The following is a 72,089-nucleotide window of genomic DNA, read 5'->3' as shown; positions in this document are numbered from 1 at the left end:
TTGTAATTGGTTAACCAATTTCCCTTAAGTTTTGTAAAAAAATCTATGACTGTACAAGCGTACACTCCAACCATTGCCCTATGATAATTGAGATGCAGAATAACATATGCAGTTAATTATTAACAGTTAGGGGTTAAAGCTTGAGAAACTTGTATATTTCGAGTTTGGATATTTAAAAATGTTGGAAATATCTACACGAGCCAGAATTAATTTTTTTTTTGGAGGAGTAAAATTATATAATTTAAAAAAAGTTAATTAAATAAAAATATATATTTTTATAAAAATATTTTTGATATATAAATTACAATATAATATAATATAATATAAATAAAAATTCTCAAACCAATTGAATTTGTTTTAAAAGAAAATTAGTTTTATTTGTTATATTTTAAGATTGATATTTAGATAGATATTAAATTTATTTAAAAATATTAAAAAAAATAAATTTTATCATGTTTAAATTTATTTTGCAAGTAATTTTAAAATATTAATTTTTATTTTTAATCCTATTTATTTATTATATATTAATATAATTTAGATAGTATAAATTTGTTTGAGATTGGCAAGAAAATAAAATTAATTTTATCATGTTTAATTTTAGTTTTTATCCAATTTTCAAATCTTTTTGTTTTTGGTAGACAAATCTTCTTATTTTATTTATTTAATTAATTATTATATACTGATATTTAAATTATTAAAATTTTTATGGAATTAAAGTTATTTTTTGTTACTGGATAGATATCTATATATAAATGCACAAATACAAAATTGATAAACAACTAAGCAACTAACAGATAATGATAGAAACAGAAGCTATTTCTATAATTCAAATATTATCTTATCTTATATTTATCCCTAATTCTAAAAGCATGTTTGACACATATTTTTTTAAGTTAAAAGCTACTTTTAAGTTAAAGTTAAAAAAAATAAAAAAATAAAGTTAAAAGTCGTTTCATAATTATATAAGGTTGTTCTTAGGGTTTTGAAGGGGAAGAGATAAAATAATTTGTTATTAGGGTAAATGATAAAATTTATAAATAAAAATTTAAAATAAGGGTAAATCGAAAAATAAATGTGAAAACTCAAAAAAATTGATATAAATATAAAATCTTTTAGTTTTTAATTTTTTTTCTTCATTATAATTTTTTTTTATGATAAAAACTTTTATAAAATTATGTTTGACTAAGCTTAGAAGCTAAAAATAAGTGCTACCAAACATAGACTAATTCTTATCCCTAATTCTTATCTTATTCAATACATTTTATATCTTTTAAATTAATTCAAATAATATTATATTTTTAATAAAATTAGACGAAAACATCAAAAACAAGTCTTATAAAAGTATAAGGATGACGTCAAATATTCTATGAGCAATATGAACAGTTGATTTTGAAACGAGAATAGTCTTGGTCCCCTCTCACTTCACCAATATGATTCAATAATTCTCGCATTAGTTGGATTTGCTTAAAAGCAGCTTGAGGTACCAAGATGCTTTCCGAAAACATAGACGGGTGAAACATGGTCACCAGAAAGCTATCATTTCTTATCGAAGATATCAAGGGAAATAAAAAAATAAGGAAAATCTATCTCATCGTTTCTTCTCATAGACCCAAAAGGAAAATTTACTTGTTCAGTCATAATACGTATTGTGTATGCTTTGACTGGTATTAAGTATCCTCTGGTTGGGTTTTTTTAATCGTGTATCGTAAATCATATTGAATCGTAAGATACAAAAATATAATAAAAAATAATTTATAAATATATAATTTTTTTATGACTTTTATCGAATCATATCTCAAGTTATATCCTTTTATTTTATGACTTTTTTCTTTAGACCATTTGAATTATTTCTGCTTGAGAGAAATTAAAAATAAATAAATTTAAAAGAAAAATAAAAATGGACTAATGGATATAAGAAAAGAAAACTAAACCTAGAATTGAAGACCGAACTCTAAAATTTGAAGATGTCTCTGATACGAAACTATGATTGGATTTCTATGGCTGGATTTGTTCAAAGCTTATAGCCCTTTTATGATTTTCAAAATAAAATCTTTCTTCTTTAGAGATTAAAGAGATATAAAATATTTATTTAATTATTTCTTTTATTAATATAAATTTTTTAAATTTAAATCATAAATAAAATCTATATTTTCTTTTTCTTATTAATAATAAATTTTCATATACTTTTTAATTTAAATCATAAATCAATTCTTTATTAATTTTTTATATTATAAATTATAAATTTTGTTTTGATTTGCGTATTGTATCATACACATATCATATTGTTGTGGACCACTTAGGTGGTTCCCACTTTCTATCCCCACTACATGGAACATCTCATTCCATCACTCTCCCTGACTTCCATCCACTATCAATAACTACCCACTAAGCATTGCATCATGCCATTAAGTCACCTGCAAACTACTCACTAGGGGCACAATCTCCTAGTGCATTCATCTATATATAACCCCTCGTAGCTAAGAAAGGGGAGAATCTCATAACTCACCTACATACTTGTGCCCAGAGCACATCCTATCTACCGCAGGTGACTCACACACACACCCCTTGTTCATCCCATCGGACTTTGGCCTAAGGTGCAAGACTTCTCATTGCCTGTCATCTTTACCATAAGCTCCGTAAATACAAATCCTAGCTATACTGCTAGACCATTAATGTTCACTCCAGAACATTTGGTGCCGTCTATGAGGAATCAGTAAATTTCGATTCCCGCTCTATTGCCATTTGAGAAGAAAGAAGACGCCTCGTCAACGTACCCGCACTTGACGAACAACGCTGCCAGTCCATCAAACCATGGCAGAAGCCAAATGGCGTCAGGAAGAAAAAAAAAACTTTTATTTGCAATTTACCTCAATCGCTGCTGTGATAAGGGGATTGACGTCCATCTAAGGATTAGAAGCTAAGTCTCCTTTATTTTTATTTTTATTTTTTGATTTGATTGTCAAAACGTCGTGTTAGTTGCAGAGTGTAACATATTACACAGATGACATGGAGGAATCTTTCAATAGATTTTTCAGAGTTGTTTTAAATTATTAATTTTTATTTTTATTTTTGTGATAGAAGAACTTAGTTTAAGAAAACGTGTCTTCGGATGTTACCTACTTGGTTTTTGCAAATAATTTTTTCCTTTTGAAGAGATAGGCGTGCAGGGGTATAATGAAAATATTAACTTTATTAAATTATATAATGGAGTGCTAATCTTCATGATTTTGAATTTTAGTAAAAGTTGACTTAAATTTGGTAAAGTGTGTAAAAAACTAATTTAAAAAGCTCACTAAAAGTAACGAGCGTTAAGAAGTTAATATGATTTTTATTTTAAAAATTTAGTCAAATATTTCGACAAAAAATAAAAAATAAAAAATATTAAGTTCCGTTTGAATTATAAAATTTTAAGTAATTAAAATTTTAATTTATATATGTAAAGATATATAAATAATTTGATTTCTATTGATGGATGTTAGTGGTGCAGTAATTGGAAGATGCCAAATTCCAACCAAAATGGATGGTAGTCGATATACTCAGGGGATGGTCAGGAAGCATAGATGGAAACTTGGAATATCAAACCATTACACAACATCATCATATAACCACCAGTTAAAAAGAGCCACTGAGCAGCACGCGCATAATCAGGTGTGGAAATTCCAATTTATCGCTTAGATTATTACCCTTATTAATCCCAATAGTCTTGCATCTAACATATTTCCGTAATTGGAAAAATTATTTACATCAAGTTTAAGGAAGTTTGTTTGCATCCCTTGTTTTTATTGATTGGTACAGTGTCCGGTGTGTGGTTAATTTTATTTGTCTTGTATGTAAGTAGCATGCTATTTAAATTATCTAGCTATTTAAACTTGATTGGTTGCATTCTCATTTTATTTTATTTTATTTTTTGTATGTGCTGGTTGTGCACTAATATAATAATAGAATATTGGAATTATTATTATTTTGCCAAAACTGGTTTCGTCTAATTAAGAATAACTTATCAAACAATGATTAACTGAAGAAATAAAAAATCAATAACTATATTCTCAGAAATTATTTTTATAGATAAAGTGTACTTGTGAAAAATGTGTACTTTGAGGATTATATGTATATATTATCGTAATCAAACACAATGGCCTTTTAGTTCATTTTTCTAACCAGTTATATGTATATATATGTTTGAAAGATATCAGTGTTTATTGGAGTATATATAAACTCCATAGCTATTATATTCCAATTTTTAAATTATTTGTTATTTTCTATAAAAAAATACTGTGAAATGAAATTTATCAAATTTTCAAAGATAAGGGAATTATAATATAAAAAAAAGGGAATAGTGGCATGATATATTAAAAAAAAAAAAATGTGATGTGTCCGTACAATGAGATGAAGAATGTTTGTTGCAAGGCAACTCTGGTTTTTACCTCAAATCAATTTCAAATAGGCCATGCTGACATATCGCAACAGAGTTATACCAATTAGTTTCCCATATTTTAATTCTAATAGAAACATATCAAGCTCGTTTGTATTTTTAAATTTCTATCGGTTAGGCAGTTCCTCCACCCAAGGAATTCTTCTTACATGAAATTAATTTTTATAACTTCAATTTCTAGAATATCTCCTGGATTACCGCAATTGATGAATTTCTAAAGCTAATATATTTGTTTTGGTCGTTCACTGTTGATTTGGTCACCTACAAATGAATTACAAGTAAATAAAATCTTATTTCATATATAATTGTTCCGTTTATGATACAACATATATAAACTCTTTGTTGCAACCCTTTACCCATGATGCATGATGCATCGCTATAGAAATACTTGTCCTTACTAGATCTGATGGGGCGGGCAAGCTCTGCATAATGAAAATATCATACTTCTATAGGCTTTTTGACCCTTATGCCCCTTAATTAATAATTAATTACCAAATTGTCCCTCATTCAAAATTATTTTGAAAATTTACCCTCCCCAACAAACATAACACCAATCTGCCCCTGTTTGACCGTTGACCACGAAGCCTACCCGGGTACACCATTACCTACCCGGGTAAATTTTGAAACTTTTTATCTACCCGAGTATGTAGGGGTGTACCCGGGTAGAGTTCTTGAATCTGGGAAAATGTTTGAATTATTTACCCGGGTACGGAGCAGTGTACCCGGGTAAATCGCGTCCAGAAACCCCAATATGTATGGGTTTCGGCCATTGTTGCGAGGTATAGGGTTTTTGAAACCCCAAATCTTTCTCTCTTACCCTCTCTAATCCGAAACATCACACATATTTCATCTCATCATTTCAGAAAGCTGAATCTTGGTGGGACATTGAGATTACATCTCCACACTCCCATTTTGTGCTAAAAAATCCGAACCAACCTCCAAACCCAAAACCTAGATCTAATTTTTGTGTGAAAGATGAGTTCAAGTCCAAACATGGTTCCTATAGTTGTTTACTACAATGGGAGGCATTTTGAAGGTCCGAACGGTGTCCGATTTGAAGGAAAAACAAAAACGATGAAAATCAAAGTGGGCACTACATGCAATGAACTGAAGGAGAGAATTCTTCAAAAAATGGGGTCAGAAGGCATACATTCCATCCACCGCATGATAGCCAGGTTAGAGACTGTAGTGGATATGGATACAATATACTACATTGGAAACAATATAAATGATGATGAAGATGTGGAGTTCGTAACAGATGCGTTTGTTGAATGGAAAGTATTAAAATATATTGAGATATATGTTGAAGTTGATGTTGGACAATCTTCATCTTTACCGGTGCATACAACCACTACTGCACACTGTACCGGTCAAGAAGATACAGTTGTACGATCTTCTGCACCTCCTCAGGTAGCATGGGATGAGGATGAAGAGGATGAAGACGAGGACTATGTGGACAACGAAGATGAGGGAGAACCTGAAAGTGCTATTCCAGAAGGTGATTCGTCAGACACTGACGTGGACGGTAATTTTGAGGCTGACATGAGCGCCGTAAGTCTCGGTACCCCAGCCTTGTCACCACTTCATGTCGACCCAGTCAGTAGTGGTAAGTTATTAAATTTGAATATTTGCTTTAGACAATTTATTATTTGTGGTAAGTTATTAAATTTGACATGATCCTTCTTTGCCACTTCATACTGTAAATAATTTCTGAGCTCATCCCTATTGACTTTGTTGTTGTTCCTCCAGGTGAGAGGTTGGATGATTGGTCCTGGTTTCTTAGCCTTTTACGTTTTCATGTCACACATAGGCATGGTATTTGTCTAATATCCAATCGTCATCGAAGCATCATAAGGGCGGTGAAAGACCACAGAGGGTGGCAGCCTCCATATGCTTATCATGTATTTTGTCTACGTCACATCGGAAGCAACTTCAATACCCGTTTTAGGAATGTGGAATTGAAGAAAACGTTGATGAAATTAGGTAATGTACGGTATAATTACTCACATTTTCAACCATTTGAAGAAAACGTTGATGAAATTCACTAACCAATGCATATGTCATGGTTTTTTGCAGGGTACACATGTTCAAAGATAAATTTCGACATTAGGTACAAGGAATTTATCGAGAACAATCCTGAAGTTGCTTCATGGTTGGATGCGATTCCGAAAGAGCAATGGTGCAGGTCGTATGATGAGACAGGACGAAGGATGCCATGACATGATCAAGTGTCCATCCACCCTCAGGAGGAGCTGGTGGTCGCCGACTGCGGGTGGGACGTGTCGGTCTGACATCAACCTCAGCAACGCCATCATCATCGTCATCATCATCAAGGCCTACATCATAAACCATGAAAAACAAACTTCAATACCACATTAAAAATTAAACAACACAAAATTGCATAAACTCATAAAGACCAACACATCACCTGCAGGTGCATCCTCCATCTCAGCATCGTGGTGGAATGGGATCTCAGGTGGTTCTGGTGCCTTCTTCCACGTCCAGATACCCGCTCTGTTCGGTAGGATCCCACACTGCTTCAGGAGCCTCTCACCAAATATAGCATTCCAGCCTCTGGCGGTCTTCAAGGTCTCTGTTGCCATAGGCACTCCAAATCTATGCAGAATCTTCTGCACCAGAAATGCAAAAGGCAATTCAGCCTTCTTTGACTTGGCTTCCTTCCACATCAGTATGCATATGTAATGCCTCCAGTTCACCTGCTGACTGTGAAGGAGGGCCCACAGGATGACAAAGTCCCCTTCCAGCACCTTTGAGTGATTATGCGGGCGCTGGAAAATAATATGTGTCACCACATAATGAAGAATGCGAGCAGAAACTGACAAGTTGCTAACAGGATAATGAGCAAAATGACCGGGCTCAGCGTCTGCCCTCCTAGTCTCTGTAACAATGGTCTCCCGGTTATAATCACCAAATATATGATGGCTGTCTCCATCATATAGTGCTGCTCCTGTGACACCATCAAAATCGAACCCCAGTAGCTCCGTCCAGATAGGAGCAGTCATGATGATATCAATCCCGCAGACACGGGAAGTCAGCTCGCCTTGTGAGTAGCCAAGGTTCTGGTAGAAGGCTCTTACCATAACCTCCGAGTATGGGCACCGCATCTCCGCCAGGTGAAGTAAATGTGTCTGCTCAAGAAGCGGCACAATGTCAAAACGCTCTAGGTTGAAGAATGCCGAATCCAGTGATTTCGGTTCGCAGATCTTCCGGGTCATGAAAAACTTCACGAACTTCTCGTGTGAAGGAATGTCATCCTCAAACAAATATCCGAACGTCAAGTCCGGAGCCTGACTCGAAGCAGCCTGGGGCTGAGAGGATGACGACCCATCGTGACGACTCTTGGTTCTTCTCTCGAAATGGGTCACTGGCAGCTTTGAAACGCGTCGAGAGGTCATTGTGTCACACTATTAAACTGAAAAAATAACCAAAATCAGAAATTAGATACATGTTAGGGTTAGGGTTAGGGTTAGGGTTAGATTCAGGGTTAGGGTTAGGGTTAGGGTAAGCGTATGACATACAAATTGATAAAATAATTCGGACAGAATCAAATGATATAAACGAAAATACAATGAATCAAAACAGAAATCATAACATAATTGAAAAAACTGAAAAAAAAATGCACATTTGATCGATTTCAATCGGTAGAAGGCAGAGAGGTTGCAAGGTCCGCGAATGATGATCACAAACAAGACGAATTAGTGCAAGATTATGCCTGAAATCGCTCAAGATGACACTCCTCCAGCAGCTCTACTCGGGTACCCCTTTTGTGGGTTTTCGAAATGGGGCTGCTGGGGTATTTTAAAACCCTACCGTCGATGTTTACCCGGGTACACTGTTCCGTACCCGGGTAAATAATTCAAACATTTTCCCAGATTCAAGAACTCTACCCGGGTACACCCCTACATACTCGGGTAGATAAAAAGTTTCAAAATTTACCCGGGTAGGTAATAGTGTACCCGGGTAGGCTTCGTGGTCAACGGTCAAACAGGGGCAGATTGGTGTTATGTTTGTTGGGGAGGGTAAATTTTCGAAATAGTTTTGAATGAGAGGCAATTTGGTAATTAATTATTAATTAAGGGGCATAAGGGTCAAAAAGCCTACTTCTATATCCCTCGAAACAATAATAAGTGCATAAGGTGGTTTTGACTTGTAACAAGTGATGCTAATCCTATTTTATTTTGAGGTGAATTTCATTGGAAAATGGAAGGAGGGAAAACAATGAGGAATCAAGGACGGAACTGAAGCGGGACTATCACCAATGCGTTGCGATATTGGACCTGACTTGTTCCTGAATAAGAAACAAGCAAAAGAAGTTTCGAACAATGAAGTCCACTCTAAGAATGTCCAGAACTAACGTCTACTAGTTTTGAGAATTCATGTTCTGATGAGACCTTGAGTGATGAAGTCAGTGTTCAGAATAGAGACCAATAACAAATATTGCTCAACGGTCAGGAAAGTGTAAAACTATTTGTCTCAGGTGTAATATTATGTGTCAGTTGATTTAATTAATAAAAGGGGCATAACGGTAATTGACGGTTTAAGGGAGTTGAGAAATTATTTATGAATAAATAACTGGTGACAGGTTTAGTTATTATAAGAGTTTTGGTAGTTTTCTGAGAACAGTATCTTCAGAGAAACTCTCCTTCATTGTCTGCCCATCATAGTTGTATCCAATCACTGTCAAAGAAGATACAAGTAGAGAAAATGGTCAAGACTCTGAGAAAGTCATTCCACCATCAAAGTTCTTCCGCACTAATGAAGAAAGGTACACCGTTATGTGAAAATCATGAATTCTAAAGATCTTGTATCATGTTCTTGAATGATCATTGTTGAACATGTATTATTGATTTACTGATGAAATTAACTTACAGAAAGAACTCTCTTATTCTTCATTACCTTAATTCGTTTGTTGCAGTACATCTTGTTACTTCATGATAATTGCTATTTTATGTGTGCAAGATAAAAAGCTAAACGTACACCCACCATAATATTAAACTCTTTCACGTGGCATGGACCTTGTCCTGTATCTTTCTCTTGCAACACTATCCGGGTGCTTTATGCTGACTAACTTGATTAATAGATATTATTACGGGCTTAATTAGTTTGTTAAGCCTCGATGTGGTTAACAAATGCATTGGATTCACAATAGCCTACCTTGAGTGTATATACTGCATATTCATGTCAGAAAAAATGTATTATGTTTTTAGTTTGTGGTATAAAAGAGCAGGCAACATGGTTGCTCGTTTCTATCATGTACATGCTACTATGTCCGGGTACGACTTGATTTCTATGTTATTGAATTTGTCAAGATTCATATTTTATGTGTCACTAGTAAACCTTGATTATTGATAAATGTTTATGAAAACAATTTGACAAATATACCTACTGAGAGCTATTGATACGTATGATAATTCATTAATGTTAATTTATTTTAAATATTATTTACATAAAAAGGCAATACAAGCTTTCTGGATTATGAGTAATTGTTTGTTTAGTTTAAAACTCTAAAATTAGATTAAAAACACCATATTACAGTGACAAATTTTATAATTTTCCTCACGCATTCAATACTTATGTAATTTCTTTGTGTTATATTTATTAATTTTTGGTGAGAACTTTATATTCCTATGATTTATAATTCAACAAAGGTCCCGAAAACATTAGGCTGTTTATCTCTTGCAACATTATATTGGAGTCGTTGACTTTGAGTTTTATTGCATTTGGGCATAAAAGTTGGTGTGGTTGCTTGAGAAAAGTGCAATCACATGATGAAAAAGGTTTCAAGAAATAGGTCCAGGAATAGATGGGTACTCGGAACACCCATCATTTACAAACGAAGATTGATGGGCGACTTACTCGTAACCAGGTGTGAAAATTCCATATTTGCATTATCTATTTTAAATATTTCTTCTTTCTTACAAATGATAATAAATAATGTTTTTTACGCCTTTAAAACTTGGTAGTTGGTAAGACCCTGCTTAATCGTAAAGATTAAGATAAGATATTCTTAACAGTTAAAACAAATATTATACAATTTCTTAATCTATAATGTGAAATGAATTTTTAGTTAACTTTATTGCAATTAAGCTTGAACTGTTTCAGAATTGTTCAATGAGCAAACTGACTTCTATTGGAAAATGATGTGGTGAAACCGTTGGCCAACGTGGAGATGCCCATTCAATAAACGTGGGCATGTGAGGATGTCACCCCACTTATATGCCGACAACAACCAAATGGCTACAAAGAGAGTTTTGAGAATGCGCATGAATTTTAACGATAAGTTCCACTTTCTAATTAATTAGTCATTATCATTGATAATCCTAACCATGCTTCACTGATTGATGATTATTATTTATGATTAGCAAATATTTTAATTCTAATTATGAAAAGCCATACTTAGTGAAGTTGCGGGGAACCTCCACACATAATATGAAAATTAGAATGATAATTTAATACTTATGATTATTGATTGTTTTCTTGTGGATAACGGAGTATCTACACGAAGATAACAGAGTATCTACACGATGCAACTTTCATCTTATCTGGACCTCAGTCACCTACGTGTCATCTTGGTTATTAGCATGTATCTTAACTACAAGCAAGAATGACTTCTTAATAGTGTATATGGGTTCCTACTAAAACCCGTTGTAATTTTTATTATCTTTCAATAAATTCCCTAACAATTAATAGATTTCCGTGCAAGCTTGCATGTTTTATATTTTTCAGGGTGCAAGACATCAACCGAGTTCATAATTTAAGGACAAAGAAATCATAATATGACTAGAAGCAGAAAGTCCCTTCACTACTGGAAAAGTCGCGAATAGCAAGGGAAATTTGTGAGGGAAAAATTCCCTTGCAAGCCGCGACGGAATTTGCAAGGGAAAAACAATTGCGAGGGAAAATAGGTATGATTTTCGTTACTACATTTCCGTCGGAGAATCCCTTGCAGTTCGGTCGCAATTCCCTCGCAATTTGCAAGGGAAATTTAATCCCTCGCAAGAATCATAAGTCTGCGACGGAAACAGCGAGTGAAAAAATTGGCGACGGAAGTTCCCTTGCAAGATCTAGGATCTGAAAATTGCAACTGAAATTTCACAATTTCCCTCGCTGTTTCCCTCGCAAACTGCAAGGGATTAGTATTCCCTCGCAAATTGCGAGGGATGTATATTCCCTCACAAAATTCAAAAATAACATATAAATCAAATTTAAAAGGGCTTAATTTAGGAATTTGCCATTATAGGTAGGAGAATACTATATAGAAAATATGCAATATGCGTATGATAAAAAGTCATTAAATGCGTCGTCGCATCCTTTGTGGCAGACATTGAGTTCATGTAGTGATAGTAGTGCCTATGTCAGCTAATCGTAGGAAAAATAAGATTATGTTGAAATTTAATGTGTGTGTACAAATGAGTTGGCTGTGAGGAGCAGAGGAAAATGTCTTAAAGAGACATGTTCTAGCCATCATCGTCGTCATCACTGTACAAATGAATGAAAAGTGACGCATGCTTCTGATGCGACCAAAAAGGGCACTGGTCTTTGTAGTTGGGCTTTAACCACTTAATTAAAAGTCAAGTTCAGCCCAATAAAAAAAGCTAGGGTTCCCAGTTCAAGATATTCAGCAGCCATTTTTAATGTGTGTGAATATCATTTTGAAGACAAGGGAGTGTAAAAATCAATCACTATAAAAGAAAATAGAGAGGGAACCATTTCAGAAACTTCACAGGATAATTAAGGAAGGAGCAGTCTTTGATCATTCTACAATATCTCCTTCATGTACCGTCTGATCGAGCTGAGATTTGTTGGCATATTCCCGACTCATCATTCTTCATATCCAACGGTGGCTTTTCTGGTTGGAGGTCTGTAACATCACCAAAAATTCCAAACCAAGGTGGTTTGTGTGTACGATTCTACTGTAGCCAACGATCTTGAGAGAAGGTTTTTTTTTCTTAAGTTCACCGTTGGATCGTGCTGAAATACTTTAAGCAAGGGTTACACTCATTATACTTCATGTACTAACGGTCAGGTTGTCGATTGGAGCTCTGAATAGGGACTTGTGCAATTACAAACAGAGGATGTCGGTATTCCTGCTCTGTATCGGGCAATGAGATACAAAGGGGAATATCTCTTTGCTCAACCGTTGGATTGTTCTCAAAATTAGTGAGTGTCCTCCTATCTTGTATTTAATTAATCTGACTGTTGCGATTTTGAAGTTGTTACTTCTGGTAATTGGAATATATTTTGGACATAAGCTTGTTTATATGTATACCTCTTCAGTTTTTGGTACAAGTACTTGTTGAGTTATTTATTTAATGTGACATTTGGGATTGTGTTCGTCTTTCCATATTCTTCAATTGTTTACATCTCATGGAGTCTGGTAAAGAACACGCTCCATCCATCCTTATCGTCATCACTGTACAAACGAATGAAAAATGTCACTCATATGTATATGTATATATATATATATATATATATATATATATATATATATGGGACATGATATTCTTGCACCAGAGTAAGAGTTAGAAGTCTTTCACTCATTCTTGATTATTGATCCACTTGTATCTAATGGCTCACATTATTAAAAAATTATAGCCCGTAGATATAAGTGAGATCGATGATAAATATTGAGAGTGTAACTTACAGTTAATTTGTTCTTCTATTTTTTTGTCTTCAATATATATTTTTTCATTTAGACTATTGTTATATTTTTTATTTTTAATCTTTTTTGTCAGTGCTGTGATTTTTAATATACTTGATCTTATTTTTTATTTAGATACATTTGATTTTTTTCCTATTTTTTCTTTTAGTCTTTTATTAAGTATTCTAATTTTTCATTTACCAAAAAAAAGTATTCTAATTTTTCATAACATATGATTTTTTTTATCTCTTTATGTTCTTATTCTAAGAATGGTAGAATAGTTATACTTAATTAATTTTTTAATAGTGTTAAAGAGGGGTGTGGATGAAAAAAACCACAATGGATTAAGTGATTCAAAAAAAATAGAGGTATAAGTAATTAAAAGTAATACCACAAGGGGATTTTTTGAACTTTTCTAAATAAATAAAGTTATATCTTATAAAAAAATTTCTCATTTTTTTAACTTTTTGTGACCAGTTTTTTGCACATATATATAAACTTTGTCATATGATGATATTTTAATAAAATATAAAACTCAATGTGTATTTTTTATTTTTTTCATTATGTATAATTTTTATGGGTAATTAATATATGGTTGAAAATCTGTGTAAAAGTTATAATTGTAAATATATGTATATAAGTGAATTATTGAATTAATAATTTCTATTTCCAATAGTATATCATGTAAAAGCTCTTCGTCCCTTTCCCCCCTTTCACTTTCACTTTTCACCTCCATCCATTTCCCCCCTTGCATTTCTTCCCGTTTCCCTCCATCAGTTTCCCTCCATAGTCTCTGCACCTTCGACCGGCTGTTGCCCTCTTCGTCGTCTCGTCTCTGTTGAAGGTTCAGCGGTTGAAGTATTTGATATTTGCTGGGCGAGCGAGTTAGGGCTTCTCTGTCTTCTCTCTGCAACTCTCTCTCTCTCTCTAAAATTTTATTTTCAAGTAAAAGGCGCTCTCTGCACCCTTGTTTTCGTGAAAGGTACGCTCTCTGCACCCTTATTGAAGTGTGTTGTTACATAGACACTATGTTGAACTCTTCTGTATGGTGTTCATTTCACTGCTAATGTTCTACTTGGTTTTATAATTATAGTCAGTTTAGTATCTCCTTGAAATTTGGGTGAAAATTTTGGGATGAGATTCTCACTTTCTTGTACGAATTTTCGTGATGAAGTTTTCCCCTGAATTCTCGCCCTTGTGAACTGAAAACTAACATTTTTGAAAACCAAATTATGTAGATTTAGATGAACTGTTTACTCTTGTTTCTGCAATTGATTGTCCTCACACTTCTTTTGCATAACCTTTTGTTACTAAGCTTGTTTTTAATCTTTATCTTCCATTAGTTTTTTTTTTCTATTTGGTAGGGTATTTTAATTTTCAATTTAGCTCAGTTTAACCTGTAGGCTTAATAAGTGGGGTCAGAAATGCAAATAAATTTGAATGTGTCAATAAATTTCAAACTTAACCTGCATAATTTATGTGGATAATTAAACATATTGACTCTATGAATTTAGCCTGTCCTGACAGTCTTACTCAAAAGTCCAAGAGCATTTGATTAAGCCACATAAAATCTCTTTAGGAACGGTTTAATTCCAAGACCAAACATCATCCCAAGTCATTTTGCTTACACCTTTGCATCTTGACATTTCGTCTTAACAATCCTATACACCAAAAATAAAATAATAAATTAAATATTTAGTTTAGGTGTGTCAGTGGAGATGAATCTGGTGGAAGAGTTCAAAAAGAATGAAAAATCACTACATGCTTGCATGTTTAGATAGCATAAAAATTGGTTACCCTTTAGATTCCATCCTTTGTTAGTTTTATTCTATCTCTCACCATGGAAGTAGCATGGAGGCTTATTAAATAGAGGTGGTGCATTCTGGAGGGGCAATAGTTGAAATTCATAAGTCTTTTGGGAGGATTGCAGAGCTCAAATTGGTTTAAGTTTTTTTTTCATGTAAATAAAACTCATGTAAATTAGAACTCCCTATTTACAGAAACTAACTCCTATAAAAACGTATAAATTGCGCAGATGATGTTTGACTGGTTCAATCAGAACAATGTAGGTTATATACTGCTGTTATCATCATATAATATATAATCATAAATTTCATAGATTTCTCTCTCCATATTTTCGCGTCTGGATAGATTTTATTTTATCATATATAATGCTGCATTTGCAAACTCAAAACAGTTTTGTATTGTGGCCGGTATAACTTCATGGTGGAATTAATATTCATAGAAGCCTAAAAAGAACTTGCCATTATCCAGTTCTCTCATTGATAAACATAACAGGTGTTGAAAGGTTGAAAGGTTAAGACATCTGGAGTCGAGCGTGCCAACACTACTATGCAAACTAGAGATGGTGTTTCCTCCTACGTTTTTTGACTCAATGGAACATTTGCCTGTTCACTTGGCCTATGAAGCAAGGGTTGGAGGTCCACAACAATATAGATGGATGTATCCATTTGAAAGGTTAGTTTTTTATCCGAACATATTAATTGCGTCACACGATGCTACAAATTATCAGAACCCTAATATCTATTCATAGGTTTGTACGCACACTGAAGATGAAGGTCAGTAACTTGAGGCATGTTGAAGGATCTATCGCCGAAGCGTATCTCGTTGAAGAGACTGGTAAATTTGCATCGTACTATTATCCTCCTGAATGTATATCAACTTGGAGAGGAGTCCCTCGAAATGATGATGGCGGTGATACGAGTGGTCAGATATCGCTATTTAATTATCCAGGCCGATCTGTGGGAAGTCAAAGGGCATCAATTCTAGAGGGACGAGATAAGAACGTTGCAGAGTGGTACATTCTAAACAACTCAGCAGAGGCCGCTCCGTACATAGAGTAAGATTTCATTTTTGAACTTAGAGATGATGTTTCCATTACGCGACTATATTTGGTTTATGGGTAGTTATCCTCATGAGTTTTATAATATTTTTTTCCTTACAGAAAATTTTCCAAATGGACACGTTCGAATAATCCTTTATGGTCAGATTCCGAAGTTGATCAACACGTTACGTCTGAATTTCCTCAATGGTTTGAGGAGTACTTCATACAAAACCAATCGGCTGTCCATGATGTTGCATATATTTTATCAAGTGGAGCTGCAAGATTTGTCACCCGATTCAGAAAATATATAGTCAACGGATATAGATTTGCAACTGTAGAAGCGAATCAAAATATGTCATGTTGTAATTATGGTGTATGTTGTCGAGGTGGGCAAGTCGACGGTGCTGAGGGCGATTACTACGGGAAGTTAATTGATATCATTCTTTTGGATTACAAGTTGGGCAAATCGATTACTCTCTTTAAATGCGATTAGTTTGATAACACCTCACGTGGGACAAAAGTTGACCAGTATGGAAATGTTGAGGTCAATTGGTCAAGGAGTTATGCACTTGGCTACGACCCATTTATACTTTCTCAACAAGCGGAACAAGTTATTTACACATTATACCCTACTTCCCAACAAGGGTGGAGAGGAGTTATCAAAACCAAAGCCCGGAATATTATCCCTAAGTCGATGGAGTCAGACTCAAATGATGTGACTGATCCATTTCAGGATGATGGGGAACATGAACTTCCTGTAAATGTTGCAGAGGATGATGTGCCAAGCAATCTTTTTGATTCCACTGGAGAGTTAGAGTTAATTCCTGTTATATTGGACAATGACGAATCAGACGATGATGAACAAGATATTTATTTAGATAGTGAGCCTGAATTCGATGATTATGAGAGTCCAGAGGAAGGTGGTCAAGAAGAATTCAAAGAACAGGAATCGTCCGATTGATTTTAGTTATTCTTTCTTTAAGCTTATCTGTTGTACTAAATAAATAATTTTTATTCACAGGCCACATGTTATATGTATTATACAATTATGTTTTATATTTAGTACTTATTATATTTTTCTTTAGTGACAAATGGATGGCCATAGCGGTAGACGTTGTATTGCATACTTATTATATTTATATATATTTTTGCATTATGTTTATAAGTTTTCACAGATGGTTCATACGGATGGGCGTACTGGTAGTGATGGTAATGTCGGTAGAGGTCGAGTTACAGGTCGTGGTGGCAGAGGAGGTAGGACGACATCATCTACCCCCTCTGGTAGAGGTCGTACAGCTTCCTCATCCCTCCCTCCACTTCGGATAGGATCATCACCATCTACCACCGACTCTGTTATGGGAAGTGCAGGACTTCCTCATACTCCCACTGACCCGATGGGGCAGACACAACAGGTTAAGTAAACCATCATTTTGTGATTTAGATATATATTATAGTTTCTTTTAAGCATCTCTCTACTAACTTTTTTAATGCTTAACATTTTTTCCCTTTTGCAGGTTGCATCCCCTGCAAGCGAGGTAGGAGATGCTGCTTCGGCACTTCAGCCAGAGTGGGGGAGGTGTGATCCACAGACTAAACGTATATGGGTTCGTCCTTTAGGCACCACAGAGTAAGTTGTAATTGTTACTAATGATGTACTAATGTGGCTTCTAGCATTGCTCAATCGTTATAATCAAATAAATTGATTTAATATTGTCAGGTTCGAACCTTATGATGAGATCATGAAATACATTGATAATCAAATATTTCGTAATTTTAAACATGTATGGAGCACCTGGGGAGACGTTCCTAAACAAACTCGAGATGGTTGGATGGATGAATTTCTGGTAAGTTATGTATATCTCGTTAATGCTAATGTTTTATTACAAAAATATATACTAACTACACATTTATGACCAATTTGTGCGCTAATCGAAAAAATTGGCAATTTACAGAGTCATTATAGGTGGTTGCCCGAGGATCGCCATAACCTGGCAAGAGCTTGGCATCACAGAGCCACCACAATGTTCGCAGATAAAATGCATAAAGTAAGATTTGACATCGGTAAAAATGCATGGCGTAGTGAATCATTAAAAATCCAATTGAAAGAAAAATGAAAAAATTGTCCTAAGTTTCAAAAGAGATCTGCTCAAAATAAGGAAAATAGGGCCAAGCAGGACACACCCACATATGCTGGAGGGTCGATTCCAATCAGCAAGCATCGACAAAGGATAGTAAGTATAAAAAGTTTTCTAGTTCGGTATTCAACAATTCGTACTTGCAACTAATGAATTAATGATTTTCATTTGTATTTCCAGGAGGCTTCTGGAGAAGTGCCGCCTGAAAAGGTTGATTGGGCTACCTTCGAGCAAACTCATTCCCAGCAGCCTGAAGCTGGTCAAAGGCGTTGGTTAGGCCCCAAAGTGAAGCTAATAGCGGTTTGATCATTTATTATTTGACGTTTGTTTTTTCTATGATGGTTTATGTCATGTTTTACATGTCCATATGTGTGCTGATTTTTCTTTACTTGCAGGAAAATTATCAAAAACTTGAAGAGGAGATGTCCGCACAGGTGGCGACAGACGGTCAATCCAGCTCCTCCTATTCCGATAATGGGAACATGTTGGTTACAGCTGCGGGTGGATTCAACAAGAAAGGAAGGGTGGTCGGGCTGGGAGGATATGCTAGCCGACTGAAGCCTAGTAAGCGGCCCTCTACCCAGATTGACAGTGTTTCTGCAGGTAAACTCAATGTATAGTTCATTCTTTTATATTTTCAATCTCTATTCTATTAATATTTTATTTTAAACATTTAACTTACTGTTTTATAATAATGTATTTGCAGATGAGCTTAAAAGGATGAGGGTGTCCCACTCCCAGATGCAGGAGCAATTGCATGCTACCACAGAGCAGCTAACTCAGCAAGCAGACTTTATAAAGCAGCAAGCTGACATTATGAAACAAATGCAGGAACAACTCTGACTTTTAATGCAGGACAAGGAAGCCAACTGCAACAAGTCGAAGGGACCGGCGCCGGATGATGACCCTGATGATGATGATGACTTTGCTAGGACTTTAGAGGCATACTAGTTGTTGTTTGTATGTTTTACTTCTTTTAGGACTTCAGAGATATATCATATATTTTTTGTATGTTTTATTTTGTTTAGAACTTTAGAGAAATTTTAGTTGTAGATTTGATGGTTGTTGTTGTTGTTAACTTTTGTTGATATACTATTTAATTTTAATTTCATTGTTTATCCTGTATTTTTTTGGATTTTTGTTGTTCAATTTATGTATTTATGTTGATTTGGTATCCTTGTTGTTTACAGGAAAATTAAGAAAGGTTTAATACATTTTTTTATTTTTTTATTTTAATTCCAGAATTTGTGGCGGAAACTTTTAAAATTCCCTTACAAAATTTGTAGCATTTAGCGAGGGAAAATCAAAATTTTCCCTTGCAAAATTTCGTAGCATTTTGCGAGGGAAAATCAAAAATTTCCCTTGCAAAATTTGTAGCATTTTGCGAGGGAAAATCAAAATGTTCCATTGCAAATTTTGCAACGGAAATTTAATACACCCCTTGCAAATTTTGCTACGGAAGTTTGCAAGGGAAATTATACTCGACATTTTCGTCGCAATCTGCGACGGAAAAACACTGTAGATAGGTCTGTTATTTGCGAGGGAAATTTACTTTTTTGCAAGGGAACTTTTCCCTAGCAATTTGCGAGGGAATTTCATATGACAAATTTCCCTTGCAAATCTATTTGCGACGAGGGTTTTAGCGAGGGACGGTGTTCCCTCGCAAATTCCGTCGCAGACAGTTTTTGCAAGGGAATTAGGCTGTTTTGCAAGAGAATTTTCCCCTTGCTGATTGTGAATTTTCTAGTAGTGCTTGCCGCCTTCAATGGCCTCTTGGGCACCCATCCAATTCCTACTCGGAAACGGGAAAGCAAAAGTCCCTTGCCGCCGTCCAATTCCTACTCGGAAACGGGAAAGCAAAAGTCCCTTGCCGCCTTCAATGGCCTCTTGGGCACCCGTCCAATTCCTACTCGGAAACGGGAAAGCAAAAGTCCCTTGCCGCCTTAATTGGCCTCTTGGGCAGCCGTTCAATTCCTACTCGGAAACGGGAAAACAAAGTCCCTTGCCACCTTAATTGGCCTCTTGGGCAGCCGTTCAATTCCTACTCGGAAACGGGAAAACAAAGTCCCTTGCCGCCTTAATTGGCCTCTTGGGCAGCCGTTCAATTCCTACTTGGAAGCGGGAAAACAAAGTCCTTTGCTGCCAAAAGAAGACCGACCCTCCAGGATAAAAATGGTTTATTAATAGAAGACCGGCCCTCCGGGATAAAAATGGTTTACTAAAAGAAGATTGGCCCTCCGGGATAAAAATGGTTTACTAAAAAACCTTTGGGCACCCGTCCTTTTCCTAATCGGAAGGGGGAAAATTGTGGAACATTTGATTCTGAATGATCCTAATTAGCGCATAAGACATCTTCATATAGGGTTCTCACACCCTACTCAGGTACGCAATAAACTATTATTGTTTTTATTTATTGCAGGTTTAGGCTGAGAAATCCGAGAAACCATCTCTAGCTTCAAACTCGGAAGCAATTACAAACCCGGAGACCACTACAACCAACGAGCAACACGATAAAGCAACATGGAACCCGGAAGCATTCACAAGCTGGGTTTTCCCGGCATTCATATCCTTTTTCACAACACTAAACATTATTTGATAGGCACGGGGGCTTTACTTTTACCCCGGCATTCCGACTATGCGCAATGCCAGGCTGGGGGACTTATGTTGTGGACCACTTAGGTGGTTCCCACTTTCTATCCCCACTACATGGAGCATCTCATTCCATCACTCTCCCATAACTTCCATCCACTACCAATAACTACCCACTAAGCATTGCATCATGCCATTAAGTCACCTGCAAACTACCCACTAGGGGCACAATCTCCTAGTGCATTCATTTATATATAACCCCTTGTAGCTAAGAAAGGGGAGAATCTCATAACTCACCTACATACTTGTGCCCAGAGCACATCCTATCCACCGCAGGTGACTCACACACACACTCCTTGTTCATTCCATCGGACTTTGGCCTAAGGTGCAGGACTTCTAATTGCCTGTCATCTTTACCATAAGCTCCGTAGATACAAATACTAGCTATATTGCTAGACCATTAATGTTCACTCCAGAACACATATCATACTATACAAATTTTATGAGAATAAAATTTGTATTTTGATAAAATATCTTTAACCGCCTCTTAATATTATTATTATTATTTTAAAGTCTAAAACCCACAAACCACACCGCATCAAGTTCCTTTTATTTAAACCCTCTGATCCTGTTCATCACGCTAAGTACAAAATTGCCGTGAATTGCATTCATTCATTTATTCAGACGAAAATAATGTTCCCCATTGAAAGCGCTCCCTTCTCTGTTGTGTACTTCGACGGCGTTAGGGAGATCAACGTCGGCACCATCGTGGTGGATCACTCTCTGAATTTCAAGAAGCTTCTCTCCTTCTTGAGCCAGATAATTGGGATCTCGGCGCACCAATTTACCGTCTATCTCGCCACCTTAGGCACCGACCGGAAAATTCCCATCACCAGCAAGGTCAACCTCGCCACAGTGGCCTGCCAAAGCGGCGAGTGCTACTTCTTCGTCAAGCGGTCCAAGCGATACAAGAAGACTCCGACTCCGGCGAACGGCAAGAACTCGAATATGGACAAGAAGACCCAGCCGGAGAATGTCATGCTCCTGCGCCGGGACGCCGCCAACGGAGGCGTCAAAGAACCGCCGCAAGAACTTTCTGGCTTCAGTCCTCCGATTCTGGATCGCGTCGAGTACGAGAACGGGGTGAACGTGGGCATCAACGGTGGTACCGTAGCGTCGAACGGCGGAGGAGGCGGCGGCGCGGTGTGCAAAGAGTGTATGAGGGCGAAGGTGACGGGGATTGATGGCGGTTTTCATCCGTGCGTGAATGACGAGGTAATAGTAGGGTTCAGGTCGTCGGCGGGACCGGTTTCTCGGCCGGCGAAGAATTCCGGCAAGGAGCGCCCCTGATTTGTGTAGCTGTTTTTTTTCATCTCTCGATGAAGGAGAAAAATTGTACAGTAATAGCCTGCGGTCAGGTATACAGTAAGCACGGAAAGGTATACCATTAATTTATTCATCGGTTACGGTACTGATTTTGCCCCCAATTAGAGTAGTTTTGATTTGAAATTTTGGTAATTAGAGAGAAAGAGAAGCGAAAAGTTGTTATGTGACTTTGACTTTTTGGGTTGCTTTCCATTTGCTTGTTGTGTAACGCAAGATAGAGAATGCAACGTGAAAATTGAGGGGATGGATTGGTTTGTTATAGACTTGTTAGTGTGTAGGCCCTCTTGGGTTTCTACGTGAATGATGAATGAGATGTTAAAGTGCTTGCTCATCAGGTCAATGCTTCCTCTTCTTTTGGCATGTGCAGGTTCTTGAGGAGTCTTGAGTCCATCTATACTTGACTTGATTATTATGTTATTATGGAAATTTCCTATTTTGATCTTGTTTGTGATGAGTCAAAGTTTGTATGAATTGAATGAGACCCATAATAAATTTTAACTAGATACCTTGCCAGAATAGAGGTAAGTTTCGATTCGTTTTCGTAACGAATTAAATATATATAATAAAATATAATAAATATAAAATTAAAAGCATTTTAACTAATAATTTAAATTATAAGTTATAATTTACATTGTTTAGGTTCGAATCTTATTAGTGTTATTTTTTAAGCATTTTGTCAAAAAATTTACAAAACCGATATTTTTTTAAAATTGATATCGGGAGATTAATATCTAAACTGGACAGATTGGGATTCGGTTTACGGTCGACCTGGAAATTGAGTGGATCAAGTTGGTTTTTATAACACTGGTCTCCCTTTCCATTGCGTCTTTCCCTCTTCTAATTATTTATTTTTATAAGAAAATTGTTATAGTGGACAGATAATTATTCATCATACTTTGTATTCATAAATTAATTTTTAAATCAATAAACTGCAGATAACAGTAGTGCCCTGAATGATCACATGACATTATTTTAGACTGAAACACAACTTTTTGCGTAGCAAGTTTAATTCTGAGGACTACATAAGCACACAACAGTACTCCCTGAAGCTCAAAGTTCAATTTCCATTACCTTCAATGCCTTTGCACTGCAAATGTGCATACGTATCATGTATGTGTTATTTTAGAGGTATACGGGAGTGTTTGGCAAGGGAGTTTTGATTTATTGCCAAGTATATATGGAATTTAAAGAAAGCGGTTTTAATTTGCATGAGAAAGTAATATTCTGTGTAAAACTGAGAGCAAATCATCATTTGAGAATATTATTGAGAAGGTGGTATTTTAATTTATATGGGAAAGTTGCATTTGCTTTTTTTTTTCAATTCTTTTTTCCAGCTTTATAAAGTTTAAAAAAAAGTATTATCTAGATAAGGGTTATTTTTGTAATTTTATCTCATTTTTTCAATAATATTTTATTTTCAATTAAATATAGACTCAAAAAATTTAAATCAATTTATTAGATAATATTTAATCTATCCAACAATTTTTTTTAACTTTTCCAAAAAAAATTCACTGTACTATTATTTTTTAGATTTGTATTTGTCATTTAACATGACACACTAAATTTTTCTACACAGATAATATTTTGTGGGACTCACTTTTTGAAAAAGAAAAAGAAAATGGTGACACACAAAACGAATCTCTGTAACATTACACAATCACTTTTCTTACAACATAACTCTTATAAAACCTATTATTTTTTCGACATTTACCGTTTTCTTGATAATTTTTTTTTTCCTCTATCAAATTCTGCCGTATGAAATTAGGAAAAAAGAAAAGAAAAAAGGTAACATGTTCCAATACGAGGCAACTGAAGATTACGTCACCTGTGGATTGAATGAACCTCTGTCATTTTTTCTTGTCGGTTACAACTAGGGGTGTAAATGGGCTGGGCTGGGCTTTGGCCATCCTGGCCCAAGCCTACGTCAAAAAAAATTCAGCCTATCTGGCCTACTGGCCTATTAAAGGCTTTATTTGTAGGCCAAGCTCGGCCCATTTTCAAAAATAAGAAAGCCCGACATGGCCTACAGGCCTTGTAGGCCTCCCACTATATATACTAAGCAAAAAAAATAATTGTATAGAGCAAAGAAAGCTCCATTCATGCATGCACTAATACTTCTCATAAGAAAAAAATGACAAACAAGAAAGAGTCAACATACTACCTCAGCTCTAGAATGTATATCATAGAAGAATAGAGTCAAAGAAATGGAAAAAATATGAAAAATACAATTACTGGATGCTGAAATAAAGTCTACAAGAGAATGTCATTCATTTAAAAATCTTTAAATCACCATCAAGATAAGGGAAAGAAGAGTATTATTGAAAGATTTTCATCAGCAACATCATAATCCAGCAAGGTACCCATTGCTCTATGGCATTAAGCTGCAACAGTATGTAAAATTTGGAGACATTAGACAAGTTTTCCTTTCATAGAATAAAATAGCACAAAAAGTAAGAGATATTAGTATTTGGTACTTTGTGTCTTTGCCACATAAAATAAATATTATTTTATTATTTTATTTTAATAAATTAAATAGGCCAGCCTACAAGGCGGTAGGCCGGGCTTGACAAAATTGGCCTATGGCCTATTTATTAAAAAATCTTTTTTATAAGCCTAAGCCTACTCTATTTTTCTGAAAGGCCGGGCCTGGACTGGGCTCAATGTAGATCGGGCCGTAGGCTGGGCTGGGCCAGCCTGGCTCATTTACACCCCTAATTACAACAGTGAGTGTTTTGGGGGATCGAACCCAGCAACCTGCACCTGCAACAGATCTTTTGCTTAACGGCAGTGATCATATGATTTGTCCATTTACCGATAAACTGAAAAGCCGGTCTCACTATTTATTCTCTCTTCCCTTCAGTTTTTCTCACACATTTTCTTGGCTGTTCAATCCTCTATTTCTTGTGGGAGGAAATTCTCTTAAGTATAAAAGTAATCATGTAGTCATATTATTTGATTATAATTATTTATTCAAAATTATACATTTTTTATCTCTTATCTCATCATCAATAAGTGGTTGTGATCAAATAACATGACCACATAATTACTTTTTTACATGAGAGAATCCACTATCATTCCTCGTTAATATCCAGCGCTTTATTTCATTGCTTTTCAGTTACAGCAGTTATTACTGTAATGTATTAGTCACCAGGGGTGTCAAGATTAATATACATGAATTCAGTTGATTTATTACTATGATTAAAATCTTGGGATTTGTAATTTGAAGTAAATAATTAATGATTTTCATTTATTTAAAATTTATAAATAATTCTGAGTTCTCTTAACAAATTTTGTTAATATTTGAATAAAAAGTTAATATTTTTATACAAGTTTTATAAATCTTTTAATAATTGTTATTATTTAATAGGAGTTTTCAATACAAATAACTATAACTAATATTTTAAAAAATTTAATATTAAATTTTTTAATTTAAACTTTGAAACTAGTTAAAAAAATAAGCTAAAAATATTAAATTTAGTATTTTAATTGAAGACAATTACCAAAATAATATTTTAAGAAAATTTAAAAAGGTTTTAAAAAAATTATATAATAGACATGAATTTATATATAAATAAGAAATCTACTAACCAAAAACTTTATTATATTCATTTAAGAAAAACAAGTTTTAATTTAAAATAAGGGTATAATATTTCTCCAGTCAAAGGAGATAAATTATCTCCAGTGAGCACAAAACGACATCGTTTTGAGACAGAAATCAATATATTTTTGTAATTATAATTTATTGCATGATTATATTAGTCTTTATCATTATAATTTTTAATTTTATAACTCAAAATGACATCATTTTGGTTCACCGGAGATAACTTTATCTCCAGTGATTGGAGAAATACTTTTTCCAAAAACTATTTAATGTATTAAAACCTAATACAAATTAGTTATTTTTATTTAAGTAAATAAAAATACAATGAAAGAATTTAATACTCTTTCAGTAATTTTCTTAAAAGACTTCTAATAAAAAAATTTAACTGAAATAATATCTATCTTATTTTGATTGGAAAAAAGTTCGCATGTCCACTCGATCATAATTTATATTAGATTATGAGTCTTTTGAATGAACTTTTAAAAAAATGACTTTTTATATCTTACTTATTTTAGAATTATTTTTTACAAAAGTTAAAGCTATTTAATTTTTTTAAAAATATTTGACTTCTGACTTCTTCTTTATTTAGAAGCTAAAATCTTTAGCTTTTAAAAAAGCAGATTTTGATTTTTTTGTGACTTTTGCTTTTGTTTTAAAATAGATATCCAAACGAACTTTAGAGTGAGAAGTTTTTTTTTCTAAAATAAGAAGCTTTTGGAGGGAAAAAAACTCATCCAAGCAGGCCCTATATGGTGTTCTTGTACCTCTTTCTTCTCTTTGGTTCTTTCTTACATTCCCAGATAATTTGTTTTAGTTTTTCACTACAAACCAATGCTTCAATAACATCTCTCATATTTTATGTTGAATTCACAATACCTCTTTAAGGATGCAGAATCTTGAGGTGTTCAATGCGAGTGTTTTCATCGAACTTTCTTTGAATTCTGAAATCTTTCTTTCCTTCTGTTGTTCCTGCTTTAATCCTGGTATCAACGTGGGAACTTTTGTGGCTTTCCAAATTAATGTATTTCTCATATCATCCTCTTAATTCCTCTATAGTCCTTGGTTTTTATTTTGCCAAGTTGGAATGGGCCTTATTGCAAGCCATCAATGATTAATATAAAGAAACATTTGGATCCAAGTCTCTTAATATCAGAACTTCATCAAAGAATCAATTCATGTAATCCAGCGAAGATTCGCAAGATCCTTGCTTTATCGCTTTCAATGCATGAGTATATTTGTATTGTGTGTTTCTTATTGTGAATATCACCAAAAATTGGTTGTACACATCTTCCCAATCATGAATGGAGTTTGGCGGAGGGAAATAAAACCACCTTAAGGCTACTTCTTTTAAAGTAGTTGGAAATAACCTGCAACTGATAGTATCTAGTTCTTGCGCTATCATAGTTGTTTGGAATTGCTTCAAATGTTCCTGTGAGTCTCCCTTTTCACTGTATTTTTAGTGGAAATTTTGACATCTTTTGGCATCGGATATCCATTATCTCTAGGTTAAAAGTATGAGCAACCCTTGAGATGGTTTTTTAAAGGGTATGTATGAGATGCAAATTTTGATCTCCTACGTGGAAAGAATTATCACAGTAGGATGGAGGTAGATATTGATTTTCTGGCTCTTTCTTTCTTATAGCGATTAGTCTTTTTGATTGGGCTTTCTCTTTATTATGAAGAGAATGTTGGTTACCGTCTATCAGAGTGTTCAATCAAATGTGATTGACATTATTTAGCTACTTGTTGCTAGAGTTTTTTGGAGTTACAATAATTCAAGTTCTTGGTTTTCAAGTTTGAGGTTTTGCTTTTTGAGGGTGTCAAGAATTTGAAGGTTGATGGCCATAATATGTTGGTATGGGGTTTGGTTATCATTGGAGGTGAGGTTGGGGTGGTGGATGTTCTTCTGGCATTTTCAAGGGGGTTTTGGGATTGTTTTTGGGATTTTGATAGCTTATGGTATCAACCATGTTTTTATTTTGGAGTGAGAATAGAAATTTATGATTTCCCACAGACGACGTCAATGATCAGTTCAAGAGAAATTAGGTCTGACCAAACACAGTTGAGCCTTGTCTGAGTGGATTGTTGTAGCGAGATCTACTGCTTAGTAATCCAGTATGATCAGCGGGATTAAGATTTTGATGTTGTTAGAATGTGTTTGCTTAGGATATGTGGGATACATGCAACGCACTCTGACGCCCAAGTCAGTATGTATTTGAATGATGAACTTAAATAAATTGGAAGAAGAGGATCATACCTGGGCTGCGAGCCTCCATTTTATGGTAGCTGGATGACTTACTTGTTGTCTTGCTATGCCACCTTATCAAGTAAAAAGTATTATATTATATACCAATTAGTTTCGTAGTCTCGTTTTTCAAAAGAAAGGGCCTAGCAGGGGTTTTTGGATGAAATTTGGAATCAACACCTATATCAACAGCTAGGGTTTCACTCGTTGTTGTACGATAGAGGTCTTTGACGTTGTGGTTTACGTACAAACTGTGACTGTAGTATAGCTATTGAAAAGTATTAGGAAGAAAAAGTTAATTTACCCTTCCAACTTAGAGTCATGTGTCTTATGTATTTTGATCTTGAAACTCTAAAATTAATGTGATTCCAAAATTTTTGTATGTGTGAGTTTTTTCATTTCTATTTGATTTCCTAAATTATGCAGTGCAATTTTCTACATTTATGAGTTGTTTTACTTACATGTTTCTTGCCGAATTGATTCCTCACAATTCCCCACAATTGATTTTCAAGGGTGTGAAAAGAAATAAAAAAAAACTAAATTGAATTATGAACAAAATTGAATTAGATTTAAAAGAACTATTTTAAAAAATTAATTCATGAATCGAATTTATTTTTTTCTTCTTCTCTTTTTTCCTTTTTTTTCTCTTTATTTCTCTTCTTTTATTTATCTATTTATTTAGTGCCTTCTTTTTTTATTACTTTATTTCTTTAGTTTTTTATTTTTACTTTATTTTTTTCTCTTACTTATCTTTTTTTATTTTTAATTATTTTTTTCAAATTTAAATATCTTTTATATTTTTAATTTTTTTCTCTTTTCATACTTTTTATTAGAGTTTGAAACTGGTTCAAAAGCCAGTTCTAGAGATGTAAAAAGAACTGAATTGCAATGCACTTAAAGAAATTAATTTTTGAAAATCAATTTATGAGTTGAATTCGTTTTTGAAAAACCAATCATTTCATAAATTGAATTGGTTTTTCTTCTTCTCTTCGTTTCTTTTATTTCTAGTTCTCTCCTCTTATATATATTTTTAATTTAGTATCTTCTTTTCTCTTCATTTCTTTAGTTTTTATTTCTATTTTTTCTTATTTGTCTTTATTTTTATTTTATTTTATATTTATTTTTAGGATTCAGTGGATGTCCTTTAAAAGGACACAGGCTTGTGTCATTTCAGTGACTTACACAGAGTCTTCCCGGTAAGACTGTGTGTAAATTTGAAAAGTTTTTTTTTTTTTTTTTCATTTTACACGTCAGCGATAAGACTAAGGAGAGAGAAAAAAAGAGTAATTTTTCATATTTACACAAAGTTAAGACTTTGTTTAAGTCACTGAAAAGACACAAACTTCTGTCATTTAAAAGAATACTTCTTTTTTCCCTTATTTTTAATTGTTTATTGATTTAAAAAAATCTAATATCATTAATCTTTTTCCTTTTTTCCCTCAATCTTTTAATATTTTCCATTTTGGTTTAGAACTGGTTAACCAGTTTAGAACTAGTTTATAACCACGCTTTTGAACTGGTTCATAATCACTTTTGAACTCGTTTATAACGTTGGGACGGGGTCCCTCAATTAATTGGCGCGGAAGCAGCTTAGTCTTACTAATCGACACAACGTTATAAAACGGTTCAGTATTAATTGGCACACAATCAGTCAGTTGAAGTCTTTTAAGCTTATTGCTCAGCGGATCAGTATTATCGGTTGGCAACACTATAAAACGGCCATCAATTCAAATGTATCGGCCGCCTAACACAAAACGAACAACCATTACCAATCAATTTCAAACGCAGAAGAAAATAAGAAATGTACAAGATGATAGATGGAGAGCAAAATAAAACAAATTTTAACGTTGAAACCCCCTAAGGTAGAGGAGTAAAAATCACGGAATACTAGTTTAAAAAATCTCCCACTATGAAATAGTAGGATCACAAAGAGATCAAACTTCCCTAGTAATACTAGGGTACACTCAAACTTAACCATCAATGGTGGTTACAAAGATCTTATCTAAAGAGGTCTCTCACTCAAACTTCTCTTAAGAGGATTCTCACACTCAAAATATGCTTAGTTAAGCTCTCAAAATGACTCACTCATTTACAAATATTTTCTCGAGCTTATATATAGGTGAGGGGGAACTTTACACCTTCTTCTAAAGTCTTGGGATAATATTTATTCAAGTGATTGAGCAGACATTGAGCCATGCAACCATAAATGAAGCACATGCTTAGCCACCAAGCATTAAATGGAAGAAAAATAAACCAATTTGGATCTTTGAATTGAATTGTTTTTTTCAATTCAGTTTAGTTCAAAAGACGAAAAATTGATCCTAGAGGAATTGTGTACACCCCTATTGGTAGAGGTGTTTTGGTGTGAGAAATTTTTTATCATTTATATTAATTATAATTTAATTAGGACAAAAAGATAAAAATTGGAAGTTTGATTGAGACGAATGTTGGGTAAAAGATAAAAGTAAAACTGATCCTTGCCTACATGTTCAGTGACTATTTGTCTTTCTTCTATTTTTACTAGAAAACACATATGGTGATTTGATTAAAATGGAATCACTTTGAAACTGACGTCTTACTCGGAGAGTATAAGTTTTGCCTTACCTTTTTATTAAGCTCTCAAAACCTATAATTGTTTGCTAATTATTGATACTTTCTTTTCATTACAAATGTATATAAGGAATCATCTTAACTTAGTATGTTGCTAATTAATAGTATAATTGGTAGCTGTGTGGATGGAGGGTCACTTTTCTTATCAGTGACACGGACAAAGTCAAATTTTTGTGTTCAGACCTTCTATACCAATCGCGATTCTTTCCATGCCCATGGTTGCATCACGTGCTCACCAAGGCCAAGACATAAGCTAAACGCGAAGTATGCATAATATTGGCTTTGTCTCATTGCAAGAATAAGGAACAAACGAGGTTATGTGTTTGCGTGTATATTGTTAGGAAAAAATAATTCTCATGTGGTTGCAAAAAATTTTCATGTCATTCTCAGTTTGTTTTCCATGCTAAGTGTTTTTTTTAATGTGGGACCAACATAAACTATGTGTCTGTTGGAGGGGTTACTTTTCAATTACAATATGAGAAATATAAATTTCTATATTGTTAAAGCCATATAATAATAATAAATATTTTTTGTACGGATTAAAGATTTTGAGTGGCAGCTTTAGAATACAACATATGCCCCTACGCTTCAAAGATTGATGGATCCTTGGTTGGAGCTTTAATTTTGTGTTCCCAGTGCACATCCCAATCAGTGGGCTGGAAGAGAGAGAAGGAGAGAAGAAAATGAGGAGAGAGAAAAATATTTTTTTTTCTCCAAGTGTCACTCTTTTAGTGGAAAGACCACCATGGGCTAGGACCACTTTAAAATTTTACCCTTTGTTGATCTTTCTCTTACATTGTACATAGTACCATAAAGATATGTGTTGGCTTGCCTCAAAACTAGTCTACCTTGATACTTTCCCTTTGGGATTTCTGGAATTTGTTGACATATTATAGGATTTAAGACAGATTTTTAGATATGTTGTAAAAGATAACGCTCTCATAGGTTAATACCCTTATCCATAGTTGCATACCTTGTGTTTTTTTTTATGTAGGGATATGCAAAATAGCCAAAAAAACTGAACCGAACCATAAATTGAACTGAACTGCACTTAAAATAACTGATTTTTAAAAATCAGTTCATGAACTGAAACGATTTTTAAAGAATCAGTTCATGAACCGCACTTATTTTTAAAACCATTTCAAGAACCGAACCATTTTTGAACCGAACCGAACTATTTCCCACTGAACTGAACCATTTTTGAACCGAACTGAAATGGTTTTGAACTGAATCGAACTTTTTTCGAACCAAATTATTTAAACCAATTCGGTTCAATTTTTAAAAAAAATCAGTTTAATTTGATCTATACACACCCTTACTTTTATGGATAAATGTATATTATACTGAACATTGTTATTTCTCTCAGAAATCTTCACCAAAAAGTGGTACATACCCTTATACAATTTTATTTTATTTTTGGTACATTATCGATATCCAATTTAGATAGTGAAAAATGCTAAACAACAATTGATTCCCCTATCTTTTTTTTTAATATCTTTGAGCTATTCCCGTATTTTCAAAGCTAACCCACCTGCCGCATTGTTTACTTTTGTTCTTGAATTCCACTCTGATACGTAGTAAATATTGGGAGTATAGGTTATAATTATTTATTGTAATTATTATTATTTTTTTCTTTACTAAATAGATTATAATAAGTCAAATAATAAGGAATAAGATTGATTTATCTGATTGTTTCCTTAAAACTAACCTTTTAATTATGAAAGTAATTATTCTTATTAAATTATTTACTGTAATGGATGCACATAATTATTCAAGAAATAAATTCAACTTGTCATATTTCGGCTTACTACATCAGCATTTTTATTGAAAAATTTCTTTGAGCAGCCTTTCCTCACTTTATTTTTTGGAAATTATTATTTAATATTATATCTTAATACATATTTCTCTTTTTTTGTGGCTATTTGACCCCTTTTCCCTTTAATTAATTGAAAATTACCAGTATACCCTCGTTTCGAAACATATCATCCATCTGTCCTTATTTGACCGTTGATCCACTTATGTACTCGAGTATATGGAAAAATACTCAAGTATATTGCGTAAAAAAATATATACCCGAGTATTTTTCATATTTTGGGAAATCATTTGAATTATTTACTCGAGTATCACCATTGATACTCGAGCATCCGTAGCGGACTAGGTTTTTAAAAAAACCTTCTCCTCTCTTATTTTTCCCCCCAGCTAATACCCGAGTAAAGCTTTTTAAAAGAGAAATCCTAGCCCATCTTCCCTTCAATTTCATCCACTTTTCCTTCAAATTTCACCGGTTATTTCACCCTTTCCAGTGTCACGAACAAAATCCCTCTCTTTTTGGGTCATTCCATCCACGATTTTGGGTGTTTTGAAGGTGTTACCTGCATATTTTGGAGCACGCTTTGGTACCTAATATTTCTCCAAATGGGTTCTTCTCTTGGTTTGATATCTCCTTATCATTTATAGCTTTTTCCATTCAGTTTGGCCTTTTCTTTTAGTTGATTTTCAAATTCATTTTGTGTACTGTTCTTCATGCATTTTTTTGAGTTTCTTAGGTTAATTTCTGTAGTGAGTTGACTAATTGGTCAATCTTTTAAATGGCTTCCTTAACCTTCTTTGAAATTCTCCTACCTTCTGCCATATCTTTCTGAGTCTATCATGTCTCCTGACAAAATATTCAACAAGTCTAGAGTCGTCATCTTGACCAATGTTGTTATCGGCATATTGCGTGCACCTCTGAGAATCTTATTCACACACTCGAATAAGTTTGTCGTCATGTGACCAAACCTCTATCCCTTCTCATCATAAGACTTGCACCATTGCTACTTCAAGATCCGATCAAGCCATGCTGCAACTTTCGAGGGGTTATTGTCGATAAATTATTGAAATCTCATGTCAAAGAGAATCTTCGAACTCGTGTGCCTTGCAAAATAGAACATTTCAATACATTATCATATTACTATATAAAGAATCAAAATTTACAAATATTTCATATTAATGAAATTTTATACCTAGTTTCATCAATGTTTTCTTCAATTCGACATTCTTGAACCTAGTATTAAAGTTGCTTCCGATGTAACATAAGCAGAATACATGATAGCCAACCAGCATGATCTCTAGCCGTCCTTTTGATGCTTGGGTGATGATCAAATATTAGAAAAATACCCAACCTTTGTGTCATATGAAAATGTAAAAGGTTAAGAAACCATGACCAATCTACCAACTTCTCACCTAGAGGAACGGTAACAAAGGCAAATTGTAGAATATATTCATCTCCATCCTATGACGTTGCAATCAAAAGGGTTCCTTTGTATTCCCATATAGATGAGTACCATCAATTTGAAGTATCAGCTTACAGAATTTAAAGGCCTCAATGCACTGGCGAAAAGACCAAAAAACTATATGAAAGATGACCTTATCACTGACAAGCCAATGATGGATAAAATGTTGATCGGTATCAAGCTGGAAGACAGAACCCACCGTACACTGCATCATGTATGTCAGCCAATTGGGTAAGAATGCATATGATCTGTCCAGGTGACTAAATAACTTCACAATGCTCTTCATTTTTGCCTTCCAAGCTTTCCTGTAGGATATTTTGTAGCCATACAACTGTTGTATCCTCTCTTGAATCAGAACTGGCTTCACAGTTGGATCTTCCTTTAATATACATATCAAAACAAAGCAATAAATATTTTTCACTAAATTAATAACATAAACAAATGATATTTAAATGCAAATCATAAAAACTATACCCATAATGGTTGCACATATAACCTTTGAATCAAGCTGTCTATGATCCCGGGCAAGAGCCTGGTTCAGGTAGGTGTGATCCTTACCCCACTTGCGGATCACCCATTTGTTTCTATTCTTGGGCATGATTGCCCTTACATAATAGGGACAACTGTCACCATGGTTTCAGCACTTCATCACAAATCTATTCTCATCGCTTTTTTCAACTATGGTTGTACGATGCTATTTCATACAAAATAATTTCACGACATGTAGCATTTCATATTTGGAACCGAACTTCTGTTGCACATATAAAGATCCCTTAATCTTCAACCATCGTGCAAGTCATTGTCACCATACAACATCTTCATCTCGTCATTAGGGTACGCCCAATTAATGAAGGAATAATGCTGGCTTTCATTCCAAAATGGCTCAATCTTTGACCCTGCATCTAAAGCATGATTTTTTTGTTAGAAACAATAGCAGCACAAATATAAAATGTTCAATAAAAATTGAAATGTACTAACTTACCACTACTAACTGGATCAACATAAAGTGGTGACATACTCAAAGAACTTAGGGTTACTGTATTCATGTTAGCGTCAAAATCACCCTCCACGTCAGTATCTGACAAATCACCTTATGGAATAACACTTTCAAGTTCTCCATCCCTTTTGCTGACCATATCCTCCTCTCCCTCCCTCCCTCAATATTATTCGACTTAACACCTCTGCAGGTGCAGATAAAATGACAATTGTGTCTTCTTGACCAAAATATTATGGATTGTTTGTATGCGTGGGTAAAGATGAACACCGACCAGAATCAACTTCAACATATGTCTCAATAAATTTTTGTACTTTTCGGTAATCAAATGCATCTGTGACAAACTCTACATCTTCATCGTCATTGATATCGTTACCAATGTATCATATTGTATCCTTATCAACTAGAGTCTCTAACCTGATTATCAAGCAATGAATACATTGGCTACCTTCTAGCCCCAATTTTTGGTGAATTCCCCCCTTGAGTCCATTGTATGTAGTGCCCGTTTGATTTTCATCATTTTCATTTTTCCTTCAAATCGGACACCAGACCTTCAAATTGCCTCCCATTGTGGTAGATAACTGCAGGATAAATGTTTGAACTTGAGCTCATCTTTCAACACGAAATTGGGTCTAGGGTTTGGCTTGGATTCAGATTTTTGAATTTTTTTTTGAATATGTAAGTGTAATGACAATGATTTCACAAGATACAATCTATGGAAACTGTGGGATGGAATACAAGCTTAATGGCTTGGACTAGAGATGAGAAACGAGGGAAATTTTTAGGGTAAAAAACAGGTAAGTGACAAATGAAGCCGAAACCCGCTAATTTAAGGGTTTCGGGCCGACACATACTCAAGTATCTAGGATGAATACTCGAGTAAATATTGTGATACTCGAGTATTAGGATCCATACTCAGGTAAATAATTCTAGAAATGATGAACATCTTCAACTATGACAATATACTCGAGTGTATATGTTATATACTCGAGTATATTTTTTGGTCAACGGTCAAACATGGATAGATTGGTGTTATGTTTAAGGAAATGATCAAATTTTATAAATAGTTTAAAAACAGGGGCAAAATGATAATTTTTAATTAATTAAAGGGCAAGTGGATCAAATAACCCATTTTCTGATACATCTATTTAATGTAGATTTCTATTTGGACTTTCCTTTTATTTTGGCTGAAATTTAAATTTAAATATAAACTTATAAGAGATAGGATATTTTTACTATCATTTTTTTTTGTAATTATCACTCTACTACTACTCTTATTATGGATTCAAAAATTGTTTTTCTTTTCTCTCTCTTCATTTAATTTTTTTTTTAATCCAATAATAATCAGAATGGTAGAAGAAAAAATTATGGGAAAAATGTGTATCATTTTAAAAGATATAAAGTTGTGTCATTTTAAGAGAGAGAAAGAGATACATAAAGGACGAGAAAAAGTTACAAAAAAAAAAATAAAGGTGGGTTCCATCTCTTTATAAGAATAAAAGAATATAAATTGTGTCATTTAAAAAGATAAACACTTTTCTCAAAAATTATTAGTAGGAATATCCTACCTCAACTTATAAATCTCAACTCATAAATGTTTGACACAAACTTTATCCCAACACATGTAAAAAAAGAAGAAAAAGAAAAATGAGAAAGCAGCATGGGAACCAGATGGGCCCCCAAAGCACGTGGGGGCCACAGCCCCTGTTGCTTCAACCGATTCTTTTAACCGTCTTGCGAGGGGCACGGAAACAAAGTGGGAACACAGCAACTGACGCATTTCGAAGCAAAAAAAAAAGAAAAAAAATCACCACCGATTTTTGGATCAAATCGGCATCTAGTGCGTTTTTTTGGTTTTCCGAGTGACCAAACAGAGAAGAGAAAGTGAGAGAAAAATAGGTCCCAATGGGGATTCCGCAAGCCATGGATTCTCTCAGGGAAAGAGCAGCGTTCGTGAAGGACTCGCTCCATAAGAGCCAGACCATCACCGATAACATGGTCTCCATTCTCGGTTCCTTCGATCACCGCCTCTCCGCCCTCGAGACCGCCATGCGTCCCACTCAGGTAAGCACGCTCGCTCGCTTCTCTCTTCATTTCCCGCCACAAATGGCAGAAGGACTGAGCCGTTTGCATCACACGCTTCCGATTCCTTCGTAAGAAGCCAATACAAGAAAATTCATCTATGCTTTTATATTTTGTAGCTTGGCATTGCAATCACGAGGTGCATTGATCAAACATTGCTCTTCACTGTTATCGTTGATCTCTTCACTCTCTCTCTCTCTTTTGGTTTAAATTTACGGAGCAATTGTGATTCAGCTGTTGATTTGACTTGGATTAAGTGTTAGTTAGGGTTTTAATTTTCTTTTCTTTTGTTTCGCTATATGGTAGATAAAAACGCATTCGATTCGAAGTGCGCATGACAATATTGACAAGACTCTAAAGGCAGCAGAGGTGATTTTGGCGCAATTCGACCAGACCCGCAAGGTAGGTACCTAATTTGCTTTATTTACAATTCATTAGCATGTTCCTGTAGTAGGTAGATAAGTTTCTAATTCTGAATTTGGTGTGCCAATGTGATAAAGAAATAGTAGCTAGTGGTTTAGCTTTAGCCGATTGTTAATATGTGGCTATCAGTGCATTGTTATGGAAACGTCAAATTTTCGCCTATGTTTATGTTGTTGAACGTGAAAATATAAGCTTGTAGGCCTTTCATGTTTATGAATCAATTAATTATTTCTATTTTATCTATTCTGCTTGTCTAATGTCATTGGACTTCGCGGACATTAGACAATGAATCATGTTGTAGTAAAGTATGAAAATGGTCTACTAAGGTTCAATTTAACTGTGAGCTGAAAAAAGAAAAGTTTTATCATTTAATGTAGGTTATACTTATCTCATTTTGCATGAGAGAAACAACTTTCCTATACACACAAAAGAGGGGTGGGTCCCACCTTTTTTTTTCTCTCTACTCTTACCTATGAGTCCCACTTATAGTTTTGTTTCTACAACATGAGATAACAATTTTTCTACAACATAAAAAAATTATTTCATGTTAAAATGATTAGATATGATTGGATTACTTCTTATCTGTAAATATTCTGTTTGGATTAGGTCTGGGACTTTCACTTAAGCCCATTAGGGTATCTATATATTGTAACTCTCTGAATTAGATCAATACACAACATATTATTTTATATTCAAGTTGGTACCAGAGCTCTTTTGTTCTGGAGACCCTCGCTTCCGCTTAAAACCTTGTTTTCGCTTTAAAACATATGCCCACTGCTTAGGAGTCCTCTTTTCTTTGTCGTGCGTCCTTCCGGCAAGCCATCAAGGGCTGTAAACCCCTTCTGAGTCATTCCCGAACGCGTCAGCACCTCTGCCAGCCACCAGAACCACCGTCCGTCACTGTTCAGGCCGTCGGAGAAGTTTTCCGGCGAGTTTTCAGCCCGGACCATACGCGATCAGAACCCTCTCCTCCCGGCGACCAAGTCTGTGGAAGTCCGGCCACCATCGGAGCTCTCACGCGCCGCCCATCTCCTCTGCGCGTGGTGCTCACGCGCCACCTTCTGCCGGCGCGTGTGCACTATTCCGGCAGCTTTTTTCGGTCGGTCTTGGACAGAGAAGCTCGCCTTCTTCTCCTCTTTCCAGATCTGTGGTTGGTTCTTTGTGGGTCTGACTTTTTGTGCGCACCTCTTCTTGATCGGTGATCAGGTTCGATCCTATTTCCTCGGTTTATATTTTTTGGAATTTAATATAATGGCAGCAACTTCTCCTGTCCATTCGGAGGTCAGTTCTCCACCTCCTCTTGTCAAAAGTTCTCCCAATATCATCTCCACCAATGTTGGGTCCATCACCTCTTCAAAGTTGAAAGGTTCTGTTAATTACAAGAACTGGGCCACCTCTGTTCGAGTTTGGTTCTTTGGACAGGGACATGGGAACCATCTCACGACTAAGTCTACTGATGTTCCTAAGGAGGAAAAATCTGATTGGGAAAAGATTGACAACCAGCTTCTGAGTATCCTTTGGCAGTCTATTGATCCAGTCATCTTGGACATCTTCTATTCTTTTCAAACTTGCACTGAAGTGTGGGAGGAAGCAAAATACCTCTACACTAATGATGTTCAGCAGCTCTATTTCATCATCTCTCAGTTTATGGAACTGAGCAAATCATCTGACATTCAGATGGAGACATATGTTGGCAAGAGTCGATCTTTGATGCAGGCATATTTGGATATGTTGCCTTACCCTACTGATGCTTCGGCATATCGGAAACAGATGGAACGTCTCTTTATGGTTGCCACACTGTCTGGTCTCCTCGAAGAATATGATAATGTCCGAGATACTATCTTGACTAGTGGGGATCCTGATTTATCAATGACGTATCAGCATCTTCTGAATCTTAATAAGAAATATGCTCCTGCATCGTCTGCTGTTGTTGATTCCACTGCTCTAGTTTCCCGTACTGACTTTCGCGGGAACATTGGAGGTGGACGTGGTCGTGGTAGAGGCCAGGGAGGACGTGGTCAGCGACCTCGTTGTCATTATTGTCAGCAACTTGGTCATTATGAGGAACGTTGCTACACAAAGTATCCTCACCTGCGACCTTCTTATGCTACTAATATGCTCAATTGGACACTGCTTCAAATGGTACAGTCTCTCTCTCCTCTGAAGACTATGCAGCATTCCAGACCCTTCTCAGGAAGGCCTCTCCTCAGTCTCAGGCCTCTGCTTCAGAAACTGGTAATCTCGTTGCTTGTGTTTCTCATTCTGCACCACTTGGTCCTTGGATATTTGACTCAGGTGCTACTGACCACCTCTGTGGTAATAAGGAACTTTTTTCATCCCTTACATATTCTGATAATTTACCCTCTTTTACTGTTGCTGATGGCACTAAGGCCCCTGTTTATGGGATTGGACAAATCTGTCCAACCTCCTCATTGACCTTGACATCTGTCTATTACATTCCTAACATCCCTTATAATTTAATATCTGTTAGTAAATTGATCAATTCTCTTAACTGTATTGTCACCTTCTCAAACCATTCTGATTTTGTGCAGGACCCGGGTACGAGGAAGACGATTGGAGTGGGCCGTGAGTCACGGGGTCTGTTCTACCTGGTTGTGCCGAGTCCTTCAGTTGCTTGTTCTCTCACAGAATCTCCACAACTCATCCACAGTCGTCTCGGGCATCCTAGTCTTTCAAAATTACAGAAGATGGTTCCTCTTTTATCCGGTTTTCAGACTTTAGATTGTCAGTCATGTCAGCAAGGAAAGCACATACGCTCCTCCTTTGCTAATCGAGTCAATAAACGAGTTGATGCTCCTTTTTCAATTATTCATTCAGATATTTGGGGTCCCAGTCGTAGTGTGTCTGTTTTAGGTTTTCGGTATTTTGTTACCTTTATTGATGATTTTTCCCGTTGTACTTGGATTTCTTTAATGAAAAACCATTCTGAGTTATTTTCTATTTATCAAAAATTCTCTGCTGAAATTCATACTCAATTTGGTGCTCACAATATAAACGCATCAGCTTGAGGGGGAGTGTTAGAATGATTAGATATGATTGGATTACTTCCTATCTGTAAATATTCTATTTGGATTAGGTCTGGGCCTTTCACTTAAGCCCATTAGGGTCTCTATACACAACATATTATTTTATATTCAAGTAGCCCTCACCTAACACCTAAGGTTTTAGGTTGAAGCGGTTCTTATCAAGTGGTATCAGAGCCTCGTGTCCCGGGTTCAAACCTCGCCGCCCCCAACTTTCTCTTATGGAATTTCTTAGCACAGGTAGGCTAGGCCTGTTGCATCATCCACTCTTCAAGCCCAATGGGCTCTCGTGTGAGGGGGCGTGTTGAGATATATAAAACTATTAATGTAGCCTCACCCAACAGCTTAAGCTTTTGGGTTGAATTGGTTCTTTACATGATATCAGAGCTTGAGTGATTACAAGGTCACAAGTTCGATCCTCACCGCCCCCAGTTTAAAGTGGAATTAAAACAAAAAGCACAAAAAAGTAAAACCAAAGATTGGGCTTGTACAATATCCACACTTCAAGTCCAAAGGGCTCTTGTGTGAGAGAGTGTGTTAGAGATTAATATAAATCATTAAAAAGGGCCCTCACCTAACACCTTAAGGTTTTAGGTTGAAGTGGTTCTATACATGGTATCAGAGCCTCGTGTCCCGGGTTCGAACCTCGCTGCCCTCCACTTTCTCTTGTGGAATTTCTTAGCACAGGTAGGCTGGGCCTATTGCATCATCCACTCTTCAAGCTCAATGGACTCTCGTGTGAGGGGGCGTGTCAAGATATATAGTCTCACATTGGTTGTATAAGCAACTAATGTGGAGTTTATAAGGCCTTGGGCACTCCCACCCTTTGAGCTAGCTTTTGGGGTGGTGTATCCCAAGGTTCTTTACATTTCCCTTTAATGTAACTAATGACTGTATCCAATGAAAAATTTGGTACCCATTTTTTTCCATTCTTGCTCCCCTGCCACCTTCCGTAACCTCTTATTATCCTACATTTCGTTTTTTGGTATAAAGTTCAGGGTTGAACTTCCAACTACTGATTTTACAATGTTGGTCTTCTTTAAATTGCATCTATAACTGAAATCCTTTGCACTTTTGGGCAATTGATAAGTATAATATTATGATAATTTTTCCATTTAACTTACTTTTTATGATTTTCATTCAAATTTAACCATTAGGCGGAGGCTAAAATACTGCGAGGGCCACATGAGGATCTAGAAAGCTATTTAGAAGCAATTGACCAGCTGAGAGCTAATGTTCGTTTCTTCAGCAGCAAAAAAAGTTTCAAAAGTAGTGAAGGTATCATCAACCATGCCAACAGCTTGCTTGCGAAAGCTATCTCAAAGCTGGAAGACGAGTTCAGACATCTTTTGACAAATTACAGGTTGGTCTTCTCAAATTTGAATTTCTGCTTTTATTTTCAGTAAACCTGTGTTTGTGTATGCATTATATTTACTCTTAATTTATATTTGGATTTTTAGCCCTTCTTAGCACTAACTTGTGGATTCTAATGTACCTGTTTCAACTAGATCACCACTAGAGAGTAATTTAAACCACTTTGGATGGTTTTGGATACCTAACAACTTTTACCTTAGTTTTCTCATATACATAATAGAAGTTTTAGTAATTTTTTAAAGGAAAAAATATTTATCCTTTTAAATGACACAACTTATATTCTTTCACTCTCACAAAGAGATGGGATCCACACTTTATTTTTTTTTGTCAACTCTCTCACTTCCTTTTTCTATCTCTTTCTCTCTCTTAAAATGACATAACTTTACCTCCTTTAAAATGACACACACTTTACCCTTTTTTTAAATCTTATTCATGGAGAAATGGGTTTTGTTTTAATTTTTATATTGATGAACTCGACTATTCCCCCTTTCAAATTACTCCCTTCATCCGAGACACTTGATTGACCTCACCTGTTATTTTTGTTTATCTCTTTCCTCATGTTCTTTTCTATAAGGATTACTGAATTATTTATGATATTTTGTATTCTTTAAAGAACTAAATAACAAAGGAATGACGTATTACAGAAGAAAGACAAGGTTAAGAAGACTAAAAATGTATGGAGTTTCATTAAATGATTTTGTTTGAATAATTTACTACTACTGTTGGATTCTTGGTGATTTAATTTGGCAGGGGAGCCTTGAAGGTAATGCACATTATATTTCTCTCCTAAAGGCAAACAACAGGATCACTTTTCACATGCAATTTAAGACAAACTTACCTAATTCCACTTTGCAGTTTGGTATATAGTTTTTACTTGTTGAACTTTTTCAAGAACAGGAAAAGCCTCTTGCATATTTGTTTTACATTCATAAAAAAACTGCAATTTCTTCATATGAGTCTTGTTCCTTATGCATATCTCATTTTAGATACTCGAAAGTTTTCTGGTATTTGTCATTGGGCTCTAAAACCTAAAACGTCTGTCATGATACATGATAAAAAATTTAACAAATCGACTTTTGATTCCAGCAAGCCGGTGGAACCTGACCGCCTCTTTGATTGCCTACCAAACTCTCTAAGGCCGTCGGCTTCTGGGCAGCAAAGTGAGGGTGGTGGCAAAAACCATTCTGAAAAAAAAAGTATGGAAACTGTCACTTTCACACTTCCAACCCTCATTCCACCCAGAGTTTTACCTTTGCTACATGATTTAGCACAACAAATGGTTCAAGCTGGCCATCAACAACAGCTCTTTCGAATCTACAGGTACGGATGTTTCTTTCTTTCCGTATAATCTGATGACCAAGTTGTTGCATGTATTTTATGTCCGAAGCTAGAATTATATGTGATCAAGCATGGAACGAGTTCGCACATGTTTTTTTTTTTAATAAAATTTAGATGCAATTATGATAATTATATGTTCCGAATTTGTAGAGACACCCGTGCTGCCGTCTTGGAACAAAGTCTTAGGAAGTTAGGTGTAGAGAGGCTGAGTAAAGATGATGTTCAGAAAATGCAGTGGGAGGTTTTGGAGGCTAAGATTGGGAACTGGATTCATTACATGAGGATTGCCGTAAGGATGAATATGTAATCCCTTTTTTATCTGTTATATTTTTGGCTCCATGCATCTTTCTAATTTTACTTGAACAGGTCAAATTGTTGTTTTCTGGGGAAAAGAAAATCTGCGATCAAATATTTGACAGTGTTGATTCTTTGAAAACTCAATGTTTTGCTGAAGTCACTGCTAGCAGCGTGGCTATGCTTCTTAGTTTTGGGGAGGCTATTGCCAAAAGCAAGAGGTCACCTGAAAAATTATTTGTTCTTCTAGACATGTATGAGATAATGAGAGAACTTCAATCAGAGGTATTGTTAAGTTTAGATTTCAGGACTGACTTTTACCAGACTTAAGCACATTATTTATTTCCGTATAAAATGACTCTTATTGTAAGGGGATGATATAATATTGAGGCTCTCCAAGTTGTCTTTTTATTTTTCGGACACTCGTAAGTTATCAATTTGAATTTGTGATTGCTCAGTTCAAGTTGAAGAAGATTTGTTATTTGAAGGATAACATGTCATTCCAGTGAAACCAAAAGTTATGAAACCATCCTTAAGAGGCGAGAAAAGAGTTGAGCGAAAAAAAGCAAGTAGAAACACTGCACAGTATATGAAAAGGAAGTAAAAAGTTGCTAAAATAACTCTAGTTTTGATGTAGGTTTGTGCTGGCATTTGTTGATAAGAAATGTAATTGATTTTCAGTATCTGCTCTGAATTGGTAGGATCATTGTAGGTCTGATCTTGATTCTTTTTGACATTTACATAAGTCTAACTTAAAACTTAGATTGCAATTCTGTTCTTTGTATGTTATTCCTGTACTATTTTTTTTGTTTTTACCTTCTTTTTTTGTTTTGGGCGGGGGTGGTTCGTGATGCAGATTGAGACACTTTTTGAAAGTAAAGCTTGCACTGAAATGCGGGAAGCTGCAATGAGTTTGACAAAGCGACTAGCTCAGACAGCCCAAGAAACCTTTGCTGACTTTGAGGAAGCAGTTGAAAAAGATGCAACAAAAACTGCTGTGCAAGATGGAACTGTCCACCCTCTGACTAGCTATGTGATCAACTACGTGAAGTTTCTCTATGAGTGAGTGATGCTGATATGTTGATTTGTGGCTTGCCTGCTGCTTTTTGTTATATTGTGTCTGTCTGTGTGTGGGTTTACCCTTTTCCAAAACATTTATTTGGAGCACAAAAAGAAAAAAAAAATTATGGAAATAATTCCGTTTTGTTGATGTTTCCTATGAGGTTATAACTTCTGAAAGTTGACCCAAATAGCATTCACACTCTGTTACTCTGAATTTTTACTACATTGGACTTTAGTGCCTTTGCAAATTTTACCATCTCACTGTGGGTGCTGAATGCGGGCAGTTATCAAGCAACTCTTAAACAACTTTTTCAAGAGTTTGATCCCGGCGAACCAGAAGCTCAGTTAGCATCTGTTACGACAAGGATTATGCAGGCACTCCAGAATAACCTAGATGGAAAGTCAAAACAATATAAAGACCCAGCGTTAACCCAGCTGTTTCTGATGAACAATATCCATTACATAGTGAGATCTGTGAGAAGGTTGGTTATTAATTTTTCCCTAATCCCCTGATAAAAATATTGTAAGATGGATATTTTATCTGGATTCAATGCCATTTTGCATATTGTACTTACAGGTCAGAGGCAAAGGACATGTTGGGGGATGACTGGGTGCAAATACACAGAAGAATTGTGCAGCAGCATGCAAATCAGTACAAAAGGATCTCTTGGGCAAAGGTTAATTTCTTTACATTCAATTCCTTGTGCTATAGAATCTCTGTGCTATTTTTTTAATACTCTTGATAATCTATTATGTTAAGATGAGTTACGGATATGAGCACCTGGTTCATACCTAGATACATTTCCAGCCTAACTACACCTTTCCTTTAAAGAGGTTGAGTTCAAACTCCTTCCCTCGTAAGTCTGGGAAGGTACCTAATGAGTAATGACATATTCACTGCTCCTTAATTTGAAATGTTATCTTCCCACCATTTATTTTACTTAGGTTGATTCATTTGTGAAACCAATTCATAAATACAGTCAATTCTGGATTTATTAATTTATTAAAAAAAATTAAAAAAAATAAAATAAAATTGTTACTTGTCGTTTGAGGGTAAAGGAAGAAGGTTGGGTCAGGCTTACCAAGCCGGTTTAATAGAGAGCTATTTATATGAGATGATGTTGCTGTTACATTTTGTTTTGGTATCGGAGAAGAGTAATCGAAATGTCAGGTTTTTTTTTTTTTTTCACCTTTCTGTTGCAAGTCATTATTCCTCTTTTCATTATCAGGTGTATATTCTTTCATTTCTTTTATAGGATAAGCCCTGGCTCAACGTTTTTGAGGTTTATAATAACAACGAATTTGTAGGCTTCCCTTGATGTCTCATACGACACTGTTCTCACATAAAACAAGCTGCTTGTTTTATGTAAATATGTACTAACTTCAGTATTGCAGTCGTTATGCCGTAGATGGGCGTTGATGATGTTAATCCAAATCATTTTTTAATTTCACCCTGAATTTGTGTGACGAGGATTTTATTAATATAGTTAGTGTTGTATGATCCTGCAGATTTTGCAGTGCCTCACTGTCCAAGGAGCTAATTCATCCGGTGGAGCGGACAGCAACAGTGGAGTTTCAAGAGCAATGATTAAAGATAGGTTCAAGACCTTTAACGTTCAAATTGAGGAGCTTCATCAGAGACAATCTCAATGGACTGTTCCTGATAGTGAGTTGCGTGAATCTCTTAGACTGGCTGTTGCTGAAGTCCTGTTGCCTGCCTATAGATCTTTCCTTAAACGTTTTGGGTATGTTTCGGTTAGGGTGTTTATTTATTTATTTAATTTTCTGTTTTCTAATTATCTCATTCAAAGTTTATCCTTCTCATGGTGATGAACATGTATTTAATCTTTCAGGCCCATGATTGAGAATGGCAAAAATCCTCAGAAGTACATCAGATACTCTCCCGAGAATCTTGAGCAAATGCTGGGTGAGTTTTTCGAGAGCAAGACATGGGGTGAACAGAAGCGGTGAATAGAATTGCATAGATTGCTTTCCTTTGTGTTTTGGAAACTTAGGTACTCATTAAAGATTGGTCTATAATGTAGGCGTATAGTCCTTTTATTCAAATTGATTTCTTTCCCTCTCCTTTAGTAACAAAATGCTTCTTGCCAGGCACCCAATTGGAAAATTGGCAATGAAGAGTTTATGCGTGATTTATTTATTTATTTCTCCTAATTGAATAGGGCTTTTAATCTCAGGCCCTCTCACGGGTTAAATATACCGAGCAAGAAAGATAAATATTTAAATCAGTTGGTAATTTAAAGACAGTATGTGGGACTAAATGTTTTCTTTTTCTTTTTATATTTTTTGTATTTTAAAATTTAAATGTATATTAAAAATATAAAAAGATAATGAAAAAAATCTTTAATGCGTATAAAATTAAAACAAAGCAAACTCAATGTACTCAACCTAAGTGTTAAATACATATTTACCCCAAACTAGCTCAATAAAATTTAAGCTTTATGTATTGGAAATTATGGGTGTGCATGACAACCTTTCCGAAATCATTTTTTTTTTTAATTTCTGTTCGCGGGAACAGAAATGGATAGAAAACTCGTTTGGTAAAATCGGTTTATTTTTTTGTTCCCGAGATAAACCAGTTTAATTTTTGTGCTAGGGAACAGAAAAAAGAATTAGAAATTTTCAGCTTTCTTGTTCCCAGGCACAAAATGAGAAATACTTATCTCTCTCAATTACTCTCCACCTCTATCATCATCACCACCACCACCACCGTCATCATCCCGACTCGACTACTGCCACCATCGTAGCCGCCGCCGTCACCAGCCCCCACCACCACGACGCCACCGCAAACGCCACCATCACCACCACACCACCTCCACCCATTACTACCACTATGTCACCGTCACCACCACCACCACCACAACCATCACCAATACCGCCATCAGCCATCACCATCATCAACGCAATCACTGTCGTCATCGCCGTCACCGCCACCATCGCCATCACCACGCCACTGCCACAACCATCATCGCCACCACTACCACCACCACGATGCCACCGCTACCATCACCGCCACTGTCACCAACCACCGCTACCATTGCCGCAGCCACTTGTGTCATTGCCACCGTCGCCGCCGCGACCAACCACCACCATCGCCACCATTACACCACCCCCACCACGACCATCACCACGCCATTGCCACCACTACCACCACCGCTACCATCACCACCACCACCACCACCACCACCATGATGCCATCACAACCACCACCACCATGCCACCGCTACCATTGTCGCAACCATTGCCGTCACCTCCACCACCACCATCCCCAGCACTACCGTCGCCGCTGCCACCATTACTACTACCATCGCCGCAGCCACTGTCATCATAACCACTACCACTATCATCACCACGTCATTGCCACCACCACTACTGTACCGTCGTTGTCGCCACCACCACCACGACCACACCATATGGGAAGGAAAGTGATGATCCGAAATTTGTTTATATTTAATAGGAATTATTTTTTATTATTTTATTTGTTTTGTTATCAAACTCAATTCTCATTTTCGAAATAAAAATAGAACATATTATCGAACACATTTTTTTCTCAGAAACTGTTTCAAGGCACAAAAATAGAAAAAAATTGTTTCTTTTCAGAAACAGTGCTAGGAAATAAAATGATTGTCATGCACACCCTATATGGTTTCGCCTTTCTGCTGCTTCTTCTTTTCAATCTTATTTTATGTTCTCTCTTTTTGGTGTAATTATTTTATGCTTTTAAAACCCAAACAAGTAACGTTTGTAGGATGTTATATATATATTTGTCCGTTTGGACTTTTGTATTTAGTTAGTCTACCTAGTATTATATATTAATAAAAAAAGGGGTATGGCAATGAGTTAGCGAGTGAGTTAAACGGGTTAGCCTTTTAAGTTAAAAAAAGTTTTTGTTTCTAATAAAGAAAAAGGTTATTATAGATTAGATTAATCATTTTTGAAAAAATAATCAAATAATACAATTTATTTTCTTTTAATATAATAAAATTCGATCGATTTAATTCAAAATGTAATTCAACTGAAACTAGGGGGGTTTTGACCAACAAAATGCAAATTTTAAAAAAATTCACCTGTTTAGCTCGTTGACCAAATGTTTTATCGGATTAATGCAGGAAGACGCGTTTCAGGTGGTTACGCGTTTAGTCGCGCACCTGACACATGCGTGTTTCTGACAAATCTGAACACATCTGTACCAGGTACGTGTCTAAATGTACCGGGTGCGCGTTTCTGACTGTGACGCGACATGCGTGCCTGAATATGACAATCTTTCGTCAGACTTGTCAGAACCGCGCACTTGGTACAGACGTGTTTGGTCAACAAACTAAACATGTGAATTTTTTTAACATTTACATTTTTTTAGTCAAAAACCCGAAACTAGGTATTATTACTTCCACTATTCTTAGTGGCTCACTGATAAAATATTCACCATTTTAAAGTGGAAGTACATTATTATTATTATTTTGTATACAGAAGTACATTATTGAATAGGTTTGTTTGTAACTTTTTATATATAATTAAATATGTTTTTTAAAAATTTATGAATTGTTTTTTTCAAAACGCATCCTCAGATGAATGAATATTATTTAAAATTCTGACTCAATTCTTTCTTATATTATTTTAGCATTACTCATTTAGTCATTTTTTATCACTTTATCCTGACAGTAAATTTCATCTTAAACCCACAATTCGGGGGTGACTAAACTAATAGCTAAAGGATAAACATCATTGTCAACTTACTACATTTGGCTTCGGTTACTTAACCAACATCTCTAATCTCTTTTTACATTTACGAAAAAATCAAACATGCGGTCATCACGCCTTTCTGTCAATCTAATTTTGTTTCTTTCCTTGGTTTCATCACACAAGAACCCTTTCCCATTGTTTTCTTCTTGGTTTATAGATTTCATATATCCCTCAAAGAAAACCAACATTACATTCATCAAATTTGCTTCTCTCTCCTCTTTGAGAATACCATCATTCTCATTGGGAGAGAGAGAAAGAGAGAAAAAAAAACCAAGAAAATCATCATGGCTTCTTCTTCCAACCAAGGAGAAGCTTCCCAAACAGAACCACCGCATTTGGCCGCCAATTCCTCAGACAAGCACGCCGGCCCAACACCGCCGCAACCGCCGCCGCCGCCAAAGCCAACGCCAACCACCACAACTTATCCCACCCATCCGCCACCCGGCTCAGCATACCCGCCGGAGGGTTACCCTTCCGTTCCCGGCGGCCAGAACCACCACGCATACCATCAAGCATACGCTTTATACCCAAACGGATACCCTCCCGGATACCATTATCCCCCCACCGCCCCCTACTACGGTCCACCACCACCATATCCCGCCGCCTCCGTCGGCGGCACCAGCGCCGGCGTCAGATTCTACCGGAGCTTCATATTGTGTTGTTGTATATTACTAACATTCCTTTTTCTTGCAAGCCTTGTCTTGGCTTTAGTGCTACGTCCACAACTACCTATTTACAAGGTTTTGTCCATGTCTGTCACGAACTTCACCGTCACCCCAACCTTAACCGGCGAATGGAACACCAAGATGTACATAGAGAATCCCAACGATAAGCTCAGGGCTTTTTTTTCTGACTTAAGGGTTGACGTTGTTTACAAAGATGGTGTAGTGGCGGTGAATTATGCACCAGGTTTTACGTTGGATAAGAAAGAGGTTACAGAAATTGGCGTAACAGGTTCTTCTAGCCATGCAAATGAAGCTTTGATGGATAAAACGACGATGGTTGACTTGGTCAAAGACCGAACCACTGGCTCTGTCACCTTCAGTTTGAGGTTGACTTCCATAAACGCGTTCAAGTCTGGTTCGTTTTCGACGAGGAGCACTCAGATAGTGGCCCTTTGTGATGGGTTGAAGCTTGTGTTTCAGAATAACAATTCCACTGGGGTTTTGAATAATGGGGGAAACCCCATAGAATGCGAGCTTTATGTTTGAACACTCTGCGTGTTGTTAACCTTTGTGTTCTGTTTTGATTAATTTGGAGGAGGAAAAAAGAGAGGAGGTTATTTATGTAGAATTGTATTCGATTCTATTTTTCTTTGTTTTGGGATCAAGGATGTAGAGAAGAAGAACAAGCCTAGTAGATATATGTTTAGTTTTAGCATGATTATATTTAGTTTTATTTCTTGCCCAAAGAGTCTCATAAATTATGAAGAAATGAATGTATAGGATGAATGATAGTTACTTCTTTATCATTGAAATTAGAACAAGTTAAATTGATTTGTAGATGTGTATGGAGGGTTGGCTTGCAAAATCAAGACTTGTGTTTGATTGCACGTGAATTAGTTATTAGTACATATGTAATCTTTGTCTTGACTTTACATATAGACGAGTGTTTCCTTAAGCTTTTTTTTTTAATTGTGAACCGCCTATACTTTACAATTGAGCCCTTGATTTGGCGTTGAGGTTCTCTAGAGTGGGAGGCAAAGAACAAGAAGAATTTTCTACCATAGAGAATCGTGAATGTTTGGCCTGATAAAATCGTATTCAATGTAGAATCTGTACGCCATGGGATTTATGGAAGAGACTATCGCAAGGGATGACAAATCATTGTGTACTAAGAGACTCGAGATCAAAGATGTGGTATTTGTGCATAGCAATGACAAATCATTGTGTACTAAAAGACTCGAGATCAAAGATGTTGTGGTATTTGTGCATAGCAACAACTAAAAGAGAATATGAATTAGAAAATGTGTACCTAAAATCTTTACTCTCTATTTATAAAGAATTTGAGTGAGTATCAAAATATTGGGGATAAAATAATGCATAATATTGCTTTTAGAAGCCGTGGGATCCATTGGATGGGTCCACAACACTTCGTATATTATCCATCTCAACAACTAAGCATGAGAAGAGACTAGCAAGTAATTCAATTTTTTTTTTTTAGTAAATACTAACTAGTGTTCAAAGACCCAATTTTTTTCTTTTATAGAGAACGCACCCTGATCTAGATCCATATTCTTAGTTGGGATCTATTTCAAGTTAAGGACCTACACTGTTAAATGGAACAACTCGAGATGGGTTTCACAAAAATCAGATGTTGTTGTTGTAAGTTTCTAATACTTAAATGGATGAGTCATGCTGCTTTGAGAGCCAGTATCTTGCTTGATGCAGAGCATTGACCCCACCTCTATGCCTCCACCAGGAGTGGATCTTTTTATATGAAAAAGTGGTCATGTTATTTGATCACAACCACTTATTTAAAAATTATATTTCTTTCTTTCTTTTTTCATCATCAATGACTGATTGTTATCAAATAACATGATCACTTTTTCACATGAGAGAATTCACTCTTAACTCCACCTCAATCACCCATCAAGGCGCGCCACCATGCAGATAATTATGATAAAGCTTGTAATATTATTGTCAGGAAAGTTGATAGATATTTTATTTTATTTTATTTCATACACTTTGTGTAAATTTATTGTTATTTCATACATTGTTTTTCATTTCTACTGCATTAAATTATTATGAAGATTATTGTAATTGATAATCGTTTGATAATTAATGTAACGACAATTTAAGATCTCCAGGGAAGAATAGGTAGACGAGGAGAAGAAAGGGAACGTGAGGAGAGAAAGAATAAGGAGAGAGAAAGGTGAATCAACTTCTGCTTCTTATTACCCTAAATCAAAGTCATCATATAGTGCCTTATTCCTATTGGGCCACCAATTCAAATACAGACTACAGTAATTCATTAAAAAAAATATAAAATGATATAGTAAGGCTGATAGTTACTAGAACCTCATATCCTTAACTAGTCTCATAGTCTTTTAAATAGGTGGGCTGCTTGCGGGCCCGTTTAGCCTTCTCCTCTGAAGCTTGAATTGGGCTTATCTCCAAACATGAATCTGTTACATTCCCCTGTTCTTCAAAATTATCCTCGTCATCGAGGATGTGAGCTGCTTGCGGTCCAATAGGATGCGAGGGATGGTGAGGCAATCCAATGATATTGTGGGAACAGTTGGGGAAGTCACTTAAAGTGGTGATGGGATGTATCTGGCAAGGCTGTGGTTGGGACACGCAAAAGTTGTCTTGGGAAAAAGGATTAGGCAGAGGGGCATTTATTGGGGGGTTGGTAGCCGAAGGGGTGTTAAGAGAGTTGGGTTTAATCAGACTTTGGTCTTCAGTTTGGATGTGTCTCTGTATAGTCTGTGGTTCTAGAGAGGAAGTAGGATTCTGAAGTGTGACGAAATCCCTCACCATACCCGAAACTTCCTTCAAGCCTCTTGAGTCATTGTTCCAAGTGTGCTGGGTTAGCTTGAATGCCTTCTGTAAAAATCCAGTCCTCATCTTCCCATGTGTTGTCTGCCGGTGGTAACCCCTGCCACTGAACGAGGACTTGGTTGACCCTTGTTCCTTTCCGCCATATTTCCCGTTTACCTACAACTGTTGCTGGGGTATGGGCCAATGGCATATCCCGTGAGGACTCAGGCAAGTCATGGATCTGATACTGCCGGTCAGATTTGAAGGGTCTCAAAAGCGAGACATGGAAAACAGGGTGGATCCGAGCCAAAGGTAGTATCTTTAGACGGTAAGCCTCCGGACCCAGACGTTCAGCTACCTCAAATGGTCCATAAAAACGTAAGGCGAGTTTTTGGGAGGATCGGTGGTGCACGGATAGCTGACGATAAGGCTGGAGTCGGAGTAAGACTTGTTCCCCAACGGTAAAAATTATGTCTTTTCTCTTCTTATCGGCTTGATTTTTCATATGCGTTTGGGCCCTGAGCAAATTTTCTTTGAATGTTGCGAGGATGGATGCTCGTGAAGACAAAACATCATCTACCGCCTCGTTGGAAGAAGAGCCCAAAGTGTAGGATAAGAGGTTTGGTGGTGGTCGGCCAAACATTATCTCATATGGAGTCATGCTCGACGAACTATTAAAACCTGTATTGTGGTGATACTCTGCCCAAGCTAGATATCGTGACCAAGAAGAGGGATGGTCAAAGGTAAATGCTCTTAAAAATTATTCCACATATCTATTCACTCTTTCAGTTTGACCATCCGATTGAGGATGATAGGCTGAACTGAAACGCAATGTGGTTCCTTGCAGGATGAAGAGTGTAGTCCAGAATTTACTGAGAAATAGAGGATCACGATCCAAGATAATAGACCGTGGCAGACCATGTATTTTCCCCACTGTGTCCCAAAACACCTGAGCTATTTTTGTAGCTGTGTATCGGAGGGGCAAAGCTGCAAAGTGTGCTCCTTTGGAAAACCTATCCACAATGACCAAAATTGCTGTAAAGCCATGTGAGGGTGGTAGGTGAGTAATAAAATCCATACTCAAATCAGTCCAAGTCTCTTCTGGTGGTTTTATGGGTGTTAACAAACCGTATGGAAAATGGTTGGGAGGTTTGAATTTTTGACAGATTTCACAGTTGGCCACATACTCAAGTATTGTTTTTCTCATTCCTTTCCAGGTGAAATTTTGGGCAATCCTCTGCAGAGTACCAGTGAGGCCAGAATGACCCCCTTGCACCAAAGTATGAAGACCATGTAATAAATGAGGGATAATGGACGATGTAGCTGGCAAGACAATTCTATTGCGGAAGAACAACAACCCCTCTTTATTTTTCCACTGATCCCATTTTGCTGGCTCTGTTTGTAATTCTGTTAATATTGTAGCACAATATGGGTCTTGTTGTAATTCTTGTAGGAGTAGGGATTTGTAATCACTAATTGGACCACTAAAAGCAGCTAGATGGGGTGTGGTTGAATCAGAAACCCCTTCTGGATGTCTGGATAAAGCATCGGCCACAATGTTGGCTTTACCTGATTTGTATGCAATAGAGTAATCAAAGCCCAGTAGCTTTGACAGGAACGATTGTTGTTCCGGGGTTTGGATAACCTGGTTCATAAGGTTATGCAAGCTTTTGTGATCTGTGCGAATGGTGAATGGTACTCCCAACAGGTACTGTCTCCATTTGGCCACTGCAGATGTGATTGCAAACATCTCACGTATGTATGTGGATTTGGTGCGCATAGAGGGTGCCAATTTCCTACTATAGAATGCAATTGGGTGATTGTTTTGTAACAAAATTGCACCAACTCTAATTCCTGAAGCGTCAGTCTCCACAATAAAGGGTTCCATAAAATTGGGCAATGCTAATATTGACGTGTCTGTCATAGAAGCCTTGAGCTTAACAAAGGCATCTGATGCAGCTGATGACCAGCGAAACCCATCTTTTGTTAGGAGGTCTGTTAACGGTGCTGCAATGGAAGCATAATATCGGATAAACCGACGATAATACCTAAAGAGGCCTAAGAAGGCTCTAACTTGAGTTGCAGATTGGGGAATAGGCCACTTCTGAATCGATTGTGTTTTGCTGGGATCAAGTGCTACGCTTTCACCAGAAATAATGTGTCCTAAAAATTGAATTGACGGTTGGGCAAACAGACATTTGGACAACTTTGCGAACAAAGAATTCTCCCTTAAAATTAGTAAGACCCGTTGTAGATGGTTAATGTGCTCCTAGAGACAAGAACTATAAACCAAAATATCATAAAAAAAATTACTACAAATATACGTAGAAATTCAGAGAAGACCTGATTCATGGTAGCCTGAAAAGTCGATGGTGCATTTGACAATCTAAAGGGCATGACCAAAAATTCGTAGTGGCCGTGATGTGTGCGAAATGTTGTTTTATGTATGTCTGTAGGATGCATCTTAATTTGGTGATATCCTGAGCGTAGATCCAGCTTTGAGAAAATGGTTGCACCGTGTAATTCATCCATCAATTCATCAATTGTGGAATTGGAAATTTATCACTCACAGTTACAACATTTAGGGCACGATAATCAACACAGAAGCGCCAAGTCTCATCTTTTTTTTGACCAATAGAACCGGGGAACTAAAAGCTGAGTGACTAGGTCGGATTAACCCATTGTGCAACATCTCGGAAACCAATTTTTCTATTTCATTTTTCTGGAAGTGAGGATATCTGTATGGTCTAACTTGGACAGGCTTTGCATCAGGGATTAATTGAATATTGTGATTGTTGGGCCAATCAGGGGGTAAGGAAGATGGAGTTGCAAAGACATCCCTATATTGGTCCAATAAGTGCTGAACTTCTGGATTCTGATCCACACTTGTAGGTGGTTATAAGGTCGTTGTCTTAGGTTTAGTCACAGCAGATAAGCACATGAGACATGAATCCAGGGACTTTTGTGTTAACAATTTTTGCAATTGTGGAGAAGTAATTAAACTGGCAGCAATGCGTTGGTCACCATGAAGGCTGGCATGTTTCCCTTGTTGCGTAAAGCCCATTGTCATGTTGTGGTAATATGTCGAAATAGGTCCTAATGTAGCCAACCATTGAACATCTAACACAATATCAGCTCCTTGTAATTCCAAAACAAACAAATCCAATGGAAATTTATGACATTGAATATCTAAAGGAACAGATTGGCACATAGCTGAACAGGTTAAGGAATCACCATTCCCTACTTGTACCTTAAATTATGGAATAGCTAACAGAGTTAAATGCAAATGAGTAGCTACTCACGGTGTAATGAAATTATGTGTGCTCCCTCCATCAATTTAAATTTGGATGGATTGGCCAAAGATAGAACCAGTTAAATGGAATGATTTCGAAGAATAAGTACCAAATAAGGCATTGAAACTTATCTCCAGGGCATCATTGTGTTCTTCCAATTGTAGTTCAGGTTCCATGGGATCAGGGACTATGGGATCTGGGGGCTCATCCTCTTCTGGTCCTTCCAAAAACAATAGGGAAGCACGTGCTTTGCATTTATGTCCATAAACGAATTTTTCATCACAATTGAAACAGAGATTTTTTTTCTCTCCTTACTTGTATCTCAGCTTGAGATAAACGGCGAATAGGAATAGTGGGTATTGGTTTAGGTTGAATGGTGGATGTGAGACCCAATGGATTAGTGGTTTTGGGTGGTGACAAAAACTGGTGTTGGGAAGTGGGAGTAGTGGTTGTGGGCTGTCGAGTAAGCCAAGGCCGCATGGGTTTTTCTTCAGATTGCTGGTCTTCAAAAACTTTGGCTAAGGCTAATGCTTCATGCCAATCAGTAGGGCATTGAGTGAGCACTGAACGACGGATGCGAGGTTTGAGTCCTGAAATAAAAAGACCACGTTTCATAGTGGTTGATAAACCAGGAACCTTACTGGCAGCAACTTCAAATGTAGATTGGTAATCAATAACCAAACCCTGTTGTTGTAACTTAGCTAGGGCACCAATGGGTTCATCAAATTCAGAAGGGCCAAACCGTCTGTGTAACGCTGTGATAAATGAAGCCCAAGTTGGGAGTAAACCCTCATCACTAAGACCCCTAAACTAGCAAGCCGCGAGGTCCTCCAAATGGAATGACACAATTAGTAATCGTTCTTCATCACCAATTTGATAATACTGACAATATTTGTCTACAGCAAAAAGCCAAGAGGTTGGGTCACCAGAAGAAAATCTGGGAAAAATGAGTTTAAATGGACGTTGTTTGCCCAGATCTGAGCTGCTAGCGTTATACTTTGAATCCGGTCCAGAACCAAGTATACCAGAATGAGAGTAACCACCAGAGTTTTGCCCATCAAGTATACGTTGTAATGCTAGCTTGATTTGAGTCTGAGACTCCTGTAACTGAGCGTTGGACTCTTGTAGGTCCAAATGTTGTTGTCCACGTACTAATTCAGCTGAACGTAATTGCTGTTCTAGTATGTCTAAGCGGTGGGTTTGTTGTTCCAATGTCTCCAGTCGTTGAGTTACATCCCGCATCCGAGTGTTTTCAGCCATGGTATGGGAGGTTGAGTAAGCAACGAGAGCACCAAATGTAACGACAATTTAAGATCTCCAGGGAAGAATAGGTAGACGAGGAGAAGAAAGGGAACGTGAGGAGAGAGAGAATAAGAAGAGAGAAAGGTGAATCAACTTCTGCTTCCTATTACCCTAAATCAAAGTCATCATATAGTGCCATATTCCTATTGGGCCACCAATTCAAATACAGACTACAGTAATTCATTAAAAACAATATAAAATGACCTAGTAGGGCTGATAGTTACTAGAACCCCATATCCTTAACTAGTCTCATAGTCTTTTAAATAGGTGGGCTGCTTGCGGGCCCGTTTAGCCTTCTCCTCTGAAGCTTGAATTGGGCTTATCTCCAAACATGAATCCATTACAATTAATTTCATTTAACATTTATGTAGTGTAGAAATTTATATTATTTAACTTATATAGTATCAATTCATAAAACTAATCTATATCAGTACAGAACTATTTATAAATTTTCAATAATTTTTTTAATTAATATGATGCAATTAAAGGCACACAATAATGGAAAATTAAAAATATTTGTACAATTTTTTAAAATAATTATTACAAAAATTAAAAATATATATTTTTATATATATTCTCTTCATAAACTAACTAGTCATTATAAAAATATTTATAATTTCTCTTGAGAAAAATTATTATAAATACTAATGTACAAGTCCTATATATTAACGAGCAGGCCAAAAAACTAATTTACTATTCAATTGAAAAGATTACACTTTTACTTCCGACTCAAATAATTGAACTCTAATGTAAAAAATTGAAAGTAAAAATAAAATAAAAATAGTAATGCCTTAATTACACGCTCAAATTCCTTTGAATAATTCCCTTCAAATATCAATCCCAATTCGGGGAAGTTTTTACCATCTCATGTTAATTGGATGTGGTTGCATTAGATTGCCACACGCGTCTCTTTTTAATTGGATATCCAATCACTCTTTGAATTAATTTTTAGCCATTGTTAAGCCACTAGCAGGGGTGTAAACATTGTTATGAAAACCGGACCAGACTGGCCGGGTCGACGCGGAACACAGTGAATCGGTTATCTGACTGATCCGGTTATCATATTGCATCGGTCAACTTGGTATGACCCGGTGCGACCCGGCCGATTTTGGTGAAAAATCAATGACCCGACCGATTAACCGGTGATCTGGCCCGAGATTTAAAAAAAAAAGATATTTTCAAAAAAAAAAGTTTGAATAAAAAATATCATAATTGACATATTTGAGTGATCTGTTACTTATTGACTTACATAAGTTATGTACCTACAATCTTAATATTATCTTAATTATGCACTATGCAGAAAATTTTGATTTGATAATTAGAGATGTCGTTTACTGAACCTGAAACACCAACAAGCATTATGTGTTTGTTTGATCCTTTATTGGGCAATAATGTATAATTTATTAATTTTTATATTAAAATGTTTAGAATTTATATTATTTTTTTAGCTATTTGAGTATATTTATAATTTTTTAATATAAATTATAGATTTATATATAATCACCGGATCATGTGGTTGAACCAGTGACCCAGTATCTCGACTGGATCATTGACTGGGCCAGTTTTAATCACATTGGGTGTAAATGAGCTGAATCAAGTCAAGCTTTAGTTTAAACGAGTCAAGCTTATGAAATTTTTTTGAGCTTTGCTTGGCTTATTAACTTGGTACGAGCTAAATTATAGCTTAGTTTGTTTATAAGAAATTAAAGGCTTGACTTGACTCATTTATAATTATAATTTTTTTTTCAAACTCATATACATCCAAAGATTGAGACTATAAATGCATCAAATTTTGTATTCCTTCGTCAGAAAAAATAATAATCATAGAACCTACTCAGTCCACATATATTTTAAAATAAGTACCGCAATTTCTTCTTAAACATTAATCCAGCTCATGAAATCGAGAATGTTTGAGAAGAATATTTTAAGAAAAGTATGTAATATATATAGACTAACCTTTACAAAATAGGGTTAATGAATTAGTGATATAAAAATATATTATTTATTATAATAATATATCGGGCCAACTTGCGGACTTTTAAGCTAAGCCTCATTAAATTAGGCTTGGGCTTGTTTGCTAAACAATTTTTTTTAAAACTTGAGCCCGTTCTATTTATTAAATAAGTCAGGCCAAGCCAAATTTAAAATAAGCCAAACCTTTGACTCTTGAGAAGTGGCTCGACTTATTTACACCTCTAGTATGGAGCCCTCAACATCAATTTTTTTCCACTAACTTAGTCCTCCAATTTTTAATTTTAATGAAGAAGTATATTCTACAATAATGAAAATTTACTAGTTTATTATCTTCGGATTAAGTCCTTATAAATGTAAAAAAAATTTCTTTGAATATGAATGTTCCCATCTTAAACAAAATTTTCTCTCGTTGTAGAAAATATATATACAAAGAAAGACAATCCTGTTCGAGACAAGAACATTCATTTTCACATAAATTTTTTTCATCCCCAAGAAAAAAAAGCGTAAATACATTTTTTGGTCCTCAACAAATTTCACGATACCCACTTTAGTCCATAGTAGGGGTGTAAATGGGTCAGGCTAAGTCAGGCTTTGGCCTTCCTGGCCTAAGCCTACATAAAGAAATATTCAGCCTATCTGGCCTATTGACCTACTAAAGGCTTTATTTATAGGTCAAGCCCGACTTATTTTTAAAAAATGATCTATTAATCTCATGTTGCATAAGATAATTATCTGATGCAACAGAGACAAAATAGTGGGGTCCACTACTTTTTCAAAAAAAGAAAAAAAATAGTGGACTCCACTATTTTGTCTCTGTTGCATGAGATAATTATCTCATGCAAGATAAGATAATTATTTTCCTTTTAAAAATTAGAGAGCCTTATATGGCCTACAGGCCTTGTAGGCCTCCCTAGTGATATATTTTTAAATATTTTTAAAAATATTTTTAACAATTTTTAAAATATTCGCTTGACATTACAAGTTATTAACGTGTTCATAAGTTGCTGCATTTCTTTACACGAGATATAAATTTCACTAATGAGCATTAAAAATTTTACAATGGTAAAACAAATAACTATAAAAATATAGGGTTGGTACTGATTGCCACCTAAAATAAATATTTTATTTTATTTTATTTTAAAAATTTAAATAGGCCAGCCTACAAGGCTTTAGGCCAGACTTGACAAAATTGGCTTATGGCCTACTTGTTAAAAGCCTTTCTTATAAGCCTAAGTCTACTCTACTTTTTAATGTAGGCCGAGTTGTAGGCTAGGCCAGGCTAACTTGGCCCATTTACATCCCTAGTCTCTAGCAAATAAAAAGGCCCATCGTGGTCCCTAAGAAATTCAAAATGGACCCATTTTAGTTCTTGTAGGGACTAATATGGATCTTTTTTGAATTTGTGAAGGACCACGATTTTAACTAAATGAGTCCATTTTGAATTTCTTAGAGACCACGATGAGCTTTTTTATTTACTAGGGACTAAAACGGGCGCAGTTTGTCGAAGACCAAAAAAGATATTTACTCGAAAAAAAGAAAAAAGAAAAACTAGGGAAAGAGTCATCTTTAGTTCCATCAATCTAATGTCGTGTCTTTTCTTGGTTTCATCCCCAAGAAGCTTTATCGTTGTTTTCTTCTTCTATGATAGATTATATTTATATCCTCAAGAAACCAACACATTCATAACATTGCCTCTCTCGTCCTCTGTCTCCTAACATACCATCATTATCATAGGAAGAGAGGAAAAAACTAGGGAAATCATCATGGTTTCGTCGAACCAAAGACAACCGCCGCCATTTGCCGCCAAGTCCTCAGACAAATATGCCAACCCAACCTCAACACAGCCGCTGCCGCCGCCTCTCACCACCACTTATCCAACCCATCCGCCACCCGGATCAGTATACACGCAAGGTTACCCCTTATACACAAACGGATACCCTTATCCCCCCACCGCACCCCCCAACTACGGCACCCAAATCCGCCGCATACGACCCTTCTCATTGTATTGTGGTATATTAGCGGCGGTGTGCTTTTTCCTTGCGATCTTTATCATTGCTGTGGCGTTACGTCCAAAACTACCCGTTTACAAGGTTGTGTCCATGTCCGTCGCGAACTTCACCGTCACTCCAGCCTTGTCCGGCGAGTGGGACACCAACATATCCATCGAGAATCGCAACCACATGGTTAGGGTTTTTATCTCCGACTAGAGGGTGGACGTTATGTACAAAGAAGGTGTTGTGGCGGTGAATTATTCACCTGATTTTGCGCTGAACAAGAAAGATATAAGAGAAATGGACGTGAAAGCTTCGTCTAGTGATGCAAATGAAGCTTTGTTGGAAAAGACAACGATCGATGACATGGTTAAGGAGTTAGCCACTGGTTCCGTCACCTTCGCTTTGAGGGTGTCTTCCTTAAACGCTTTCAAGTTTGGTTTGTTTTCGATGAAGAGTTCAGAGGTAGTGGCAATTTGTTATGGGTTGAAGCTTGTGTTTCAGAATAACAATTCCACTGGGACGTTGAACAATGGGGGTAACCCCATCGAATGCCAGCAGCCAGCTTTATGATCGAGACTTGTAGATATATATAAAACTAATTTTGTATGTTAATTCTGTTACAAATTTTTATAATAATTGTGGGCTTTAATCAATTAATTGTAGTTTTTTTTATTTTAATAAAAATGGGCTAAGTCATGATCCATATAGGGGTGCAATATAAAGTCCAATTAACTAGTGATCTTTTTGATTTTGGCTTAGATATCTACAAGCTGATTAGTGTGGGTAACAGTGTAGGCCTAACCCATAGGCCCATGATGGAAAGGAGACTAGTTTGGCTAGGTTCCTCTGTATTCATAATTCATAACGTGTTAGAAAACTGTTACTCCACAGCTCGCCCCATTGACGGTTGTGATCAATGTGAATTGCATAGGAAAATTTTTCATTGCAGGAGTATTAGAGGAAACAAGAAGCCTTCAATAAATCAAGAGGAAATCAAGAATCATGTTTTCAACGAGTAAGTCTAAATCTTTTGATGTTCTAATTTCATTTTGAAATTTCTTACATTTGGTATCAGAGCCTCTATTATATGATTTAGAATCCAATTATTTAATTTATACATGATTATAATATTTTGGGTGTTCCTTTTTTTTTAATGTATATGTGATTCTTTAATTAAAAAAAAAATGAAAAACCCGATTGAAGATGGGTGAGTTGAGAATGAATCCAATCATAAATAAAAGGACAAAATATTGCATAGATGCTGAAACTCTACCTTGAAAATTCAGCGTATAGTTATAACACCTACAATGTAATTGTTGCAATTTGTTGATTGGCCTTCAATATTGTTCTTATAAATTTCAAGGCTAAACATATATAAGGTTTGGAACACGTTATGGAATACTGCAATTTGGTTGTTTGATTTGATGGTTAAATAAACTTGCTCTCGGTTTTCGAAGTATTAAAGGCCATCGTGATTTTTTTTATTTTTTTTGTAGAAATAACCAACACACATAAAACAAATAATGGTCTCTGTATTTTAAAATTCGAATATTGATAACAACCCAATAACATACTTTCTTTGGTAGTGGATATTTGAGTTTGTGGATATTTGTTGCTATCCATTCATAACAGCATTGAATTTCAAATTGTTATGGATAACTTTTTCCTTTTCATATGGTAGTAATATTATTATGTGTATGATGATACTAGACGTTCTCCCATCTTGATTTTGAATAATATATTATAATATATATTTAGAGATGACAAAAAATAAAAAACATTTGTTTTAAATGCATTTAATTATTGAGAAAAATATTTATCCTTCTAAATGACACAACTTATATCTTTTCACTCTCACAAAGAGGTGGGATTCACACCTTTATTTTTTTGCCAACTCTCTCTCCTCCTTTATCTATCTCTTTCTCTCTTTTAAAATGACACAACTTTACATCCTTTAAAATTTTAAAGACACACTTTTCCCTTAATTATTTTGCTTTCAATGGATTCAGCGACTAATGCTCAGCCGTTTTATTTGCTGAAGGTACAATTTTTTATAATGTTAATAATATGAAGTTTTTCTATTTAGCTTAATAGGCTGAACTATTAAGTTAGTATAAATTAATAAATTATTATGTTGAGTGATTCAATAGTAAAGATGACTTATGTGCTGATTACCAAAAAAATAAAGACTTATGTTCTAGGAAAATACTGGCCGTTCTTTATTTTAATTTTTTATGTTTTTTTTTAGTGGGAGCAAGTTTGTCATTGTTGTTTTATATATACTTCGATAAATACTACTTCGGCGTTATTTATGGATGCAACTTATTTCATTGATGGTTGATTTGCTACTTGGGAAAAAGACCCATTTGGATCCCTTTAGTGCAGCTCATCTGTGGGCTATGACGCGTGGGGCACTTGTGAGCCCAATATTAACCTAATTTTCATCAAATATTACTTGTGTGGTGCTATATTTTATTATTTTCTTTAAATATATCTTGAAGAAAAATATGATGATAAATTAATTTGTTATATTTTGCATCAAGTGATGATGTGATTTGGATGCAATTATGATAATAGTGTTGATTGCTCACAGCTTCTAATGCTTGCTTTAATATTTTTGTTTATTGAAGTACATGCTTCCGCTTGAATTATTTGAGTGCAAAATTTTGTTGGAAATGCTATTATCTTTGATTCATTATCCGTAGAGATATTGCATTTTCTTGTGGATTGGGTTATGGTGGTTTTGGGCAAGAGAAAATTAATTTCAGTGTAAGTTTTCATGAATTAGTATGGGTAATTGCCACCAAAGTGGGATTACTTATATTGGTTTGTGAAAAATTCTTTGTAAAATTTGAGAAATAATTTTGGTTATTTCATGCAATTTCCTGCCCAAAGGGGGAAATAGTGTGTTATAACTGTGAATTTGTTTGGGTTGAAGTTAATAGAGGTGCATTGATCTAGGAGATCTGTCTGCCCAAAGGGGACAAATCTCTGAAGTCAGTGTATGCTCACTGAAAAACTTTTCTTTGAGATTATAGATGAAGTTATTGGAGGCTCATTGGTCTAGGGATTTATCTGCCCAAAGGGAATAGATTTTCAAACCCAATGTTGTGCTCATTGATTAATTCATCTGAGGTTCTGACCTTAGTTTAGACCTTGGTTTGTTCATTCTGCCCAAAGGAGAATGTACTATTATGTTGGCCTTGTTATGACAACATGTTGTGTTCAATGATTAACTCATCCTAAGCAACTTCTTCTTGAGATTGTAGATGAAGTTATTGGAGACTCATTGGTTTAGGAATCTATCTGCCCAAAGGGGATAGATTTTCAAACCCAGTGTTGTGCTCATTGATTAACTCATATGAAGTTATAGCCTTGCTTTAACCTTGGTTAGTGCATTATGCCCAAAGGGGAATGTACTATTATGTTGGCCTCATTATAATATCTGGATTAAATTGAATGTGTATATTGTCCTTTAGTTTATTCTAATGCATACTTATTTTGCCTTAATAATGAATTTCTATTTTAGTTCCTTTAAATAGATTTGAAAACATGTTTGATTCATTTTGAAATTAATATTTTGAAATATTTATTTTAATTTTTTATATACATAAATGTTTATTTGGAATTATTTGCTCTCATTCATATTTAATTTTATGAGCTCTTATTCATGTTTAATTCTGTAATAAATATTTATGTTCCTTTTTCAAAATTTTAATTAATGAAAAATTGTTACATATTATCGTGATTATAATGTTAGTATTTACTCTCCTAATTTTAGCGTAGATTTTATGTGCTTTGTCAATTAATTTTGATTAGTGAGCTAAGGTATATAATTGCTGATATTGGGGATTGAAATTTGGGACACAAATTGTAGTTTAGTAAATGCAATATGAATTTGGAAAACATATGCTATTAGGTTTTTCATATTATTTAAGTATGATTATTCATAATGTTATTTGTGAATTGTCAGTATTTTTTGTTAATAAAAATTATTGCTTGCAATTATCTGCCCAAAGCAAGTTATTGTATGCATCAATTTTGAAATTTGCATTGAGTTAAAATTTCAAATAATGAGGAATAAGTATGTCCTATGTACTCTGTCCAAAGGAGAGTTTATAATATGCTAATTATTTTGTTAAAATTATTTCATTGCCCATAATTAATATAATTGCATTTTTGTAACAAATATACTCATGATATAAACGATAACAATGCCATAATAGAATTGTTGATTGGATTGGATTGAATTGTGATTAATGGAGATGAGATCTAGATTTTTATTTTATTTTTTTTATGTATTTTGATCTTGATAGGACATTGTGTGTTAGCCCATAATTAATGCAGAGAACATACTAGAACATGTTTTTAGTGGGAGAGATATAATTGGTTTTGTCTAATCTTGAAGTTATTGTGAGGTTAGTGGGAGGAAATTCTCTTTACTTGTATTGTATGTGGATGACTTAATTGTTAAGCATGTTAACTGACTCTCTAAGCAAAGGACTTCGTCCCATGATATTTGAAATGCATGTGAAGAAAATGGGTATTGTGAGTCACTTTGATGGGCTTGGTTAGTGGGAGTTTGAGTTCTTTGTTATTTACTTATCTTGTTGAATTGTTTATTATAGACATAATTGATATTTGGTTGATATACAAATCTCTTATGGAGCAATTGATAATGCATTGAATTTTGTCACTGTATATATTGCATATTTGTGTTTGTGGTTATCAATTGTGAAATATTGGAACTCAGTGTCGTTGAGACCACTATGCCAGTGGTTAACACTATATTGGAGTTTGAGACATGATAATAAAATTTTGGAACTCAGTGTCGTCAGGACCACCATGCCTGTGGTTGACACTATATTGGACTTTGAGGCGTGATTTTGGAACTTAGTGTCGTTGGAACCATCATCATGTCTACGGTTGACACTATATGGGAGTTTGAGACATAATGGTCTTGTTAGGACTACAGGGCCCGTAGTCGACACCGTATTTGATTATATGATGGTTTTTTGATAGACCATGAAATTTCTATGGGTTTAAGGCATTTGAGAGAAATTTGAGGACAGACAGAGAAAATAGCATTTTGGCTATTGTTGGATCACATTGACATGCTATTTTCTTGCTACACTTCAGACTAATGACAAGTCGACGGATTCAAGTAACATTTGTTACCATGGAATGTCTTATATCGGTAAGGGTATAATCACCGTCTGATTCAATGTTATTTGATTTTAGTTCGATGGAGTCATATTCAGATATCGCACCTTGGATCATGTGTTTTCTTAATATGTGGCCACATTATAAGAATTAGTCCTTAGTCCGAGAGTCATTTTCAAATAACTTGTTTTTCTTTTCTCTTTTAAATTAAAATTTTACAATTGATTTTGCCCAAGTGGGAGAATGTTAGAAATTCTTATAATAATTATGGGCTTCAATCAATTGTAGTTTTTCTTATTTTAATAAAAACGGGCTAAGTCATGATCCATAGGGGTGCAGTATAAAGCCCAATTAATTAGTGATCCTTTTGATTTGGGCTTGGATATCTGTAAATTGATTAGTGTGGGTAACAGTGTAGGCCTAACCCATAGGCTCATGATGGGAAGGGGACTAGGGTTAATAAGTTTGGCTAGGTCCCCTCTGTATTCATAACGTGTTAGAAAATCGTTACTCCACAACTCGCCCCATCGACAGTTGTGATCAGGGAGTGGTGTGAATTGTAGAGGAAGATCCTGATCTTTCCATTGTAGGAGCATTAGAGGAAACAAGAAGTCTTTCAAGAAATCAAGAATCATGTCTTCAGAAAGTAAGCCTAAATCTTTTGGTGTTCTAATTTCATATAATCTCATTTTGAAATTTCTTACAACTTCCCTTTTTTTTTTTGGTTACATATGTTACTTCACTTTGATCTTTCTTTCGTATCACTTTCCTTTATCTCGTTCTAGCATGTTAATATTTAGTTTGGTTTCTGGCCAAAAGAGTCTCATGAACTATGTAGAAATTAATGTACCATATGATGTATGGGCACCAAGTACCGAAAAGTAATATATAGAATGAATAATATATCGGCACTTATTTATCATTGAAATTAGAACAATTTAATTTAATTTGTAATATTGAGGGTTGGCTTGCTTAATTGACGTTATGCTCTTGCAAAGTTAAGAGTAAGACTTGTATTTGCTTTCAGAGAAACGTAGTAGTTGATATAATGTATTATTAATTGTAGTAGATGTTTCTTGGTCTTAACTATACATGAAAGTGAGTTTTTAGTTAATCTAAAAAATTAATTTGTAAGGGGGCGCAGCGCAACAACTTACACCAATGTAAAAGAATAAAAAAAATTTACACCAGCTCATATCAGTTAATTTTGCTTGAATGTACCACCCAAAAAAAAAAAAAATTCATTTGTACCTAATTACTCACATAATTAATAAATTAGAATCATTAAATATAAATAAGAAACCCCCAAGGGTAGCTCAGTTGGCAGCTGAGCTCCCAAGGGATTGCTTGGTGCAGGGATCAAACCCTGCCTCAAGCAGTTTCTTGGAAAATCTTTGGGGGCCAGAGGATAAGCCAAAAATCTTCGGTTGGGGATTAGTTTCGTCCTTTCTCCGGTTGCGAAGCTTAGTGCACCCACTGTTACAATGAGGGGCTAGCCCAAACGGGCCGTACCCCGAGGGCATGGTGCCCGGAGACGGTTGAATGGGGATACCTCCTGGCAATGTACCAAATATATATATATATATATATATATATATATATATATATATATATATATATATATATATATATATATATATATATATATAAGATGTTGTACTAAGTTTAGTTAACACTTACATCAATGTAATATGCTCCGTCTAATTTGCAAATCCCTATAATTTTTTTAGATAAAATTCAAATAAATTCCTCTAATTCAAAAATTACCTGGGACTAAGGCTGCCTTTAAGTTTGAGACTTAAGTATGGGTTTGTGGGAAATATTTATGGTACTATTGTTGTCATGTTTGTATAAAAAAGAGAGAATTTTTTTTTTTATTCAAGTGTCACTTGTTGAATAACAGATATACCTATTACAGATGTACAAAAGATGATCTCGGGTTTGTGACAGAGACAGAGATTATGAATTTTTTTCTTGGATATATTATTCCAATCGATTTATCGCTTCACAGCTAGTCCAATTCATAATTGGTCCTGGGATTAAGGCTTTAAATTCCTTCCAAAAATGATACTGGGGAGGATCAAACACATGCTCTTATTCTCACCTGCTCAGTTCTCTGACGCCAACTGAGCTATCATCATTTGGTGGAGATTATGATTTAGGGCTTCTTATTCCCCATTCCTGCCATTTCACTCCTACAAGGAGGGAAATGCGGGATTTAAGGAGATAATCTTTTTCTTTCCTACACCTACATATTTGTACACTCGATGACCCGAGACATGTAAATAAATAATGTATTTTATTTGGAAAGGGTTACGTTTATAGTTTTTTTGTTTACAACTCTTGTGAGAAATTTTATTTCTATGATAATATCAGATCGATACATATATGATATATAAAACACCACACACAATAATAATTCGAGAATAAAGAATAAGTAATACCTGATTGGACCATCTTATCTACTGAACGAAGAATCTTGATTTTACGGCTAGAATCTTCCTCTCTATGACCTATTCCAAAATGGCAGCCTTCTTGCAATGGGAGCATGACGGCTCATGGGACTTAATCCCAATATAAATAGGTTAGAGAGGGGACCTAGCCAAATACCTTAAAAAGAGTTTGTGTCCACTAGATCCACCAATCACGAAAAATCAGGGTCTCAGTAAAACCTATACTGCTGCCCAACTAGCCCAATACCAACAGATGCAAAAAGTCCAACTCAACATAATCACAACTGGCTTATCGAATATAATACAATTGAAATATTCATTGACCCGATTAATTTTATAACACAAAACTAATTAATTAATATTGCCCACATGAAGGAAGATTTCTAACAACTCTTACAGCCTTAACTATATAATTCAGAGAGTACAAATACTTTAGAGTATATTCCCTGAAGTATATAGATGAGATTGTAAGAGTTGAAAATAAAAAAAAAATGTAAATGTAACATGCCTCATTTTATATAATATAAATTAAATATAATATTTATAAATATATATATATATATTATATCTCATTAAATATTTATACAACCACTTTAGATACGGTTAAACATATAAGCAACTTTTTTGTTGGTGGCGTAAACTTTTTTCCTTCTCATTTAATTGATTTGTTGGCTGAAGATTTGGAAAGTTTGCGTACACAGGGCTTACAAATTTGGGCATATCAGGTGAATATGTCTGTTTGGATTGGGTTAGGACTTAGGAGAGAAGGCTGACCGCATCATATTGGGCCGATTCCTAGTCTTGACTGTGCCGGAGATCAAGATATGCAAAATGTGGGTCAGGCAATGCCATTAGCTCGCATCACATGAAGGAAATGAGACGTGGCTTAATGTACTCAACTAAGTTTCTATACAAGTTCTTGATGAACTACTTTCTCTTTTTTCTTTTTTTCAAAAAAATAAATTTTGCTATCAAGTACCCTTAAAATAAATCTTTCCATTGTTGATTGTTGGGTTTTGTTTAACAAGAACATTTTTGTGAAGAAATTAAAAATAGGAAGTATTAAATAAAAAAGTAAAACTTTTTGAATATCAAATGTTTTACTTTTTATTTTTGATTATTTAATCAGTGATTTTAGGTTATTAGTTAGCAATTTTTTTCTAAAAATATATATATTTTAAAAAAGTACTTTTTGTATGTCAACTATATTATGTCAAGAATAAAACATGGTTAACTTTAGTACCCAAAAAAATTATGGTAAGGGTTTTATTTGTTCCTTCTAATATCTCAATTTTATTAAGGGTTTCTCTTTTCTCATGTCACATGAGATATCATCTCTTATGTTATAGACACAATAAGTGGTGGGACCCACCACTTATTAAAAAAGAAGAAAAAACAAAAAAGATAGCACGAATTTTGATGTCTCACAATATGAGAAAACTATCTTCTATTACATGAGAAAATGATTCCCCTTTTATTAAATAGAAGTGTAATTTTGACTAAAACAACTACAGATTTAAGGACCTGACCAATAATACACACATTGAATAGAAGAAGCTTATTGAATGGCCCTTTATGGCTTCCTTTTTAGTTATATGTTTTGTTACATCATACACAACCATCTCACACTGACCAAAACAACACAGAAGTAGTTCGAAATTAATTACTTTTCTGTTATATGAAAGACAGTTAGTTGAGTTAGTTGTTAGGCTGTCATGTTCTGTTTTACTTTTACGTTAATGTGATAAACGTCGCTTCAATCCAAAATTTTAAGGTATTAGATGAGGTTAATTAATTATTTTATATTTTTCCAACACATTCCATCACGTAAGAGTCATTTGGGCTTGAAGCGTAGATATAACACTAACCTATTATTGGTCTGTCTCGTGTTGCACAAGCCTATTTTTTTGTCTGCCTTGTGTTTTTCTTTGTTGAGATATATAGTCCCACATTGATCGGATAAGTAACTAATATGGCCTTTATAAGGCCATGGGCACTCCCACCCCTTGAGCTAGCTTTTGGGGTGGTGACCTCAAGGTTCTTTACATGATATCAGAGTCTCACCGTCCCCCACTTTAAAAAGTGGAATTAAAATAAAATAAAAAAAGCACAAAAAGGTAAACCAAAAATGGGCCTGTGCAATTTCCATGCTTCTAGCCTAAAGGGCTCTTGCGTGAGGGGACGTGTTGAGATATATAGTCCCACATTGATTGGATGGGTAACTAATATGGCCTTTATAAGGCCATGGGCACTCCCACCCCTTGAGCTAGCTTTTGGGTGGTGACCTCAAGTTATTTACATTCTTAATTCCACTTGAAAGTAGAGGTGGTGATAATCGAACTCATTATCTCGTAGTTATTGAAATTCTGATACCAGAACTATTTCAACTCAAAATCTTAAGGTGTTAGTTGCAGAACTTTTTAATTTATTATCTAAGATGATGTATAGTTGTATACTCTCCGCTATATATATAGGTAAACACAATTCGTTGTATCACTTCTTGATCAGAAATAAGAATTGTCTATCTCGAAAAAATAATAATAATAAGAATTCTCATTTGTAAGATGTTTTGTGTTTGCAATTAAGTACAAGCTTGTTGATGACGGGATGCAGTAAGGCTTGATAATATATTTAGTGTTGATGTTGTGTTAGGCCTAAGGCCTGTTTGTTCTTCTCTGCTTTATTGAGAGAGAGATAGAGAGTATATTGGGATATTGTTTATCAAATTCAAATTAAACCCATATACAAACCTATTCAGTGCATTAAACGAAGCATAACAAAATTAACCGGATATAAAAATATGAAGATCTGTGACGAAATTAAAAATAAAAAAGAAAAGAAAGAATACAATGCCACGTTGATATAAGGAACACGTCAAGAACGGACATGTGCCTACATATTCAGAAATGAGCCATGTTATATATTTATGATCTTAAAATATATATATATATATATATATATATATATATATATATATATATATATATATATATATATATATTACTGATATTTAATAATTGTGTTTTATTTGTATCTGTGCTCAATCATTTAAGGGTTTTATAATTCTCATTCAATATGAGAATTATAATTTTCCTACACACCATTCGATTTCCGTACTGACATGGGTCCTACATATGATTTTTTCTAACAAATGGGTCCCACATGCTTTTTTTTTTTTTTTTTTTTGATAACAGGTCCCACATGCTTTTTATCTCTACAACATGAGAATTGAATTCTCATTCAACATGAGAAAATCAAACCCCATCATTTAAAGCTACA

At 35.3% G+C, this 72,089-nt stretch overlaps 4 protein-coding genes across 4 annotated transcripts; all 4 read left to right on the top strand.

Moving 5' to 3' along the window:
- Positions 1-18,923: 18,923 nt before the first annotated feature.
- LOC133306627 (uncharacterized) lies at positions 18,924-22,013 on the top strand. Its single transcript, XM_061506947.1, has 3 exons — positions 18,924-19,016; positions 20,500-20,622; positions 21,348-22,013. The coding sequence occupies exons 1-3, from the start codon at positions 18,924-18,926 to the stop codon at positions 22,011-22,013; spliced, it is 882 nt and encodes a 293-aa protein (XP_061362931.1).
- Positions 22,014-36,676: 14,663 nt separating this feature from the next.
- Positions 36,677-46,359, top strand: LOC133306634 (exocyst complex component EXO70A1). Its single transcript, XM_061506954.1, has 11 exons — positions 36,677-36,835; positions 37,160-37,255; positions 41,478-41,683; positions 42,781-43,014; positions 43,183-43,321; positions 43,399-43,611; positions 44,183-44,388; positions 44,673-44,870; positions 44,966-45,065; positions 45,898-46,133; positions 46,242-46,359. The coding sequence occupies exons 1-11, from the start codon at positions 36,677-36,679 to the stop codon at positions 46,357-46,359; spliced, it is 1,905 nt and encodes a 634-aa protein (XP_061362938.1).
- A 3,074-nt stretch (positions 46,360-49,433) lies between these two features.
- On the top strand, positions 49,434-50,360 carry LOC133306626 (uncharacterized). The gene has a single exon (XM_061506946.1). It carries the CDS (start codon positions 49,434-49,436, stop codon positions 50,358-50,360), a length of 927 nt encoding a protein of 308 aa, XP_061362930.1.
- A 10,603-nt stretch (positions 50,361-60,963) lies between these two features.
- Positions 60,964-61,407, top strand: LOC133306625 (uncharacterized). The gene has a single exon (XM_061506945.1). The coding sequence runs from the start codon at positions 60,964-60,966 to the stop codon at positions 61,405-61,407; it is 444 nt and encodes a 147-aa protein (XP_061362929.1).
- The last annotated feature ends 10,682 nt before the right edge of the window (positions 61,408-72,089 follow it).

Source organism: Gastrolobium bilobum, unplaced genomic scaffold (assembly GCF_033153095.1).
Source record: "Gastrolobium bilobum isolate Gb01-03AN ecotype WA unplaced genomic scaffold, APGP_CSIRO_Gbil_v1 utg2059, whole genome shotgun sequence".
Taxonomy (NCBI): Eukaryota; Viridiplantae; Streptophyta; class Magnoliopsida; order Fabales; family Fabaceae; genus Gastrolobium; species Gastrolobium bilobum.
The sequence above is the reverse complement of the archived record's forward strand: the minus strand, read 5'-3'. Positions and strand labels throughout refer to the sequence as shown.

Bases quoted from the DNA above. Each gene is read 5' to 3' on its own strand.
- LOC133306627 (XM_061506947.1), top strand. From the start codon at position 18,924: ATGCAGGACAAGGAAGCCAACTGCAACAAGTCGAAGGGACCGGCGCCG. The intron at 19,017-20,499 runs GCATACTAGTTG...TTGCAGGTTTAG, and splicing joins ACTTTGCTAGGACTTTAGAG to GCTGAGAAATCCGAGAAACC. The intron at 20,623-21,347 runs GTTTTCCCGGCA...TCATTTATTCAG, and splicing joins CGGAAGCATTCACAAGCTGG to ACGAAAATAATGTTCCCCAT.
- LOC133306634 (XM_061506954.1), top strand. From the start codon at position 36,677: ATGGGGATTCCGCAAGCCATGGATTCTCTCAGGGAAAGAGCAGCGTTC. The intron at 44,871-44,965 runs GTTGGTTATTAA...TTGTACTTACAG, and splicing joins ATAGTGAGATCTGTGAGAAG to GTCAGAGGCAAAGGACATGT. The intron at 46,134-46,241 runs GTATGTTTCGGT...TTAATCTTTCAG, and splicing joins TCTTTCCTTAAACGTTTTGG to GCCCATGATTGAGAATGGCA.
- LOC133306626 (XM_061506946.1), top strand. From the start codon at position 49,434: ATGGCTTCTTCTTCCAACCAAGGAGAAGCTTCCCAAACAGAACCACCG.
- LOC133306625 (XM_061506945.1), top strand. From the start codon at position 60,964: ATGGTTTCGTCGAACCAAAGACAACCGCCGCCATTTGCCGCCAAGTCC.